This window comes from Ipomoea nil, unplaced genomic scaffold (genome assembly GCF_001879475.1).
Source record: "Ipomoea nil cultivar Tokyo-kokei standard unplaced genomic scaffold, Asagao_1.1 scaffold2942, whole genome shotgun sequence".
In the NCBI taxonomy this organism is placed as follows: Eukaryota; Viridiplantae; Streptophyta; class Magnoliopsida; order Solanales; family Convolvulaceae; genus Ipomoea; species Ipomoea nil.
The window spans coordinates 267,188-339,276 of record NW_017619370.1 but is presented as its reverse complement, the minus strand read 5'-3'; the positions used below and the strand labels follow the sequence as shown (position 1 = coordinate 339,276).

The 72,089-nt window shown below is 38.2% G+C and overlaps 3 protein-coding genes across 3 annotated transcripts; all 3 read left to right on the top strand.

Moving 5' to 3' along the window:
* The first annotated feature begins 2,693 nt into the window (after window positions 1-2,693).
* LOC109162497 (probable LRR receptor-like serine/threonine-protein kinase At3g47570) lies at window positions 2,694-3,651 on the top strand. Its single transcript, XM_019311206.1, has 2 exons — window positions 2,694-3,173; window positions 3,254-3,651. The coding sequence occupies exons 1-2, from the start codon at window positions 2,810-2,812 to the stop codon at window positions 3,598-3,600; spliced, it is 711 nt and encodes a 236-aa protein (XP_019166751.1). The 5' UTR covers window positions 2,694-2,809; the 3' UTR covers window positions 3,601-3,651.
* Window positions 3,652-45,334: 41,683 nt separating this feature from the next.
* LOC109162412 (probable LRR receptor-like serine/threonine-protein kinase At3g47570) lies at window positions 45,335-48,509 on the top strand. Its single transcript, XM_019311116.1, has 4 exons — window positions 45,335-45,746; window positions 45,804-45,965; window positions 46,177-46,392; window positions 46,474-48,509. The coding sequence occupies exons 1-4, from the start codon at window positions 45,335-45,337 to the stop codon at window positions 48,507-48,509; spliced, it is 2,826 nt and encodes a 941-aa protein (XP_019166661.1).
* A 19,047-nt stretch (window positions 48,510-67,556) lies between these two features.
* LOC109162411 (LRR receptor-like serine/threonine-protein kinase EFR) lies at window positions 67,557-70,793 on the top strand. The gene is made up of 4 exons (XM_019311115.1): window positions 67,557-68,256; window positions 68,479-68,694; window positions 68,855-70,723; window positions 70,783-70,793. The coding sequence occupies exons 1-4, from the start codon at window positions 67,557-67,559 to the stop codon at window positions 70,791-70,793; spliced, it is 2,796 nt and encodes a 931-aa protein (XP_019166660.1).
* Window positions 70,794-72,089: the final 1,296 nt, after the last annotated feature.

The following is a 72,089-nucleotide window of genomic DNA, read 5'->3' as shown; positions in this document are numbered from 1 at the left end:
ACGACCCGAGTCACGTGCTTCAACCCGAGGTCGTGAACCTCGACGAGTCACTAGTATACGAAGAAAGACCCGTGAGGATCCTGGACACCAAGACAAGAAACACTCGTCGCCGAGCCATAGAAATGGTGAAAGTCCTCTGGACCAACCATGGGACCGAGGAAGCAACGTGGGAGCTCAAAGACACAATGAGGGAACTCTACCCCGAACTTTTCACACCAGGTAACTAAGAAAAAGTCACACGGCAAGGACCAAGCTTCGGGGACGAAGCTTCCTGATAAGGAGGGGAGAGTGTAACACCCCGTGTTACGACCCCTAAGATCAATTAAATCATTTAATCAATTACCCAAAAGAAAGAATTAAATCACAGTAATTAATTAGGAAGGCCCACCATAGTCCACGGGCCCTTACCCCTAAACCCAATCCTTAGTCCCAAAAGAAATAGAACTAGCAAGCCCATAATATTAGTTCCTAACTAGGACACCTAAATATACAAATAGGGGACTTAAGAGGCACCTAGAAACCCCCACAAGAATAACACCCCACCTCCCCGAAGAGCTCTAAGAATCCCCCTAGAAGAAATCAAGAAAGCAAGAAAACTTAAAGAAAGACCCTTCATAGCCAAGGAATAAATTAAGGCTAAGAGGTAACCCATGTCTCAACAAAACCTATTTTCATAGCTATGATTTCCCCCGTAGGATTTCCCCGTATTATTGTGTATTGGTGACTTGTGATATTATTATTGATGATTGATGGGATAATTCCATGGGTGATCTTGATATTGGGAGATTCTTGATAATTATGGTGTTCTTGATGATTATGTGGAGTTCTTAGTGATTATATGTCGTTCTTGATTATTGTACGGCATTCTTAATGCTTATGTGTTATTTGTACCGAATCTTGTAATTAGAAGACGAACCGTATTCTTGTTGATATAAAAGTGATTAGAACCCTAGGTTGTATCGTATGATCTTATTCTTGGTTTATCGGGTGGGGAAATCGCACGTTTGGGTGTTGATTATATTTAGAAAAGCATGATAGGTTATGTGCCGTTCGTTTCTTGTATTTGATTCGTTAATTGTCTACGTGTTGCCGTTAATTGCATTGTAAAGTGTCTAAGCATGGTTTCGGGTTCCACAACGGTTCCCGGGGCGTAAAGTGTGTGAAAAGAGTCAGTGGGGGGTAGGGGACCCGCCACCTACCCACGGCCGTGAAATACCGCCCGGCAGTGGGTGGCCGGCGGGCGGGCAGCTGCCCGCCGGCGACCCGCTGCCCGGAACAGTGAAGTCCGGCGGGCAGCCGGCGGGTGGCCCCCACCCACCGGCTACCCGCTGGAAATTATCCCACCTTGGGATCCCGGCTTCCCCGTTTGATGTTCCCCCGTTCCCCGTGGTGTCCCAACGGACTCCGTTTATCGTGCCTATGTCTAGTTTGATATTTCGGGTACCGTTCGTAGGTTATGGGTCTATTATATTGCATGCTAGTTGAATTGGTATCCCGTTGACCTAGGTGGAAGAAGCATGAACCCCTTAGGACTATTCTTAGTATGTGAGGGATCACGCATAGGTTTTGTTATACGTTTTCTCCCCTTCCCAACATGTTAATGTGGGTTGCATGTACTTGCTATATGTTATGTGTGTGTGTAACCCCGAGTTGGTTGAGATCAATCGGGCTATACGGGCAGTCGGATGGGCTGAGAACCATACCGGCTGTTAACCAGGCTGGTAGAGACCGGTCAGGTATATAAATATTATATAGGACTAAGTTCCACTATACGGGCAGTCGGATGGGCTGAGAACCATACCGGCTGTTAACCAGGCTGGTAGAGACCGGTCTAGTATATAAATATTATATAGGACAAAGGTCCACTATACGGGCAGTTGAATGGGCTGAGAACCATCTCAACTGTTAACCAGGCTGGTAAAGACCGGTCAGGTATATAAATATTATGTAGGACAAAGGTCCATCAGCCGGTTGCGATCGGCTCCTCCGTAATGTGAGACGGGGCAGGGTGCTGCGGGGCCGTGTCAGAGCTATATGCGCTGACCCTCGTGTATGGGCATGCGATTGGTCCTGTGGCGCCAACAAAGTGTGCTATTTGATGAGATATGGATGAGTTGTGTTTATGAGTATATTGGGGGATTTGACTATGGGATTTATGCTAGGGATTGTGTATGATGGGTTATGATTATTATACGTGATCAGCTTTATCTGTCTTGCCTGTTGTGGATTGTATACGCTTGATTATAACTGTTGCTTGTGTCTAGCCTTATCTGTCGAGTCATTCCCGGTTTTAAAAGCTAGAGACTCGTAGGATATATCTTCATGCTTCAAAATGGTTTTCGTATATCTATATAGATCTCTATATGTATTGTATTTCAACGCGTTGGAGTGGGTTACTAGCATCTCTCGCTGAACAGATATATTTGGCTTTCAGGCACAGAAGAATAAGTCACTGGAGCGCGCTAGAACTTGGAGCGTAGAAGTAGATAGTTTCCCTTCCGGCCTGCGTGCCATGTTTATGCATTTACATTACTAAGGATATTAGATAGTTAGCCTGTGCACCTGAGTTCTCTAGCTCAGGTGTGGCATAGCACCCCGCACTCTTGTATTATGTTTTGGGATTTAATGAGATTTCACCTTTATTTTATAAGTTTTAAGTATCTTGAAAATCTGGGGTGTTACAATTGGTGCTGGGAGTTTTGGCATAGTGTATAGAGGGATTCTTGAAGATGGAACAATTTTGGCCATAAAGGTATTTGATGTGCAACTGGAAGGTGCATTCCAAAGCTTTATTGTCGAATGCAAGATAATGTTCGACATTCGCCATCGAAATCTTGTTAAACTGTTAGGATATTGCTCCAACCCAAATTTCAAAGCCCTTGTTCTTGAGTACATGCCAAATGGGAACCTTGATGACTGGTTGTACACCCACAACCATTTCCTGGACATCATTGAAAGATTGAACATAATGATTGATGTTGCATATGCACTTGAATATCTTCATTATGGTTATCCAGAACCTGTGGTCCACTGTGATCTAAAACCAAGTAATATTCTCCTAGACGAGAACATGGTTGCTCATGTTGGTGATTTTGGAATCGCAAAGTTGTTGGGTAGTGATGATAGCATTGCATACACAAAGACCCTTGCTACATTGGGTTACATTGCACCAGGTGAAGATTTTTTTGTCCTTGTTTCTGGTTTCTTTAATTTTCTTATGCCTAATTTCATTTCCTTTAAATATTGACTACAGAGTATGGATCGGAAGGCATAGTGTCAACAAAATGCGACGTCTACAGTTATGGCATCTTATTGATGGAAACTTTCATGACTACAAAGCCTAGCGATGAGATTTTTTTTGAAAATCTGAGCCTAAAGGTTTGGGTTAAAAACTCAATGCCTAATAGAGTAATTGATATAATTGATGCAAATTTACTTGCCCCAGATGAAGAACCCTCGACTGAAAAAATAAAGTGTTTGTCATGTATCATGGAATTGGCCTTGAGGTGTTGTTTAGAATCTCCAGTAGAAAGAATATGCGTGAAGGAAGTGGCTGCAACTTTACAAAAGATTAAACGTCAACTTGCATGCTCTATATAGTTGTAAGTGATTATTGATTCTCAGTTACCTTTTAGCTTCATTATTTTTCAAATTTTTTTTATCTTTGGATGTTTATGTTTCATGTAAAATTTTTAGTATATCTTAAGTTTTATTAATTACACGTGTAAGGAAGTAGGATAACAACAACAACAACAACAACAACAACACAAAATTTCTTTGAAGACTGTGAGATTAGGGCTTTTTCATAAAATTACAATATATTTTTCTTAAATCTATGACATTTTTTCTTATAAGTAACTACAAATCAATTTATTGTAATAGGGGGGGGGGAAATCTTCATTAAGGATTAAACCCATGACCTTCCATTTGGAAAATTCACTTTATGTCACTAGACCACAAGGTCATTAACACATTATAAGTATATAATTCAAGAAGTAAAGGTGTTATTTTTCCCAAAAGTAAAAGTAACAAATAGCATGGCAAAGTGGCAAACATCACAATTCGACTAATGGAAAACAACTCAAAGTGAGTCATAGGCCACTAGGGATAATTGTAATATCAATTAGTTAGTTTAACAATCATATATGTTTTTTTCTATTTTTTCAATGTGAGTAATTTAAAGTACAACTTAAAATCTTGTTCTTTTTTTTTTCATTAATTTGCTTGGTTTGCTGCTTGCAACTCGGACTTCATCGCATGCGCAATGGCGGATGCATTCACCATAACAGAGTCAGACAGCCAGCTATAATATTAGTATTAGGACTATATTATTAGTATTAGACTAGAACTCTACTTCGTGTCTTTATATTGGTTTCCTGTATTCCCAGACATCATTATCGAATACAATACTTTCACATACATTCTAATCTAGTATCAGCTTCCAGGTTTTCTCCCATGGAAGGTCTCGATTTTCATGATGATGCCTCTGTCCAATCTTCTGAACAGACCGTTACTGTAACAACCCAGATTTTCAAGACATTTTAAGCTTATATAATAAAGGTAATATCTCATTACATCCCAAAGTATATCATAAGTGTACGGGGTGCTATGCCACACCTGGGCTAGAGAACCCAGGTGCACAGGCTGTCTAACTAATATCCATTGAAACACAATGCATAATATGGCACGCAGGCCGAAAGGGAAACTACTCTACTTCTACGCTCCAGTTCTAGCGCGCTCCAGTGCTCTAGTCCTTTGTGCCTGAAAGCCAAATATATCTGTTCAGCGAGAGATGCTGGTAACCCACTCCAACGCGTTGAAATACAATACATATAGATATACGAAAACCATTTTGAGCATGAAGATATATCCTACGAACACTAGCTTTAAAACCGGGAATGACTCGACAGATAAGGCTAGACACAAGCACAGTTATAACGAGCATATGCAGTTCACAACAGATAAGGCAAAGCATAAACAATGATCATAACCCAACATGAACAATCCCCAATATAAATCCCATAGTCACATCCCCCAAGACACTCGTAATCACAACTCGTCCAGGTCACAACACATAACACACTTTGTTGGCGCCACAGGACCAATCGCATGCCCATACATGAGGGTCAGCGCATATAGCTCTGACACGGCCCCGCAGCACCCTGCCCCGTATCGCAACACGGAGGGGCCGATCGCAACCGACCGATGAACCGCAGCTCATCATAGTGTTTGATCGCAACCAAACAGTGGACCGCAGCCCAAGAGAATGTCATCTGACCGCAGCCAGGAAAAAGGATGAACCGCAGCTCGTATAGAAACGTTTGATCGCAACCAAACGGTGGACCGCAGCCCAAGAGTATCAATCTGACCGCAGCCAGCTTCTGAACCGCAGCTTAGGATAACCAATCCGATCGCAACCGAATTGGGATAGCACACACATAACACATAGCAAGCACATGCAACCCACATTACACATTAGGAAGGGGGAGAAAAACGTATAACAAAACCTATGCGTGATCCATCACTTACTAAGAATAGTCCTAAGGGGTTCATACTTCTTCCACCTAGGTCAACGGGATACCAATTCAACTAGTATGCAATATAATAGACTCATAAACCTACGAACGGTTCCCGAAACATCAAACTAGACATAGGCACGATAAACGGAGTTCGTTGGGACACCACGGGCAACAGGGAACATCAAACGGGGAAGCCGGGGTCCCGGGTGGGACAATTTTCCAGCGGATAGCCGGTGGGTGGGGGTCACCCGCCGGCTGCCCGCCGGATTCTACTGTTCCAGGCAGCGGGTCGCCGGCGGGCAGCTGCCCGCCCGCCGGCCACCCGCTGCCGTGCGGTGTTTTATGGCCATGGGTAGGTGGCGGGTCCCCTACCCCCCACTAACTCTTTTCATCACTTTTCGCCCCGGGAACCGTTGTGGAACCCGAAACCATGCTCAGACACTTTTCAACGCAATTAACGACAACACATAGACAATTAACGAATCAAATACAAGAAACGAACGGCACATAACCTATCATGCTTTTCTAAATATAATCAACACCCAAACATGCGATTTCCCCACCCGATAATCCAAGAATAAGATTATACGATACAACCTAGGGTTCCAATCACTTTTATATCAACAAGAATATGGTTTGTCTTCTAATTGCAAGATTCGATAAGAATAACACATAAACATCAAGAGCATCACACAATTACCAAGAACGACACATAACCATCAAGAACTCCATATAATCATCAAGAATTCCATAATCATCAAGAATCTCCCAATATCAAGATTATCAAGATCTCTCATGGGATCATCACATCAAACATCAATAATAATCATCATATCTCGCCAATACACAATAATATGGGGGAAACCCTAAGGGGGAATCATAGCTATGAAAATAGGTTTTGTTGAGACATGGGTTACCTCTTAGCCTTAATTAATTCCTTGGCTATGAAGGATCTTTCTTTAAGCTTCCTTGCTTTCTTGATTTCTCCTAAGGGGATTCTTGGAGCTCTTTTGGGGTGGTGGGGCGTTATTTTTGTGGGAAGTTCTAGGTGCCTCCTAAGTCCCTTATTTATATATTTAGGAGTCCTAATTAGGGACTAATATTATAGGCTCGCTAATTCTATTCCTTTTGGAACTAAGGATTGGGTTTAGGGATTGGGTTTATATATGAGGGCCCATGGACTATGGTGGGCCTTTTTCCCTAATTAATCATTATGATTTATTCTTTCTCTTGGGCTATTGATTAATTAATTAAATGGTTTTAGGGGCCGTAACACGGGGTGTTACACTCTCCCCCCCTTACAAGGGGCTTCGTCCCCGAAGCCTGGTGTTATAGTCCATCCTTTCACCCCTAGACACCTCGTAGCTCGGCCTCCTGATTAGGGTTGCGGCCTTACGTTTGTCGTGGCTTGGGGTAGGCTGAACTTTTGATGGTGTTGTGATAGAGAATTTTTTGGTTGTACCTCTGTTTCCTGCGCTGGAACTGGATGCACCTCGAGTGCCCAAGGTGGCCTCGATCGCTGCTACCCTTTGATCGAGTGCGCGTGTGGTGCGAATCAAGGATGAGAACCCTTCTTCCATGATTTGATTCTGCCAGTCGAGCTGAGCGAGTATGCGTTCGTTGACCGAACCCTCGGGTTCCCTCCTGGCTGTGGGTGCACTGACGGGTTAGGCCCGTCTTCCTCCTCTTGTCCCTCATTTCCCTCCGTACCTCCGCAATCTTGCAAGGCTCGCTTGAGCTTTTTGTTGGAGATGTCTAATCGATCAACCAATTCCCTACGTTCCTCCTCGGGTTTTTGGCAAATTTCTTCGAGGGTGAGATAGTGTCCTCCCTCGGTGTAGTAGATGTCGTTGCGGCGAAGGTTTTGGGCATTGAAAACCATGCCGTTGGCGGTTTTGACCTCGGTGTGGCTTAGGTCTACCCCCTTTTTCTCCATGATCCAACTTCGGATCATCCCGTAGGGTAGGCTAAGCCGGTTGTTTGTCTTGCAGAACTCTATGTGCTTTAGCATGAGTGCCGGCAGGTTGAACTTGATTTTATGTTTTAGGAGATACGCAAAGGTGCACTCCAAGCTCCCCACATCCTTGCTCTTGTTATTGGTGGGCAAGAGGCTATCGGTTACAATCATAACCAATATATTTTGCTCCGCCGATAGCCACTTTCGATTTGGTCGAGTGGCCGAGGTGAACCCGTCCTCTTTCCCGAGTAAGTACCCAAGATAGTCCTTGTATCCCGTAGTTTGGGTATCAATCCACCCCTTTCGGTCATAGTCAGACACACCCGTGGTGGTCAATTTCAAGAGCTTGGCCAACCGGCCTTCGGAAAGCACAATTTCCTTGCCACGGACCTTGGTGGTAATTTCTACTTTGTCACCCCGTTTGGTGGCCACAAGGTGTTGGTAGAATTCTTTCACCAATTCGGGGTATGTGTCCCCTTTGATGGCGAGGTAAGTATCTAAAAGCCCTTGGTGTTTGAGCATGTCAACCAATTCCGGAGAGAATTGGTCGGGTTCAAGTGCTTTACCTCCGATTACGGTGTAATCGGCGTTGCTCCACTCCGGGGTGCGGATTCCGAGGGGCTTTTTCGGCATCTTAAATTTTTCTTTTGGCGGTGAGGAATTCCGGTAGAAATTCCGGCAGCTTTCCGGCGGGTCTCCGGCGAAGTTTCCGGCGGCCTCTTTTCCGGCGGTGGTTCGAGCCGCTACAAGGTGGCGATGGTGGGGCGGAGCTCAGCAATTTTCCGGCGGGGCGGTGGAGGCCTACGGTCGCGTGGGCGTTGGTGGCAGCGGGCGAAGCTTGGGTGGATGGCGGGCGGCGTCGCTCGGGTAAGGAGGCAGCGGGTCCCCGCTGGGTGCTCTCCGGGCGGTGGGCGAGGTCGGTTGGGACGGCGGCGCGGCGGTGTGGCGCTTAGCGGTGGCGTTCGGCCGGCGACGGTGGTGCGTGGTCGTCGGTTCTGCTGGGGTGGGGCGGCGAGGTGTGTGAGGTGGGGAAGGGAAAGAGTGGGGAAGAAGAAGGGGAGGAAGAAGAAGAAGGGTTTTTGATTTGGGGGTTTTGTGGGTTTTAGGGACTTGGAGGGATTTAACAAGGGGTTATCCCCTTAAGGTTTCAAGAAACACTCATGGCTTAGTGGTTAGGACTTGGACTTGTAAATGTGAGGTCTAGAGTTCAATTCCTAATGGTGACATTAGGCATTTCTTGGTGGTGTGGTTCTCCTTTGTCTTTTTCCTTATTTTGTCCTTTAGTGGGGAAAGGGTTGGGTTGATGATATAACTTGTGCTTTATCTTCGTAGTGGAAATTGAAGTTTGACCAAAGATCCTTATTCATAATACTTTCGAAGTAGCTAAGCTAAATAGACATAATGTTTTCGAAGTATTTAAGCTAAATAGGTGGTCCATACGATACAAGGGGTGATTATAAGGGGTGTGATGGTTTATCCTAGACAGAATTCGTTTTCTGGGTTTTCCTCGGTGGGATCCGTATGGTCCTCGTCTTCCGGGATTGGGTTTTCCCCTTCTAGGTCTTCTTCGTTTCCGAGTTTGGCTTGCGTGTGACTCATAACGAATACTTTTCCGGGAGCGCCGTAACCCCCTTGGTGACTGGTGCCCCCGTGTTGACCCACGGTGGCGGGGCGTGGTCTTTGGGGTCGAGTGCACTGGAAGGCCTTGTGCCCCTCCTCTCCGCAGTTGAAGCATCGCCAGGGGTTACCCGCGCAATCCTTGCCTCTGTGGCTTTTGTTACACCTCAGGCAAGGGAAGCTTCTTGGATTAGCTTCATTGTTTCCCAGGGGTGGCCTTGGGTTGGTCGGGTTGTTCGGCCTCGTGCCGGTATCGTTCCTCGTTCTTTTCACTGGCGGTGCCCCACTTCCGGTGTTTCTTCTTCGTATTTGTTCCTGAACCCCGCATTGGAGTAGTTGGATTCGATAGAGGTTCGCGGCACTGGAATAAGCCTCGTTGAGGGTCCGGGGTCTGCTTACCACTAGCGCTTTCCGAGCTTCGAAGTTGAGGCCTGACACGAACCTCTCTATCTTGGTTACCTCGGTGGGGACTAGCTCTGGTGCGAAGCGCGCCAGTTCGAGGAATCGTCTATGGTATTCTATGACAGTGGCCGTTCCTTGTTTTAGATGAAGGAACTCTTCGTACATGGATGCTTTTACGTGGGTTGGATAGAACCTCTCTCGTAGTCGTGTCTTGAGGTTCTCCCAATTGAACCCCGGTTCTTGTTGATAGGTGGGTCCCTCGTGGATCCACCAGAGATCGGCCTCGTGCCCGAAGTAGAACGAGGCTATCTCTACGCGGCGTTCCTCTGGGCATTCCACTACTCCAAAAATCTTATCAAGCGTCCGGATCCATTCTTCTAGGACCGCAGGATCCTCTTCTCCCGAAAACGTGGGTGGTCGGTGATTTGAGACTTGTCGGGTGACGTCCGAGTTTGCGTTTGATGGAGGCGGTGGGGGCCTATTGTTGCGAAGGGCCGCGTCACTTAGTGCCTGTGCGACTTGTGTTAGTTGCTGCAGGGTTTGGGTCAAGGGGTCGTCGGTGGCGGGCTCTGGAGTTCTGGATTGCCTTCTGTTTGGCGCCATGCTATCGTCTTTCTGGTCAGTGTTTATAAGAATGTTAAGTTAGAGTCTGATGCACTTCTTGTGAAGTGATGAGTGGGGAAGGGTAACGTGTAGAGAAGTTATGTGTAGGTTTCACAATCTCACCGCGCGTCCTAAGATTCCTGAGTCCTATGTTCCTAGGTACCTAGAGTTCAAGCCTAACATCCTAAAGTCCGGTCTTAAGAGTCTTTTCCTAGGGTCAAACTTAGGCTCTGATACCAACTGTAACACCCCAGATTTTCAAGACATTTTAAGCTTATATAATAAAGGTAATATCTCATTACATCCCAAAGTATATCATAACTGTACGGGGTGCTATGCCACACCTGGGCTAGAGAACCCAGGTGCACAGGCTGTCTAACTAATATCCATTGAAACACAATGCATAATATGGCACGCAGGCCGAAAGGGAAACTACTCTAATTCTACGCTCCAGTTCTAGCGCGCTCCAGTGCTCTAGTCCTCTGTGCCTGAAAGCCAAATATATCTGTTCAGCGAGAGATGCTGGTAACCCACTCCAACGCGTTCAAATACAATACATATAGAAATATATATAGATATACGAAAACCATTTTGAGCATGAAGATATATCCTACGAACACTAGCTTTAAAACCGGGAATGACTCGACAGATAAGGCTAGACACAAGCACAGTTATAACGAGCATATGCAGTTCACAACAGATAAGGCAGATAAGGCAAAGCATAAACAATGATCATAACCCAACATGAACAATCCCCAATATAAATCCCATAGTCACATCCCCCAAGACACTCGTAATCACAACTCGTCCAGGTCACAACACATAACACACTTTGTTGGCGCCACAGGACCAATCGCATGCCCATACATGAGGGTCAGCGCATATAGCTCTGACACGGCCGCGCAGCACCCTACCCCGTATCGCAACACGGAGGGGCCGATCGCAACCGACCGATGAACCGCAGCTCATCAGAGTGTTTGATCGCAACCAAACAGTGGACCGCAGCCCAAGAGAATGTCATCTGACCGCAGCCAGGAAAAAGGATGAACCGCAGCTCGTATAGAAACGTTTGATCGCAACCAAACGGTGGACCGCAGCCCAAGAGTATCAATCTGACCGCAGCCAGCTTCTGAACCGCAGCTCAGGATAACCAATCCGATCGCAACCGAATTGGGGTAGCACATACATAACACATAGCAAGCACATGCAACCCACATTACACATTAGGAAGGGGGAGAAAAACGTATAACAAAACCTATGCGTGATCCATCACTTACTAAGAATAGTCCTAAGGGGTTCATACTTCTTCCACCTAGGTCAACGGGATACCAATTCAACTAGCATGCAATATAATAGACTCATAAACCTACGAACGGTACCCGAAACATCAAACTAGACATAGGCACGATAAACGGAGTCCGTTGGGACACCACGAGGAACGGGGAACATCAAACGGGGAAGCCGGGGTCCCGGGTGGGACAATTTTCCAGTGGGTAGCCGGTGGGTGGGGGTCACCCGCTGGCTGCCCGCCGGATTCTACTGTTCCGGGCAGCGGGTCGCCGGCGGGCAGCTGCCCGCCCGCCGGCCACCCGCTGCCGGGCGGTGTTTTACGGCCATGGGTAGGTGGCGGGTCCCCTACCCCCCACTGACTCTTTTCATCACTTTTCGCCCCGGGAACCGTTGTGGAACCCGAAACCATGCTTAGACACTTTTCAACGCAATTAATGACAACACGTAGACAATTAACGAATCAAATACAAGAAACGAACGGCACATAACCTATCATGCTTTTCTAAATATAATCAACACCCAAACATACGATTTCCCCACCCGATAATCCAAGAATAAGATTATACGATACAACCTAGGGTTCCAATCACTTTTATATCAACAAGAATACGGTTCGTCTTCTAATTGCAAGATTCGGTAAGAATAACACATAAACATCAAGAGCATCACACAATTATCAAGAACGACACATAACCATCAAGAACTCCATATAATCATCAAGAATTCCATAATCATCAAGAATCTCCCAATATCAAGATTATCAAGATCTCTCATGGGATCATCACATCAAACATCAATAATAATCATCATATCTCGCCAATACACAATAATATGGGGGAAACCCTAAGGGGGAATCATAGCTATGAAAATAGGTTTTGTTGAGACATGGGTTACCTCTTAGCCTTAATTAATTCCTTGGCTATGAAGGATCTTTCTTTAAGCTTCCTTGCTTTCTTGATTTCTCCTAAGGGGATTCTTGGAGCTCTTTTGGGGTGGTGGGGCGTTATTTTTGTGGGAAGTTCTAGGTGCCTCCTAAGTCCCCTATTTATATATTTAGGAGTCCTAATTAGGGACTAATATTATAGGCTCGCTAATTCTATTCCTTTTGGAACTAAGGATTGGGTTTAGGGGTTGGGTTTATATATGAGGGCCCATGGACTATGGTGGGCCTTTTTCCCTAATTAATCATTATGATTTATTCTTTCTCTTGGGCTATTGATTAATTAATTAAATGGTTTTAGGGGCCGTAACACGGGGTGTTACAGTTACAGAGACCTCTCATGTGCGCACCGGGAACAATCTCTCGTCGGCTCATCACTTTGTCTCTCTGAAACTGACATCCTGTAACTATATGGTTTGGCGCACACAGATGCTACCATTCTTAGAAGGTCAAGGTCTTCTCGGCTTCATCGATAGCAGTGTGTCATATCCAGTCGCATCGCCGGCTGCCGCTATCGACACCGTCGCCTCGACTGCCGACAGCTTGGCGGTGGCAAGTGACCTCGCGGCGCAGCAGACGGCTTAGAGGAGGTAAGACAAAGCTATATTGTCGTTTTTAATTTCGTCTCTCTCGGAGGAGACGATGCGGTTTGTCGTTGGTCGTTCTATTTCGCGACAACTCTAGCTCACCATCAAGCAATCTCTCCCTTCTTCTTCGAGATCTCAGGCGTTGCGATTACTCGGTGAGTTGAAGGCTTTACGTCAGGGTGACTCTTCTATAGCAGATTACATCGGTCGTGCCCAGCTGTTGGTTGATGATTTGGCTCTTGCCGGTCGCGACGTTACATTAGACGATCAGAATTTATACGTCTTTCATGGCTTGTAGTCTAAATTTCGTCCGCTTGTGGCGACCTTGGCTCGGGGTTCTGCGGTTCTGCATGCAGAAGTGGCGGATTTCTTGGTGTCACAGGAATGGATCTGTGGTGACGATGGAGTCGGCGGTATAAAGCCGGTTGCGATGGCCGCGAGCAGAGGCGATACACGGCGGGTCACAGTGGTCGTGGTGGTCGTGGCGGCGTGACGCAGTAGCGAGGCCGTGGCTCAGGCGGACAAAGACGCGGCCGTAGTCGGGGTCGCGGTTCCAGCTCGAGTCCGCGGTGCTAGATTTGCAAGAAGCAGGGTCACGGTGCTCTTTCGTGTTGGCATCGTTTCTCAAGTGGTGATAATGGTGATTCCAGCGGTCCTCATGAGTGGTTTTCTGACACTGGTTCTACGAACCATGCTACGCCTTATTCATCCTTGATGACTTCTGCGACAAGTTATGATGGCCTGGAGACTCTGCGAGTCGGTAGTGGTACAGGTTTGCCCATTGTCAATGTTGGTTCCGCTTCGTTAGCCACTGATTCTAGGTCCTTTAAATTACGTGATGTTTTGCATTTCCCTGGTCTCTCTTCTTCTCTATTATCAGTTCAGCGTTTTGCGAAAGATAATAATGTTTTCTTTGAATTTCTCCCTCTTTGTTTCTATGTGAAGGACTGAAGGACATCATGACCAAGAAGGTTCTTTTTAAGGGACATGCGTCTGGTGGTCACTACACATGGCATGCGTCTTCATCAGCTCCTGCAGCATTTGTTGTGCGCAATCCTCTTACGTTTGGCACATGCGGTTGGGGCATCCACATTCTAGAGTCTTACGTAAAATTCTAGCGTCTTTGTCTGTTAGCAAATTTAATTACAGTGATCTTCCCAGTGTATGTTCATCTTGTCAATTGGGAAAATCTTCTCGTTTTCCTTTGTCTCGTGTTGAGACTACTAGTACACAACCTTTGGAATTAATATATTCAAATATTTGGGGCCCTGCGCCATTACTTTCTGCAAATGGCTTTAAATATTTTGTGTTGTTTGTGGATGTTACACACGTTATATGTGGTATTATCCAATGCGTGCTAAGTCTGAATTATATGCCATATTTGATAAGTTTCGGTCACTTGTTGAACGTTCTTTTTCTCGTAAGATTATTTCTTTTCAGTCTGATTTGGGGGGAGAGTATAAAAAGCTTGGCGTCACCCTTGCTTCGTTGGGTATTCGTCACAGGCAATCTTCTTCGTATACTCACGAGCAGAATGGTCGGGTAGAACGTAGGCATCGTCATGTTGTTGAGATCGGACTGTCTTTAATGGATCAAGCATCTGTCCCATCTCGTTTTTGGGACTACGTGTTTGAAACTGTTGTTTATCTAATAAATAAGATGCCTACTCGTGTCTTGTCTGATGAGTCCCCTCACTTTCGTTTGCATCGGTCTCCCCCATCCTATTCTTACTTGCGAGTGTTTGGGTGCTTATGCTTTCCTGTCATATATCCATACAATTGTAATAAACTTCAGTTTCGTTCCTCTCCTTATGTCTTTCTGGGTTACCCTCCGTCTTTTCGTGGCTATCATTGTTTGGACACTAACACTAACAAGGTCGTTATTTGTTGCCACGTGCGGTTTGATGAGACTATTTTTCCGTTTGTTGCTGGACTGTTTCGGACCAGGCAGTCCGGCTGTAACACTCCACTTTTCTTAATCTTAATTACAATTCTAAAACCACAATTAATACAAACTAAGCAGCGGATAAACGACTTAATAAGTAAACTAGTGGGAATGTCACCGCCACAACCACCACTCCATGGTGATTGCACAGACTAAGGATGGAACTAAAACAATAAATCAAACTAACATTCGAACTACTTCATTAAGAGTCATAAGGGGAAAAGCATCCCGATGTCTAGTCATCAAACTGGAACATCAAAACATAAGTTCTAACATCAATCATAAACATCAAATTCTACAAATCCGTCAAAGAACAACATAATAATAAAGAGAGTTCAGAGTACTAGATCTACTAGACTAGTCTAACTCGATCATCTCTCATACGCTGGGCCCACCTGAAAGGGGTTTTACAAACAACACATAGACAAAAAGGAAAACACCCGTTAGCATGAAGCTAAGTATAACCACACTCAACCTTGTAAAGTACTACAATATATACTTTGGAAAAACATTTATTCTCAAACTCAAGCCAACAATCTCAACACATAGACAACTTTAGATACATCATAGATTTTCTATATGCTCGCAACCTATAATTTCAACATGCATACTGTTGGGCTTTTCCTGCACTGTGGACGAAAGCTTGGGAACAAAAAAGACAAAGACTCGGTTCTGTATCGTGTGTAACACACTGCCTTAAAAACATTCACGACCAGGGATTGAGTCGTATGCTTTCGACCGGCAAAACAGAACAAACTCTCAGGCAGATATATATAAGGTGGTGTTTTCGAACTGGAAGCAGATGCGCAGTACTGTTTTCGGACTTACAGGCACATGCGACATGCAGTGTCCTATTCGAACAGCTCTTCTATTGCCTTTTAACAACATATGAACATCACCTTTATATAGTAAAGCATGTGCAACAGCCAACCATTCACTACCCATAAAAATAGGACTATAAATCAGTGAAGACCACCCCTGTACGCACATTTACTATGTTGTGCGGACAAGGTCACTAACTGATCCATAGAAATAGGGTAGAAAGAAGGTTTTGGGAGCTAAACGTTGACCCCACCACACCGCGGGCCGGGGCGGCGGCGCGCGCGGTTTACCTCCTTTCCCTTCTCATAACACTTCAAACCATCTCAAAGGCTTTGAGTATATAAGGAGGGAAAAGAGAGGTTAAACTATCAATGTGGGACAACTTGGTTAAGTTAAAATAAGCCTTTCCCTTTAAATGCCCCCAACGATCCCCCACCATGAAAAGGGATTGGGCTGGTACTAACATTGCCTGAATGCGCCCAAAGCAAATTTTCATGCCAGTGTATAGAACTTGAACTGTCATATAGTAACATTAAGTACTTCTCTACGCAGGAGTGAATTAGATCTTGAACTCACCGGATAGAAAAAGTTTGAACTTAGATGCACTTAATTTGCTCTAGTCGCCATGAATGGTCATACTCTTGACCCTGAAATATCCCCTGTTAGGTCTATTCTAGTATAGACTTTCAACTCTGCCAAGTCTGCCTCAACGCAGACCACCATGATTGGCTACAAAGTATCTATGGGTCCCAAACCCATTTCCCTTGATGTATCAAGGACAGCCTTTCTGTTTAGGCCCTTTGTGAAAGGATCTGCAATATTCCTTTCAGATCTCACAAAAACCATTGTGATTACCCCATTTATTATTAACTGCCGTACAGACTCATGTCTAACTCTTATGTGTCTACGTTTCCCATTGTAGACACTGTTTTGCGCAACACAAATGGCAGTCTGGGAATCACATTGTATGGGAACAGCAGGTGCTGGGCACCCCCACAATGGCACGTCTGCCAAAAGATTTCTCAGCCATTCGGCTTCCTGACTTGCTAGATCTAGTGCTATGAACTCTGATTCCATAGTTGATCTGGCTATACAGGATTGTTTGGTCGACTTCCATGATATCGCGGCTCCACACATAGTGAACACGTATCCACTAGTTGAGCTTACATCATCAACGTCGTTTACCCAGTTTGCATCACAGAACCCCTCGAGCACAGCTGGGTCTCCCTTATAATTAAGGCCCCAGTCTATTGTGCCTCTTAGATACCGAAGTACCCTTCTCAGTGCATCCCAATGTGAGATACCAGGGTTGTGAGTATACCGACTGAGTTTATTCACAGGAAATGCAAGATCTGGTCTAGTATAGTTCATCAAGAACATTAGACTCCCAACTATCTTTGCATATTCTTCTTGAGACACACTGGCATCTATGTTCTTTGATAATTTGATGCTGGGATCATAGGGGGTTTTAGCTGGAGTTACATCATAACTCTCAAACCTCTTCAGGAGTTTCTCCGTGTAATGACTTTGGGATAAAAGGTAACCTTGCTCAGTTTTCGTAACCTTTATCCCGAGTATTACATCAGCCTCCCCTAGATCCTTCATATCAAACTTGTCACATAGAGTTCTTTTAGTCTCTTTTATAGCTCCTATACTTGAGCTAAAGATAAGCATGTCATCTACATAGAGACAAATTATTACGATGCTAGACTCTACCTCTTTTGTGTATAAGCAGGCATCTGAGCGGTTAGTGGAATAACCTAGCTCTAACAAAGTTTTGTGAAACTTTTCATACCACTGCTTAGGGGCTTGTTTCAAGCCATAAAGAGATCTTTTAAGTCTGCATACCTTCCCTTCTTGTCCTGGATCAACACATCCGGGGGGTTGTTCCATGTAGATCTCCTCTTCTATTTCACCATTTAGAAAAGTTGTTTTTACATCCATCTGATGTACTATCAACCTGTGTAAAGATGCTAAAGCAAATAGAACACGTATAGTAGCTATCTTTGTTACTGGTGAATAGGTATAGAAGTAATCCTCACCGAATTTCTGTGTGAAACCTTTGGCTACCAGCCTGGCTTTAAATCTTTCAATTGAACCATCTGGTCTCAATTTCCTCTTCAAAATCCATTTACAGCCTATGGGTTTACAACCCTTGGGCAAATCCACTATTTCCCACGTATGATTAGACTGTATGGAGTCTAACTCAGTTTTGACTGCTTCTCTCCATAGAGTAGCGTCTACAGATCGCATAGCTTCTTGAATGGATTTTGGTTCTTCTTTTAACACAAGTTGACATATAAAACGATCACACAGTTCATTTGGATCTTTCAATTCAGTCATATACGTTATGAAGTTAGAGCCAAAGTTTTTCTCAATTCTAGGCCTTTTATTTCTTCTAGGCTCTTCTGAATTACATGAGAAATTAGGGAAGGATAGATTATGTTGAACTTTATTCGTATCTAGTTCAAGAGCACCCTTCAAGGGAAACACATGTTCAAAGAAAACTGCATCTCTAGATTCACATATTGTACGGTTTTCTAAACACATAAACCTGTAAGCTGCACTATTTTCAGCATATCCAATAAAAACGGCATCTAAGGTTTTAGGTCCCAAGTTGGGCCTTTTAAAGGACGGAAGTCCTACCTTTGCCAAGCAGCCCCATACTTTAAAGTATTTAAGATTTGGCGCATGTGGGCCCTTTCCACAGTTCATAAGGGGTTTTTTCAAACCCTTTGTGTAAGACCCGGTTTAGAATGTGGTTAGCTGTTAGAACAGCTTCTCCCCACAACGAATCATAGGCACCTGAACTGATTAGCATGGCGTTGATCATCTCTTTGAGAGTTCTATTTTTCCTTTCTGCTATGCCGTTTTGTTGGGGTGTGTAGGGTGCAGTTACTTCGTGTATAATGCCAGAAGATTCACACAGATCGTTCAAAAAAGTTGATTCATATTCTCCTCCTCTATCGGATCTAAGTCTTTTGATCCTTTTTTCCAACTGATTTTCTACTTCATTTTTAAAAGTAACAAATTTTTGTTCAGCTTCACTTTTTGTTCTCAACAAGTATAATTTTGTATAATGAGAAAAGTCATCAATAAAAGTTATATAATAACGCTTACCACCTCAACTTTCAGTGGTTTTAAAATATGCTAAATCAGTGTGAACCAATTCTAGCAATGATGAAGAACGATGCTTTACAGTTAAAAAGTATGTTCTAGCAAATTTTGCCTCAGCGCATGTTTCACATTGTTCACATGTATCATTAGACAGGTTTGGTAGCATATTCACGTTTTTCAGTCTATTTAAACATTTTGCACCAACATGTCCTAATCTAGCATGCCAAACATTAACTGATACAGCAGTATAAGCCAAAGAAGCATTTTTATTATCGCGAGCATTCAGAGAAAAACCAGATACATCAGAGTGATTGTTAACTATAGAGACATCTAGTACAAAAATACCTCCACGCAGATATCCCTTCCCAATGAACTTCTCACAACGAGTCATAACCAGACGGTCAGACTCAAAAACCATCTTAATTCCAGACTTATTAAGAAGGCCTCCGGAAATCAGGTTTCTTCGAAGGGAAGGGACATAAAGCACATTTTGCAACAGTAAATGTTTTCCAGAACAAAGCAGTAATTCTACTTTTCCTCTACCACTTACCTCAGAAACGCTGGAGTTTCCCATGAAGACTTGTTCTCCACCAGTGATAGGCTCAAAGGTTTTGAATGAAGCTTTGTTGTTGCAAAAATGTCGTGAGGCTCCAGTGTCCACAACCCACTCGTCAGGATTTTCCACCATGTTGGCTTCAGTTACTACTGCAGCTACTAAATCAGCATCTTCTGTGTTCTCCGTTAGATTAACTTGGTTCTTCGGCTTCTCGTTGTTTGGTTTCTGACTCGTAAACCCTTTGCGTTGATAGCATTGGGCAGCACGGTGGCCTCGTTTTCCACACATATAGCATTCACCACTATTGTTCCCTTTTTTTCTGAATTTTTCCACCCTTGCCGCGAGTGGAGTTATTGTTCTTATAATTCTTCTTTTGGTTTCTAGAATTGTCACCAAGTTTTGATTTCTCAAAGCCAGAGTTAGTTTCAACAATATTAGCTTTAACATTGTCAGTAAGAGAAACAGACCTTTGAACCAGGCAGTTTTCTTCCTCGATATTCACGCTATTGATTAGCTGTTGCAGTGTGTAGCTTCAAACATAAATAACTCATTAACATGAATATTCCAACACATAATTCTCACAACAAAACTCTTCATAACAAACTCATACTATAAATCAACCAATACGAAATTATCATCATGCTTTCTAGATCACCTCTTGCAAACTAGATATATAAGGTATCAAAGTGCAACTAAAGCGATCATGCTCAACATACGATATCGGTTAATCATTCTCACATGCAATATAGTGCAATAATATACTTCAAATCCAATCTCATGCAAATATTCTCATTATGCAATCACGTGCAACTATAAGTATACTCATACACTCGCTTGTAAAATAGAATACTTTTTTGTGGAGGTTTGTTAGAGCCACAATGACTCGCTTTCTTTCTTTCTTTTCTTAGAGTCGCAATGACTGGCTTTCTTTCTTTCTTTCTTTTCTTAGAGTCGCAATGACTCGCTTTATTTGAAAATGGCCGAGGTAGGAACTTCACCGTAGCGTGAACGAACCTATCTAGGCACGGCGTCTAGCCGGCCTAATACTCATCTCGTCCACCGAACCCCTCTCTTGGTTCTATGCTCAAACTCAATGGAATCAGGTATCGAACTTTTAGTGTGCACACCCCCCTGACCAGGATTCCAAGCCTGGCGGGCAGTTTCCAACCTCGTAACGTGGGAATACTTCGCGTTACATGTACTGGGACCGCAATGTCCATAACAATCATCCGAGAGGACATGGTCCAAATGGGTCCTCCAAAACAAGGTTTTCCTCACCATATATATATATATATATATATATATATATATATATATATATATATATATATATATATATATATATATATATATATATATATATATATATATATACATATAGCTCATGCATTTCATATGCACCACACTTAACTTATGCAAAAGACATGCACATACTCTCAATTCATTCTCAAGGATAAGTTAAGGATGCTCTACGTGGAATGAGATTTTTGGAAAATAATACTTGGGCTCACGTTGGCCACTTATGCACTTTTAAAACATGGTCTACTTGGAATGCAATTTAATGTATCACATGCTTCAAATTAAATATCACAGTGAACTTTCAAGAACACAACAACATGCTTGCTTGCAACATATCAAACTCTAATTATTTCTACCATCAAAATAGACTCCAAATCCCATTGATCAAACAACACATTCTAGTCATGCTTTACTAATAATTCTTATTCTCTAAGTAATCATGCTCCTCTATTCATTTCACAAACATCATCAGGAAGATAAAACAAGGCACTTCCTAATACAGTGAACTCAACAAATCATACTGTGAAGCAAAATCATCACCAAATCCATCATAACATGCCCATTTCTAATCCAAATTCAACGAAATCAAAACCAAAACGTGCGTCAAGACGGCCCTGAGGTACCGAGCCACAAGGGTCCGTGACACGTAGCCCGAAACGACACGTAGCTCAGCCACAAGGGCCCGGCCACTGCACAGAATCAACTCAGGGACCAGGGGGCGGGGCTCACCATGGGCCGCCCCCTCAGACCGCTACTTTGCCAGGCCTAGGCAACGACCCTCTCCTAGGGCCGTGCCCTAGGCCCGGCTGGCCACAGCTCTAGCCAACGGTCCCCCTATTAGGCCGTTACATTCATCTGGTGCACACTGTCTGTGCACCAGATGATCCACTTTCATCTGCAAATCAATTTCGAGCAATTCCAACACATCCAAAAAATTATCAACACATCATAGACAAGTAATAGATCACTTCCTAGCTCAAACACAACAAAAATCTATCATTTCTACTCATTTCTACCTAAGAAACTAGGCTTCACAAAGCCAAAAAAATTGAAGAGGGAATCCATGGGGTTATACCTTTGAAGTTTCTTCTTCTTGCTTGGATCTCTTCTTCCTCCCAACCTAGCTAGCACCTCCTTCACCACCTAAACTCCCCAAACAAACCATACAAAGCTTAAGACTAAAACCTCATAGAATGGATGCAAGCTAGAAGGGAAACGGAAGGCTAAGATGGAAGGGAAATGAAAATGAAACTTACTGTTGTTCTTCTTTCTACTTGGCAGGGAAAACCTTGGTGAGCCAAAGAAAGAGATAAGGGAATCAATGAAGGAATAAGGTGGGTTTTATAGGGTGCAAAACCCTAGGATGATACTAAATGATTGGTGGAGGGCAAGGTGGTAATTTGGTGGTTGTCTTAGAAATATCAGACAAGAGGAGAAAGGCTCATGGTTCACCTTGCAACATGGACCATAGACTAGAAAGGTGATTTTAAATAGTTTGGGGCCAAAATGTATTTTTCCAAAACTTGGTACGGGAAGTACCCGAAAATTTAGGATTTTGGAATTAAAATAATTTTTGGTGTTGAATTGATTTAAAATGTGCTCAAAATAATTTATTCAAACACCAATTTATCGCAAAAATTTTAATGGAGTGAAAATGGCTATTTTGCAATTTCTAAAAATTGGATTTAGAAAATTAAATTTTGGGTTGTCACACCGGCAGCGGGGACGGCGACGTGATCGTAGTCGTCGGGCGGCTTCGCGACCCCGTTCGCACGTCATGGCCATGCGGAGTATGGGGCCTTATGAGCATGTCGCGCTAGTCACTACGGCTACGGCTGAACCCACTTGTTACTCTCAAGCGGTCAAGTTCCCTGAGGGGCATGATGCAATGGACTTCGAATTTAATGCCTTGCTACGCAATTATACATGGTGGCTTGTTTCATTCCGTCAAGGTATGAATGTCGTTGGTTGTAAGTGGGTTTTCAGAACCAAGAGAAAAGCTGATGGTTCCGTTGAGCGTTATAAAGCTCGGCTGGTTGCAAAAGGTTTTAATCATGTCGCTAGGGAAGACTTTTTTGAAACAATTCAGTCCTATGGTTAAACCGACTACGGTACGCATTCTTCTTTCCTTAGCGGTGTCACGTGGGTGGACCATACGGCAGTTGGATATTCACAACACCTTTATGAATGGTAAGCTAGCTGAGACTGTTTACATGCGTCAGCCACCTGGTTATGAGGACACGTCATTGACTGATCATGTGTGTCTACTCCAGAAATCTTTATACGATCTCAAATAGGCATCGCATGCTTGGTTCACACGGTTGCATGATTTTCTTGTCTCTGTGGACTTCTCGCCCTCAAAGACGGATGTGTCTCTTTTCATTTATTCACGTGACAACATTGGTCTTTACTTCTTGTTGTATGTGGATGACATTTTGGTTATGGGTTCTGACTCAGATCGTGTTACTGCTCTTATTGATAAATTAGCACTTGAGTTCAAGGTTCGAGATATGGGTGTGCGTTCTTTCTTTTTGGGTATTGTTCCGTTATCCGGCGGTATGCTCTTGTCACAACAGCGACACATGAAGGATATTCTCAAACGTGCTGGTATGGTGGACTGTAAGCCAGTAGCCATGCCGGTATCATCTGCGAAAGCTAACGCCGATCCGGCAGTCCCCTATGCCGATCCCACACAATACAGAAGTCCTGCAGGTGTTCTTCAATATCTTACGTTAACTCGACCTGATTTATCTTATGCTGTTAACCTTCTGTGTCAGCACATGCATGCTCCCACCATTGCGGACTGGGCTTCTCTTAAAAGTGTTCTGCGGTATGTCAAGGGCACTCTAAATCTCGGCATTCGGATTTCTCGGTCTACTTCTGTTGATATTCGTGCTTATTCTGATTCGAATTGGGCTGGTGATCCGGATGATCACAAGTCTACTAGTGGATTCGCTGTATTTTTTGGCAGCAATCTTATATCTTGGGTGTGTAGGAAGCAACGAACTGTGGCACATTCCTTAACTGAGGCAGCGTACAAGGGACTGGTTGATGTCTCTGCAGAAGTAACTTGGCTCGTTTCCTTGTTCAACGAGATTGGCGTTCCTCCTACATCTCCGCCTCGACTATGGTGTCACAATTTAGGAGCTACTTACTTATGTGCTAATCCAGTGTTTCATGCTCGCACGAAGCACATTGAGACTGACTATTATTTTGTTCGTGATAAAGTAGCTAAAAAGGAGTTGTAGGTTCACTTTATCTCAACAAGGATCAGCTAGCGGATATTTTTAGTAAGTCTCTTTCGTCTTTTCGTTTTAATTCTCTCCGTGACAAGCTCAATGTTGTGGCTACCCAACCTCATGGGTCAGGTTATAAGTGCTGCGGTGTCATGTCAGGGCTATATGTGCTGACCCCTTGATATTGGCACTAGAGGTGCGGATCATGCGAATGGCACTGCGACACTATCTTGATATGTTGGTGGTTGAAAGGTGGTTTGTCGGTGGGGGCATGTATTTGCCCGGAGGAATAAGGGAGGCGATATAAGGGTGGCCTAGAGGTATAAGTTGGAACTGATATAAGGACGGAGGGGAGCCACAAGGTTGGAGCTTGGTATAAGGTTGGAAGATGGATTGCGTGCTTTGATGATTACTTGTTAATTAATTGTCTTTGAATCGAGTCTATTATCGTGTCTTGAGTCTTGATCTTGGATTTAAATTAGAGTCTCGTAGGTTATATATGTATTCCAGTTTCAAAATGATTTTCTTATATCTACCTATATTGTACTTAACGCGTTAGAGTGGGTTACTAGCATTTTTCGCTGACGATTGTTACACCGAATGTATTTCAGGAACAGTTGAGTAGCTTCAGAGCGCGCTAGTTGGATTCGTGGACTTAGTTTAGATAGTTCTAGCTTTGATGAGGTGGCCTGCTTGCCTTGATTTATATTTGGATATTAATTACGCTTTGTTAGTTAGTTTAGCCTGTGCATCTGAGTTCTCTAGCTCAGGTGTGGCATAGCACCCCGACTATCATGTTTAGTTTATGCTCTGTTTGGGAATTAATATTAGATTTGAATTTTATGTGTTATTGTGTATGTTATGAATTATTGTGTTTATATATTTCGAATTTTTTTATAATTATAATATATATTTCAAATTTTCTGAAGATAATTGTTTATATATTTTGATATTCCAAATTGTATAAATTATTGTGTGGATATTTGAAATTTTTAGGAATTGTTTTGTATATATATGTTGAATTTTAAGAATTATTGTAGTTGTTGTAGTAGTTATTATTATAGAAATTTGTTAAAATAGCGTTAACAAATGTTTAATTAGGGTTATTATTATTTTAGATTGGTTTGTGATAGGATAAAAGTTGGATGAATTCTAATCGAGTTGGTACGGAATACGATGATGGAGTTAGAAAATTTTTAGACTTTGCAACCTTTATGATTCAAAACAACCTATATGGCCGAGGTGTAGTAAATATACCTGATTATCTGCTGTATTAAAATTATTCAACTTGAAAGCTGGGAATGGGTGGAGCGACAAGAGTTTTACTGCGTTACTTACAATAGTAAAGGATATGCTTCCAGATGGTAATGAACTTCCAAAGAGTACGTATGATGCTAAAAAGATTGTGTCCCATGGGTATGGGATATAAAAAGATACATGCTTGCCCTAACGATTGCATATTGTTTAGGAATGATTACAAAGACTTGCATGCATGTCTAATATGTGGGGCATCTCATTATAAAACAAGAGAGAATGTTGCTAGTAAAGTACGTTTGAAAAGTCCACCAGCTAAAGTTTTGTGGTATCTCCCAATTCTTTGAAGAATTAAGCGCATGCTTGCAAATCCAAGCGATGCGAAGAACTTAACATGGCATGCAGATATGGCAAGCTTCGACACCTGGCTGATTCTTCTCAATGCATAATGTTGGTTTTCACAGCCTCGATGCTTGCCCGGCAGGCCAACACTATCGGAAAGAGGGTAAAGATCTTTATGCGAGATCGTGAAAATAAAGATAAAGTAATAAAGAGAGAATAATGTGATATTATTTCTCTAGGGTTTTGCCCTCAAAAATGCTAATCCCTTACATGATGATCCTATGGGGATATTTATACATAGATGTGGGGTTTATACATGGAAAGTAGGGCTGGAGTTTCAGCCGAGTCAAAGAGGTAGGGTTGACGTAAAGGTTGATGCAGCCGCTAACTAACTTCCTTTACCGTCTGAATTAATTAAGGAAACTGCCTAACGAGCAAAAATTGCTTCCGCAGGATCCGCTGATACGCGTCTTTGGGTGTGCACCCAGTCGTGAATGGTCCCGACTGCACAGGGGCGCCTTCTTGGGCGCTCGCCCCTAGTCAACGGCAAAGCCTAGTCGCCCGGCCGGATCCTAGAAAGGCACACGGTCGGGGACGCACCGCTCATGTGGCCTGGTCGCCCAATCGAACCCTGTGGGGGTGTTCGGCCGGGGACACACCGACCACCGTAGCTGGTCGCCCGATCACGTCACTTCTGAGAGTTCGCCTGGGGACGCGCGGGCTGGTGGGCTAGCTGCTAGGAAGTGAGTTGTTGTCACTTATGGGGTGTCCTGTACCGTGTCCGGGAGGTCTCCAGGGATCTTCCTCATACCATATAATGCGTTGCCTGTAGATCCAGCTGCCTAATCTAGCCTCCCGTCCAGGCGACTGATTTGGGGTATCTATCAGATAACATTTGATAATGCATTTCTTGAATTTGGCCACGAGTCGAGAAATCTTAGATTTGGACTTTGTACTGATGGTATTAACCCCCACAGGAACCTAAGTAGCAAGCATAGCTCATGGCCAGTTATGTTGGTAATTTATATTCAACACCCTTGGTTGTGTATGAAACGCAAATATATATTATTATGCTTGATGATTTCTGGGCCAAAACAACCAGGTAATGATATAGATGTTTTTTTGGCGTTGATGACTTGAAGCAATTATGGGATGAAGGTGTGTTAGTGTTTGACGCATACTAGAAGGAGAATTTTAAGTTGCATGCAATGTTTTTTTGCACAATCAATGACTTTCCAGCTTACGAAAACCTGTCTGGATATAGTGTAAAAGGTCATAAGGCATGCCCCATATGGGAAGATAATACATGTTATCATCAACTTGTTCATAGTAGAAAGACTGTCTACATGGGGCATCGGAGATTTCTTGATAAATTTCACCCTTATCGAAAATTAAAAAAGGCATTCAATAGGGTACAAGACTATACAGATGCTCCAAAATCATTTACTGGGAATCAAGTTTATGAACGAGTTGAATGCATCAATGTTACTTTTGGTAAGACTCAAAAGCTTAAATCTCAATAAAGAGGTAAGAGGTCAAAATATAATGTTGAGATACCTACAAATGAGAAGAGTCCGTGGAAAAATAAATCTATACTCTTTGATTTTCCATATTGGAAGACACTAGATGTGAGACATAGTATTGGTGTGATGCATGTGGAGAAAAATGTATGTGATAGTTTTGTTGGAACTCTTTTAGACATAAAAGGTAAGACTAAAGATAGACTCAATGCTAGATTGGATTTAGTTTAAATGTGTATACGACCTACATTAGCTCCACGTTGCGGGAAAAAGAAAACATATTAGCCTCTGGCTGGTCATACTTTATATTTATAATATCATCATAATTTTTAATAATCTATATATAATTGGTTGTGTTTGTGAATAGGGGTATTTACATTAGTTTTGAGTTGCCATCAAAAGACATGTATGGCTTCCTAGATCCATATTGCATTCAACCAAAAATGAATTGTATAGATGAGAGGAAATCGTATATAAATGCCACCATGCAATGTGGGAAGAAATTTGTATATTTAGCCATATATGTTCTCAAGTATTAATTACGTTTTAAATAAAAGTGCTTATATATAATATATTTTTGTTATATATTATATTCACTTAAAACTAATAAATTATTTATTTGTAGTGAGCATTGGATGCTGATGGCGATTTGTCCTCGACTAAATGAAATTTATTGGTTTGATTCACTTGGTCATGGGCCGCCTGAAGACATTAAACATATAATGGAAACGTATGTAAATTTATATAAGTAATTAATAGTTATTATTGAACTTGTTATGCCAAGTATTTACATATATTTATGTCTTATATTAATAGGTGTATGGCTACAACAAGCATGTTGAATGGAAAGAAACAAAATCATTCACCAAAATGGACTACATGTTCGGTAAGTACTTCATTCACTTTGTAAAACATGCAAACTTATTGTTTTTTATTAATTTCTTTTAATTTTATTGTAATTCAAATGTAGTGTACTATACAAAAAGAAACTACCGAATGTGGTTATTATGTGATGAAATTCATGTTGGAAATTGTTTCCAACAACCTATGCAAAGGAATGGACAAGGCAAGTAATTTAATAATATATCTTTCTTCTTCAAATTTTTTAAAATACTTGCTTATTTATTAGTTTTATTTCTTTTGAACTTTGTAGACTTTGGATAGACAAGGAAGATTGCCGTACAACAAACAAGAGATTGATGAAGTTAGAGACAAATGATCTAAGTTTCTTATTGATGAATGTGTTAATAAAATGCTTCTTAGTTGATAATTTACGTTTAAAATTAGTTTATGTTTATTTGCTTGATGAATTGTGTTATTTATTAGTTTCAAATTAGTTTATGTTTAGTAGTTTGAATTAGTTTAATGAATTGTGTTATTTATATTAGTTTCATGTTTAGTAGCTTGAATTAGTTTAATGAATTGGGTTATTTATATTAGTTTCAAATTAGTTAATGAATTGATATTGTGTTATTTATTTATTAGTTGATGTTGAATGTTAAATTGCTGCACAGGTTCTGAAAGTTGATGTGAATTGAAATTGTAAAACTGTACATGTTTTGGTAGAAATCATAAAATAATTTTAATATTAAAAAAATATATGATATCGGCTATTAGTATAATAAAGCCGACGTCATATCTTTTTTTTTTAAAGGGAAAATGGCTCTTTTTACCCCTGAGTTATATACTTATAGCACTTTTTCCCCCTCAATTATTTAGGTAAGCGCATTAGCACCCTCAATTATTCTAAAAGTGGTGTTTTTCCCCCTGATATATTAAATTGACATTTATACCCTTAAAGTAAACATTTTATTTATTTTACTACTCCAACAAATTATTGCGTATACGTAGGGATGACCACGGTTCGGTTTGAATTGAACCGGATACTAAGGCAATCGAATTAATAGTTTCCGATTATAATTCAGATCTAGAACCCAATATTTAAATGTCAATTTATTAAAATTATGTATCAAAAAAATTGAATCTTGAACCGTGAACCGGCGGTTCCGAATCCGATTCACGATTTTGAACCGTCTTTATTTTAAAATTTTATTTTTTATTTTAAAATAGTCTAAATTCAACAATAAATGTATTTTATTTTTTCAGTTCGGAACATGAACCGTCCGTTCCGGTTCACGATTTTAATAAACTCTAAATACCAAATTCCGATTCTAAATTGTAATTGGAATATTTCAGTTTGGTTGCTATAGTGTTTGTTTGGTTTGAACCAAATTATGGTCATAATTTGTTGGAGAAAAAAAAATAAATTAAATATTTAATTTAAGGGTAAATATGTCCATTTAACATTTCAGGGGGAAAAAACAGCCACTTCAATAATTTAGGGGGAAAATATGCTATAGGTATATAACTCAGGGGGAAAAAGTTGTTGGAAAAATAGCATTAAAATGACATTTTGAGTGATTATTTTGTGGTACAAATATATGTGGGATCCACATCCGATTTGGGTCGGGTCAATGTGGATTCGCGTTCTTCGTAGTGAGACGAAGAATTTGATATAATGTACGCTCAAAATGGATAATAGGTGAATGAGAAATTGATTCTCAAAGTAAACTTATTTGAGAGAAGTCAAAAACTTAAGTTTAAATGCTAATTAGAAATTAGCATTTTAATAACATTCGTTGTACTGTACGAAAGTTATGTTATAGCTTAAGTGTAATTAAGCTTTGGTTGCTTAATTAGTGGATTGGGATTTGAAGATTCGTGATGTACAAATTGAAAGCTCAATTAGGAGCTTTGGTTTCTGTAAGCACGAAACTTTGGTTTGGTGCTCTCCTTTCGTGAGCTACTTTCGTGCTAAGCACGAGTAAATGCAATATGCATTGATTCGTGCCGCACCGTTTCGGTACTTTGCGGACCATTCGGGTGTGGTTTTCGGTCCCAATTCGTTAACCTTTCGGGTTTGTACGGACTTCTCGGTCACTCAGATATTTGAAACGGGTCGCTACAATCGGTACGAATTAATCAAATATTAAGTTCGTGACCGTTGATATTATTTCGATAATAAGTACGACCGTTTCAAACGTTATAATTCAATTTTTATATTGAATTTATGTTGGTTAATGTGTCATGATGATGCTATTTAGTACCAATCTCCTATATAAACATGTTGTGGGAGCAACCTTTTTGGCACAATGTTAGAAAGAAAGTGAGAAACAACACAAGAACACACACAAAGAAATTCTCTTTTCCTCTCAAAATTCTGCTTCTACTCCATTCTTGAAGTTGTGTTTTGCCCGTGCTCTTGTTCACCGGGTTCGTTCGTTTGGGTGCTCAAACATCGAACTGTTGTACGTTTTATCCTGGGAAACCTAGGCCACAACGCTCCTACCACTTTTGGGAGGTGGCAAATAAGGTTTTAAGGAAAGACCGGCACTTTGCCTAACTCGTACGAATCTTTCTTCCTTCTCCTTCTTTCTTGTTTTTTGGATTATGCTCTAAGCAAAAATCCGTTCTTTCTTATTGACTTGGAATTATATCCAAGGTTTATATGTTCCTTTTTGGTTGATATATATTGGTATATCTTTTTGGTAGATATACATGTATATATAACCTTTGGATCCGTTATATATATATATATATTTGTGTGTATATATATTTCGGATATATATCCAATAATATTTTATATATATTTCGTGTGTATATATATAAATATTATTTTACGGATATTAAATCGATTGTGGTTCATTATCACCAACAATCTTAAAACCTTATTTATTATTATGTTTTTGATAATGAACAAATCGATGGATTCCAAAAGTGTTGGATCCGTGAATGTTGCCGGAGGTGCACATTCAAATGGTCAGAACGGCAACGATGTTGCACATTCCGTGATGCTAGTTGATGGCAGCAACGTTGGAAATAATATTTCCATGGGAGTTGCAAAAACACACGATGGTGCTCCGGAGAACTTTGGTTCACGATCCGGTAGACTAGTGGCTAATGGCACACAATTGGTACCTATTGTGTTGCCTAACGGATCGGCTAAAAGCCACGAAGGATCCTATGATGGTGTAATGACTACATGGTCTGAGGACTATGGTAGTGTGACCAATGACTTCAACCGTAATCGAAGGAAACTCAAGCGGAAGCTTAGCTTTCAAGAAGATTATGAGAAGAAGGAGAAATGCCACTATGAAGCGAATCGTCATCCTGGTGAAAAGGTTGAGGACAATTTCGCTATGTTTAAAACATGTGGATGGTTGGACGAGTAAGGTCACAACCAAGGTACCCCCGATGTGCGCTATGGACCACCCTTTGTGGTGTGGACAGTTGGAAAATGGAACAAGGCACACGGGTTGAAGGACTACTACGAGATAGGAATAAGGAATTTGTTTCCGATGTAGTTTTTCCTATTTATTTATTTTGAATAAATATTGTAGTATCCTTGTAATATTTTTATTTGAATAAAAATATAATTGTTGCATAGAGTTGAATTTTGGTACATACGAATTATTTGTTAGAATAATGTCAAATGTATGAAATAATTCAACATGGGTGTGTAATGCATCACGGAGCATTATGTGAAAAATGCTAAAATGGCTTAACGGTCGGAACGGAATGTAACAAGCATTTTACATGTTTGAAATCCCGTAAAAGGACTTCGGTTCTAGTTCATGTTGAACGATACAGATTTCAAAATAGGATCAATTTGTCAAAAATTGGGATAACTATATAATCGTGAGCGTCACAGCTCAAGTGTCGAATATTTTATATAATATTCTAAGAACGATTATTTGAGTTTGATTAAACTAGTTTTGGAAATTTGGTTGATTTGGTTTGTTAATTGTGTTATAATTAACTTGATCAAAAATTCAAATTACACTAGTATATTTAATTTGAGACAAATTGTGTTTTGGTGAATAGTGCTTTTGTAGTACTAATGGAAAGTGCAATTTAATTTGGCACTTTGAAGTGCAAATTAAAACACTGTAACAGTGTTATTAAGCACTAGGAAGAGTGCCTAATTAGGCACTTTCGGGCACTTGGTGGCTGCACCTTTAGGTGTTGAAAACTTAAGCAATTGGTGCTTTGGTAATAGCAATAAAGGTGCTAGATTATGATTGGTCTTAATGCTAATCTACTTAGCTTAAACCTTTCGTATGTGGCTAATTAAATTTAGCGTTGTAAAAAGTGCTATGTGACTAGCACGAAAGGAGGTTTGGTTAATTGTGTAATTAACTAATAATCCTTGTGCTAGGTAGCACTGGAATTATAAATTAAGCAACCGAATGTTGCTATGAGTTTATAATTTAAAGCAATAGAGATTGCTTTGGAATCGATGCGTTAGTTTGACAGCATTGATTCGTGCCTTGTGTAGCATGTTTCGTGCTTCACTATTAAGCACTGATTCGTGCTTCAATTTCAGAAGCACTAATTCGGGTTTGTGGCCTTTCGGTCAAAACTGAATGGATTCGTAAGTGCTGATCTGTTCGCACCTACGAGATGTGCTAACGTGTAGCACATGTCTATTCTTTATAAGAATAAAAGGATAACCAAATTAATTGTGGATTAATGCGGTTATGAACGATCGATGTGGTGAACGTGAAACACCTATTGGTGATTTTGGCGCAAGTGTTGGTATTGTACTCGAGAGTACGGTACGGTATTCACCTCAATCGAACGTTGTTGCCGAACATGAATATCAAGACGTTGATAAGTTCGGGTCGACCTCAAAGTATGTGAGGTGAGACAATACTTTGGACTAGTAAGTACCTTTTAAATAAGGTTACCCGCATGAAATTCTTACGAATTGTGGGTACGTAGGAAATTTTCCTACTAATGCCTGAAATGTGGGGGTGTCTTGCCAAAGGTGTGTATTGGTTCTTAGTACACGAGTCCTATAGTTTGGATGTACGTAAGAACACAATAAATTGAATCAAGTAATTCATCGTTCTTTGAAGATGTATTTTTGTGAAGGTTCAATATCGGAACTAGCACGTTGAAAAGAACTTTCGGCGAAGCTATGGTTGAAGGGTATGAAAGAGAACCCGAGCTCAAAGTTAGACGTAGCAAGAGAGCTAGGATTGGAACAATCCTTTGGTCCAGATTTCTAATGTAAATGCTAGAATGTGACGCGCATATTCTAACTTGTTTATTAGAAAATAAATTGAATTTTCTGACATGGTTGTTAGAAAAAGAGCCTCGAACATATGTAGAAGTGGCGAATTCTACAAATGGACCAACACGAGAGAGGCTACCGAGAGTAAAGTAGATTCTATCTTAGAGAATCATACTTTGAACTGATTGATCTTCTTTCGGGTTGTAAAACCTTTGGATCCTAACAAATCACTAGTCGGAAGATAAAACCGGTTGGTTATATTGAAGTAAAATGGCCAGACTTGTAATTGTAGATTACATGCAACGTGAGTGCCACAGTTACTTCGATATACATTCTCTTGTGATGAGAATGGAATCCATTAGTATGACACTTGCCATGGCCGTCTAACGAGACTTGGAAGTTCATCGAAATGGATGTGTCGCTTTCTTAATAGACATGGAACAACCTGAGGGTTTTGAGGTTCCGCGCTATGGAAAGAAAGTGTGTAATTGGTGAGATCATTGTATGGGTTGAAACAATTGCCTTAGTATTTGGCATGTAGGTTTGATCATACAGTGATGTGTCACGAGTTCAGTATAAACAAATGTGATAAATGTCTACGTAATGCATACGATAGACGAGGTTATCACTATTTATCTATACACGATAAACTCAACGTGTGTAGTAACTATCACAGGATCAATTCTACCATGGTCATGTTAAATTTGAGATTTGACATGATACGAGTGAGTTTGGTAGATTTAATCTTCGAGATTGAAATCGTGGGAAGACCGTATGGTCTCGTGTTAGGCCTATCTCATTGTGTTGATTGAATCCTTCCAAAGGATTTTAATCAAGTGGCTTGGACATCGTTAGATACTAACGTACAACTAGCCAACAATCACGAAGATTGTACTTCTCACGGAGAATACATTCAGATTATTGGTAGTTTAATTGTATCAAATGGATTGTACTAGGCCGGATATTGCCTTTGCGGTTAACAAAATCGGTAGACATACGAGTAGCCCTAGTGTTGCGCACTAGAAGGCAATAGAAGTTATGAGATACTTAAGGTATGCTCATGACTTTGTACTGCACTACGTGGGATATCTAGCCGTACTTGGAAAGTATAGCACAGATATCAAAGGACGCTAAGTCCATCAAAGGCTACGTCTTTACGTAGGCCGGTGCAGTCGGTTGGACGGAAATTCTTGAAATGAATTTGTGATAGCTAAGATCCGACAGGATCAAAGATGAGAGCCTTACACTCGTGTCGCGAGCGAGTAGGCCGAATGGCTATGCCATTATTTCGAGAATGTTCCTAGTGGTGAACTCGTACCTCCCATTTGATAGTCAAGCCAAAATTGGTTAAGTACAGAGTTAAATGTGGAATGGTAAGTTTAGACTTATAAGTCGTAGATATAATACCATTAAACAATTTCTCACAACGGGGGTTATCTCTATTGACTACGTGATGTCAAAAGATAATGTAGCGGCCGCTAACTCGCTAACCCGAGGGTAAGCAAATGGTTGTGGAGAAGTTGGAACGAGGAATGGGTCTAAAGCCCTTGGACTAAAAGTTCTATAGTGGATACCCAACCAAGCTGGCACTTAGGTTCAATGGGACAACTAAATTATGGAACGGAGCGTGTCACTGTGGGGGTCTCGGACTCCTTACCACTCCTCATTAGAAACAGTGGCTCCCGCGCAAGGTTAGCATGTTGATGCTTTAATGATTCGAATGTCGGTTGACATGTGTGAGTATGCGGGATACTCGGAAAAGAATCACCTATGTGAGAGAGAAGTTAGGGTCGCTTCAAAGGAGAATTGATGGGCACAATTCTTCACAAACTCTTGCAGAACCAGGAAGGTGACCCACGACCAAAATGGGCACACTCATGAGAACAGAGCATGGTTGGGAGGTTCCTGTGTGAGATATGTCATCGTCTACACAAACGGCAGTCGGTTCAAAGACATCGCGTTCTACCATACAGCCAGTAGAGTAAACATGTCTTCATAAGGGAAGGTTCAAAGGGTATAGTGATCCCTACCTATCCTATGCAGGGATCAACCTTTGAACACAGTTGTTTCCGATTTCAAAATACCCTGAAAATCAATTTTCATTCATGTGGGGGATTGTTGGAAAAATAGCATTAAAATGACATTTTGAGTGATTATTTTGTGGTACAAATATATGTGGGATCCACTTCCGATTTGGGTTGGGTCAATGTGGATTCGGGTTCTTCGTAGTGAGACGAAGAATTTGATATAATGTACGCTCAAAATGGATAATAGGTGAATGAGAAATTGATTCTCAAAGTAAACCTATTTGAGAGAAGTCAAAAACTTAAGTTTAAATGCTAATTAGAAATCAGCATTTTAATAACTTTCGTTGTGCTGCACGAAAGTTATGTTATAGCTTAAGTGTAATTAAGCTTTGGTTGCTTAATTAGTGGATTGGGATTTGAAGATTCGTGATGTACAAATTGAAAGCTCAATTAGGAGCTTTGGTTTCTGTAAGCACGAAACTTTGGTTTGGTGCTCTCCTTTCGTGAGCTACTTTCGTGCTAAGCACGAGTAAATGCAATATGCATTGATTCGTGCCGCACCGTTTCGGTACTTTGCGGACCATTCGGGTGTGGTTTTCGGTCCCAATTCATTAACCTTTCGGGTTTGTACGGACTTCCCAGTCACTCAGATATTTGAAACGGGTCGCTACAATCGGTACGAATTAATCAGATATTAAGTTCGTGACCGTTGATATTATTTCGATAATAAGTACGACCGTTTCAAACGTTATAATTCAATTTTTAAATTGAATTTATGTTGGTTAATGTGTCATGATGATGCTATTTAGTACCAATCTCCTATATAAACATGTTGTGGAAGCAACCTTTTTGGTACAATGTTAGAAAGAAAGTGAGAAACAACACAAGAACACACACAAAGAAATTCTCTTTTCCTCTCAAAATTCTGCTCCTACTCCATTCTTGAAGCTGTGTTTTGCCCGTGCTCTTGTTCGCCGGGTTCGTTCGTTTGGGTGCTCAAACGTCGAACCGTTGTACGTTTTATCCTGGGAAACCTAGGCCACAACGCTCCTACCACTTTTGGGAGGTGGCAAATAAGGTTTTAAGGAAAGACAGACACTTTGCCTAACTCGTACGAATCTTTCTTCCTTCTCCTTCTTTCTTGTTTTTGGATTATGCTCTAAGCAAAAATCCGTTCTTTCTTGTTGACTTGGAATTATATCCAAGGTTTATATGTTCCTTTTTGGTTGATATATATTGGTATATCTTTTTCGTAGATATACATGTATATATAACCTTTGGATCCGTTATATATATATATATTTGTGTGTATATATATATTTCGGATATATATCCAATAATATTATATATATATATATTTCGTGTGTATATATATAAATATTATTTTACGGATATTAAATCGATTGTGGTTCATTATCACCAACAAAAGTGTCATTTTCCCTTTTTTAAATAACTAAATATCCGACGTCGTATTATTTTTAAAACATTATAATTCACTTACGACGTCGGTTTTTTCAACTAACCGACGTCGTAAGTGAATTATTATTTTTTTAAAATACATACGACGTCGGTCATATCTAAAAGGCCAACGTCGTATATTAATTATTTAAAAAAAAACATACGACGTCGGCTTTATGCTAAAAGTCGACGTCGTATGTTAATTTTTTAAATTAAAAAAAAATATATACGACGTCAGTTTTTAACCGACGTCTTATCTGTTATGTACTACGTCTCGAAGGACGACATTGAATGAAAATCGACGTTAAATGGGGTCAAAAAACTGACGTTAAATGGGGTTAAAAAATTGACGTTAAATCCATGTTTTGTAGTAGTGAAAGTAGACTCTACATCCATAAATTTCATAATCAATCGTGAAATTAACTACCCGACCCACATTGATATGTATCAATGATATAACCAAATTGTGGATTTCCACCACCACATAACCAAATTATGGACTTACTTGAAGAGATGTTTTCGGAGCATAGTCCACCGTATAACAATTCCATAGTACAATGGCGTGCCACGCTAAGGCCGAGCAAGAAGAAGCTGGACATAAACCTAAACAACATTCAACAAGTTCTCGCTACAAATGATTTTCATGGCCCGAAAAAATTACTTGTAATATATATATTTTTTAATGTTATTCACTCCATCAATGCCCCCACAGTAGGGTTTGAACTTGAGACCTCTCATTTGAGAGGTCATAGCTATGTCACTCGACCACAAGGGGCAAATTATGCTAAGGACCGTGTCCACTATGTGCATGATGGACACGCTGTAGATTCATAATTTCTATAGTGTAGATTCATAATTTCTAAATTGTAGATTCATAAAATTTATAATGTAGATTCATAATTTCTATACTTCACATTCATAATTTTTGTAGTGTAGATTCATAATTTCTGTAATGTAGATTCAGAATTTCTAAACTGTATAGTTATCAAATTATGAACACATAGTTATCAAATTATGAATCTACAATACATAAAGTATTAATGTGCAGTATAGAAATTATGAATCTACATTATAAATTTTATGAATCTACAGTATAAAAATTATGAATCTACAGTATAGAAATTATGAATCTACAATACAGAAATTATGAATGTGCAGTACAGAAATTATGAATCTACAGTACAGAAATTATGAATGTGCAGTATAGGAATTATGAATATACATTATAAATTTTATGAATATACAGTATAAAAATTATGAATCTACAATATAAAAATTATAAATGTACATGTGTCCACTATGCACATGATGGACACGGGTCCAGGGCATAATGCTCCACCACAAGGCCTTAGGTTACTTGCAATATTATTAGTTAATAAATTGCCCTGAATTACAAATTAAAGGAATATTATTAGAACACCATATTAATTAAGACAAAAAATTATTACACTTTCTTGTAATTCATGAACTTAAACTACAATTTCTTCAATAATGTTTTTACATACATTTCAACCTTGACTTGTTTATGATAGAATGATTGATTGCCAACATTCTACAGTGATTAGAGCCGTCGAAACGATCTCGTGGGACAGAACGGATCAAAACACACCAAAGTCCATCCCCTTAGTGGGACGGGCTAAAAAGCTCGCCTCATAACGGGTTTGGAATGTGCCCAGTCGGAGGCAATTTATATTGTGTCTAGGACGCGCATTGCGTTGTGCGCCCTAATGCAAAACGACGTCGTTTCACATAACTATATAAAAAAAATGTACATAATTGTATAAACAAATACACATAACTGTATAAAAAAATACACATAATTGTATAAACATATACACATAATTGTATTGATGTAATCACATTTGTGCATGTTTTTATTGTTATTTTGAATCATCTCAGTAGCTTAAGTTCTTTAATTTTATTTATTTAATACATGTTTTCCTTGCTTTCTCATTAGGATATGGTTTTACACTTGTTTTCAATATTTTATGGTGTTTGGTAGTGTTTTTTAACCATTACAGGTTAACTGCAAAAGTAAGGGGAGATTTTCAAGCACGAATGGGTCAAAAAGAGGAGGAAGTTGAGGCATCACAGCCTCAACGCGTCGAGCCCGTTGCTCGACGTGTCGAGATCATCCCGTAACCAAAGACCGTGCCCAAATTAGAGGCTCGGCGCGTCGAGAGTGCGTATTGCTTAAATATTTGGAAGTCTGAAACTTTCCTAAAATAATTTCATTGGGTTCCCACTATAAAAGGATCATCTTCAATCAACCCTAGAGTTCTTTTTTCCAGATTTTGGTTTTGGAAGGCAAAAAGGAGCAAAAACCAAGAGGACCAACTTCAAGATTGACAATTGGCTTTGGAGTAGAGATTTGGCTAGGAAGATTCAGGAGAATTGTTTCCCTCTTTCTTTTATTCCTATTGTTGTTTGTTTATCTTTCAAGATTGTATTGATTGCTATTATGGCCATGAGTGGGTAAAAACCCTTAGGGATTTTTGGGTAAATTTGTTTATGAACCTATGTGCCTAGTTCTTTAATTCTCTAATATATTTACGTTTGGTTTTATGATTTTTGTTGCAATCTTATTTTAATCTGTTGTTGCTAGTAATTAAAGACCTAAATTACTTGCTTCATAGCCATGTTCATGTCATAACGAGAGTTAGGCATAAATTAGGGCACACACGATTGCACTTGACTGTTGCACCTTGAGAAAGGGCAAATTGGTTGGGAAATTTATTCTAGATTGTTGCACGTCGAGAGATGGTAGTAATTGAGAATTACTGAATGCTGTTCTTCGTTCTTATTGAGTGTTTAAGCCACGCGAGTGGAAATTCACTAGGGATAGAGATTACTAGAGTAATTCAATCCACTTTGCATTCTCACACTAGTCTTAATTCCAAACTAAATATTACAACTTTGATTGGCACTAGGTGATTAAACATTGTGATCCCAAGAATCCTGCTTTGTTCTATTGCTTACAACACATTGTTAATTAGTTTATTCCGTCTTTTATTTTCTGCAATTATTCCATTTGCTTAGTACCCCACTTCCCTGTGGATCGATTACCCGAATACTACGGGTATTATTTGTTTGCCTAAATTACTGCAATCATATATAAACAAATACACATAATCACGTCAATCCCTATCGCGCTTTCCAAAACGACGTCGTTTTGGGAGGCGTGGGGCGCACAGTGCTATGTGCGCCGTAGTGCAAGGTATAACGATTGCCAGCCGGCCCCATCATGCCAAAGCCCGCTAACGGGGTGGGCCAGTCCGCCAGCTAATATTTTTCTTTAATTAAAAAAAAATTATTGTACTGTTTACTATACATATGTACAATGTCTGTCAGTGTACACTGTGCAGGACACTAACATTGTACATTTGTAAACACTTCCCACTACCCAATAACACACTAACACAATTACACAAATCAAAATGAAGCAAAATATAACATGTATTAAATACTAAATATTAGATTTAATACCTCCAATGTCCTCCGAGTATTAGGATATTATCAGGTGTAGTCCTCCGAGTTCAAAAAAATAACCACCCGTGGTCCTCCGTTAGGTTTGGTGTCAAATAGACGTTAAGTGTGAGGGCGAACCTGTCATTCTACGAGAAAGAGTTAATATCTTCATTGGTCCTCCGAGTATTATGGTATTACACTATTACTAGGTGTGGTCCCCCGACTTTAAAACGACCACTAAACATCCTACTAGTTTAAAAAAATTACCACCCGTGATCCTCTGTTAGGTTTGTTGTCAAAGGGTGTTAAGTCTGCGAACAAAGTTGTCTTTTCAGTAATTCCAACAATACACTTGAGGATAGTAGAGTAAGTCGTGAAACTCCGTGGCAAAATAATTTAAAACAGCACTCGAGCCTGGAATATCAAGGCTGAAAAGCTAAAGAACTTGAAGCATGGAAAGGATGCAATCATAAGAAACACCACATTTGAGGAAGGGTGGAATCTTATCTAGAAGAAACTTACGCAAAAGCAGCATCAACAGAAGTTGGTGCTGCACTCAATCCACTACCAGCTACAAGACCAGGACCAGTAAAACAAATTACTATCACTGTGAATGATGCAATACAAAACAAAGAAGAGAGTTACAATATGAAAATGACTAAAACCAGGAATTGGCAGATTGGGTTTCTGCAATGTAACAGCTCCAGGCTGTGTTCCTCCAGAAATGAAGTCAACATTTTGACTGTTCCGCCTTTCTTGTTCCTTCCTCTCCATTTCACGCCTCATATCAGCCTCTGTACAAAAGACAAACACAAACTTAGCTTTCTTAAGGAAATGGAGAACACCCAAGCTAAGGATTATTATTTGATTGGAACGAACTAGTCTAGTTAGAATATGGGTTTGGTCGGGTTGGACAAACACTGAAAATCTTACCCTGGAGCAACCCATAACCAAAATAATTTAAAAACATTTAAGTTTCTTTATTTAATTTCTTTAGTTTAGACTCATTATATTGGTTATATTTATCAATGGTTGATTAAATATGGCAATTTATATCCAGCACCAAGGCACGCATTACATTGTGCGCCCTGATGCAAAACGACGTCTTTCAGTTTTTTTTTTTTTTTTTTTTTTTTTTTTTTTTTGAAATTTCGCTGTCCTGTGTTGGCGGTTAATTTTCTTTAAAAAAAATTTCATGTTAAAAGATGTACATAATTTTATACTAGAATACACATAATTATATACATGAATGTACATAATTGTATAACAAAATACACATACTTTAAAAAAAAAGATAATACATATAATCTAACATAATATACATAAACTTTTAACATAATAAACATCAACTCTTAACATAATACCCATAAATTTCCAATTTCGGATGTACATGATTGTATAAAAAATGTACATAATTGTATAAATAAATACACATAATTGTATAAACAAATGCACATAATCACATCAAATGTCTACATAACATACCAAAACGACGTCATTTTGGAAAGCGCGGGACGCAGAGTGCTATGTACAGTGCGACGTGGTGCAGGGTATAACGATTGATTAAATATAGCTTGGGTGGGATCAGACCAAACAATAAAATTCTTGGTTTGACCAGAACGAAAAAATTTTAAAGAGTATTTTTTTTTCTTCATTTCTTTAGTTCAAAGTTATTACATATATTTATCAATGCCTAATTAAATATGAGTCAGGTTCGACCAAGCGAAACAATAAAAATCTAGGACAAGCGCCCGACCAACATCAAAAAAAAAATAAAAAATTCTTTTCTTCAATTTTTAAAATGTCATAATTATTATTATATTTATCAAGTTATGCATTCAAAAAAAAAGTTAAAATTTATTTATTATATCTTTTTATTAATTATAATAATAATTATTAATCTTTATAAGTATTATATATGTAATTTATAATTTTAGTTTAATATGAACTAGTATTTTCACCCGTGCGAATGTGCAATGCTCGAAATGGATTTGTCATAATATATTAAGAATATTTGGATCGATATATAATTATTTAAATTATAACATCAAATACTCTATATTATATAGTGCAATTGAAGATATGGGTTGGATCGTTTATGTTTGTTGATGTTATCATTGCTTGAATTTGAGGAAATTATTGCTCAAATTAATAGTTAATGTGTAAATGTACACATGTGGTGCTGTAACTTTATAAATTTTTATATATCATTGTTTATGATTTTTATAAATTGGGCAAATGTGCTCGTTCTCTAGCAACTTAGTTATAGTAATTAATTGCTTCCCTAATTCATTTGTATAAAAGATATATTTTTGTCAAAATATATAGCAATTTTGTCATTTTGAAAAAAAAAAAAAAAAAAAACAAAACATAATATCATCGATTGTATTTACACATTATTGAAAACCTGTTTATAAACAACATTGGTAGTCACAACACAATCTTGTCCATCCTTGTCTAGAGCTAACACCTTCAGGCCATCAAGATGGATGACTCAGGAGAAAGCCAAGTACAATTGTTCGTGATTAAAGACAGGTTTTTTTGGCAATAACCCAATGTGAGTTAGTGTTTGACCTTGACTTTTGTTGATAGTCATGGCATATGCAAACATCAACAGGAATTGTTTACGCTAGAACTTGAAGGGAAATCTCATATCAAAAGGAGTGAGAGACATTCGGGGGATAAGAACTTTGATTCCTTCATGTGTCTCATTAACTATTCTCCCGATGTGCAACAATCAGGAATTAAACTCAACTAATTTGCCCTTTCCCAAGGTGCAACAGTTAAGTGCAATTGTGTGTGCCCTAAATTATGCCTAACTCCTGTTATGACACAAAGAAAGTTATGAAACAAGTAATTACGTTCATTAACTACTAGCACCAAACAATATAATCACAATTGCAACACAAGTTATAACCCAAATTGATGGATTTTATGAACCCGGGCGTCCGGATTATACAACCCGAATATATGTTTGAATATAAGAAATAAATAATAAAATGATAAGTTTTATATTAATTGAGCATAAAATGCTATTACAGAGGTTCGGGACTTGTAATAACATTACAAGTATTGTCTGAAGGTAGAAGATGATTGATTAGGACACCGGGGGGTGTTTATATACCCCTCGTCGCTATGGGCCCTGGGTCCGCGAGAGGAGCCACGGCCCGTGCCGCGGGACTCGCTCCATGCGAGGACCTGGTCCTTGGCCAGTTGGCCGAGCACGAAGCTCGGCCAAGGGGCCGACCATGGGCTCGGCCGAGCCCACGTGCCCGAGCCCGTGGGGGGTCGGCCGACGCCGAGTCGACCCCGGGACGGTTCTCCACGCGTCGCGGGTGGGTGCCGGGTCCGATCCGGTCCGTATTGCTCCGCTCCGATCCTGCTCCGTGATTATTCCATCACAAATAATAATATATTAAAGAATCATAGAACTAGGCACATAGGTTCATAAACTTTTACCCAAGAATCTCTAAAGTAAATTAGCCACACATGGCTAATATGCAATACATAGCAAATATTGAGAGTTTACAAATAATATAAAAGAGTACAAGAATTAAACCAAGCGATTCTCCCAAATCTCCTTAACTTACTCCTTGCTTCCCTAGACACCTTGTGGCTCTTGATTCTCTTCTTTCTTGTCTCCAAAACTGAGCATAATCTGATCTAGGGTTGAGGAAGACGTCCTTTTATAGCGGGGGTCAAACCGGGACAAAATAGGTATTTTCCCGCAAAACTTTGGAAACTGCCGAAACCTAGCCTTTCGGTCGCTCGACGCATCGAGCCTGGCGTGTTTTCTCGGGGAAGCGCTCTGGAAATTCTCGACGCATCGAGTCTATTGTTGCACAAACCCAATGCTCACTGGAAAATCTTGACGCGTCGAATCCCCTGAGTCAGCCTCCATTGGTCCATTTTGGCTCCCAAGTCGTCCTAGAACTTCCCTTGCTCTTGCACTTGACCTAAAATGGTTCCGAAACACTAATAAACGCCGTAAAACATTCAAAACAAGTCTAAATCATATTTAAATGGTAACACAAGGGGAATATGCAATTAAAGCCACATTTTCATGAACTTACACCTAAAAAATATTATCAAACTAACACTAGAAATATGCACAAATAAGCTCACATCAGTGGATTTATGCTTAAGGTGTGTGAGTTTTGTGCTTAATGTGAGTAGTTGTTGAAAATTAAAGTGCGTGTGTTTTGTGCTTAAGGTGCGTGTGTTTTGTGTGCTTAAGGTGCGTGAGTTTTGTACTTGAGGTGTGTGAGTTTTGTGCTTAATGTGAGTAGTTGTTGAAACTTAAGATGCGTGAGTTTTGTGCTTAAGGTGCGTATGTTTTGTGTGCTTAAGGTGCGTGAGTTTTGTACTTAAGGTGCGTGAGTTTTGTGCTTAATGTGAGTTGTTGAAACTTAAGGTGTGTGGGTTTCCTTCTTAAGGTGCGTTATTTTCCTTCTTAATGTGCGTGATTTGTATATTTAAGGTGCGTCAGTTGTGTGAAACTTAAGATGAGCCATTTTAAAACCTTAGGTGTGTAGTTTGTGTTCTTAATGTGCTTTTTGGTATGCTTAAGGCGTGTGGGTTCGTTGTTTACTTAAAGTGTACGTGTGGTTTGTGTTCTTAAGATGTTTTGTTTGTGTGCTTAAGATGTGTTGTTTGTGTGCCTAAAATGCGTTATTTTAATGCTTAAGGTGCATATCAACCACACAACTGCACTGAAATCCTTAGCTCCACGCACATGAACATTTCCCTATATATATATATTTATCAATCAACCATTTTCTAGGTGCTGGCTCTCTTTATTTTTTTTTTTTTCCTTTTTTTCTTAATTTATTTATGTGTAACAAAAAGTAGTGGATGAACAGTAGGAAACCGTGTTGCCTGGGTCGATGAAAATTAATAACCTTATTTTTACATAAATTATATTTTTCCATATGAATCCTAATTCCAGTGCAACTTATTGCGCATACATCAATGCCATATATTTTGCAGCATATCGCAACCAAAAGTTGGATCAATATATTATATATACAAAGAAATCATTTACCACTACCATAAAATAACATTAAATTAGCTGAAAAAAGATGAACTCTTCCTCGCACGGCCATAACAATTAACATAACAACTCTGAACTCTTCCTCGCACGGCAAACTTAAAATAACATTAAATTAGCTGAAAATATGACAAAACACAACTGAGAGTACACAATAAGACCAGAATGTTTATACCAATTATTTATACCTCAGCTCATAGCTCATTAGGAGTACGAAGCAAAGTCCTATTCAATTCATTAGATCTCCATGGCTACCATTTCTTACTTGTTTCTTTTTGTCATCTTCATCATCCATTCCAGCTCAAATTGCATTGTTCCGTGTAGTGGAAACAATATTAGCACTGATGTATCTGTTCTTTTGTCTCTCAAAGCCCAACTCACTTTACATCATCCAAACAATATTTTCGCTACAAACTGGTCTACTGCCACTTCTATCTGCCATTGGATTGGAGTTCAATGTGACTCGCAACACCATAGGGTGGTGGCATTGGATATTTCAAATATGGGTTTGTTAGGCCAATTTCCTACCTCCTTGGGAAATCTCTCCTTTTTGTCCTTCCTGAATATGAGCAATAATAATTTCATTGGAGAAATTCCAAAATCAATCTTCAACATCTCTACACTTGAATATATTGATTTTTCAAATAATAGTTTGTCAGGTATTCTTCCCCCAAACATATGCCATCAACTTTCAAGTCTTAAATATCTAATTTTAGATTTGAATAGTTTTAATGGTCCAATACCGGCAAATTTATCCGCATGTTCAAAACTTCGTCTGTTGGGATTGGTACTCAATATGTTTGATGGGTTGATACCTAAAGAGCTTGGCAAGTTAGAGATGCTTGAGAAACTATTTATTGGTGGCAACAATTTAACAGGTATTATTCCATGCATCTTTCCATATATTGACTTAATTATATTTTTTAAATAAACTTCAATTTAGTCGATACTTTTACGCTCTTCGGCTATCGTTTTTATAGATACATCCAAAACGAGTAAAGGTATAAATTGTGGGTAAAGTCAAAAATTATATTTTGCATAGCTTCAAGTTGAGACAGTATTTAATTTATACAATTTATTGTTTCATAGGAACAATTCCTAATGAATTGGGTAATCTCCATAATTTGAAGAAATTTGCCATAGAAGGAAACCAGATTATAGGCTATATACCGACGTTCATTTCCAACATGACATCACTTCAAACCTTGTCATTGGGGACCAACAAGCTCATTGGATCCATACCTAAAGAGATTGGAAATTTATCATCTCTTCAACAGTTATGGCTTGATGAAAACTACTTCACAGGTATGTTTGAAAAGCCAAATAATGTTCCAAAAAGAATTTTTAAAATTCTAATTTTTAAGCGTATGTTGTGCTATGTAACAGGTACGATACCTAGAGAAGTTAGCTACCTTTCTAAATTGGAAATCATTGTTTGTCAAATTAATAATCTAAGTGGTACTTTACCTGAAGGGCTCTTCAACATTACTACATTGCGTGTAATTGGTCTGGCAATTAATCATCTTTTGGGTAGTATTCCTTCAAATATGTGCTCTGCACAAACCAACCTTGAAGAAATTACTCTAGCCAAAAATGAGTTAAGTGGAGTCATTCCACATTCAATAGCAAATTGTTCCCAACTCACTACTATATCTCTCAGTGCTAACCATTTCATTGGCTCCATTCCAAACTCTCTTGAAAATCTTAGCCTTCTCCAAGTTCTTGAAATGTCTGCAAATAAACTAGCATCTGATCCTTCCAATTCCTCTCCAGAAATAAACTTCATAACTTCTCTAACAAAATGCAAAAAGTTGAAAAGACTAGATGTGGGTGGTACTAGTCTACATGGAACTCTTCCCAGATCCATTGGTAATCTGTCTTCCACTCTACAAATCTTTTATGCAGAGAGTTCAGGGTTGTACGGCACCATCCCAGATGAAATTGGCAATCTAACTGGCCTAGAAATCTTAGCAATGTCTGCTAATGACTTGAGTGGAACAGTTCCAAACACATTACAAAGGTTACATGGGCTTGCACGTTTGGATCTGGCTGGAAACAAATTAAGTGGTCCACTAACTAGGAATTTTTGTAAGGTGCGGAATCTAGGAGAAATTTATTTGAGCGAAAATGGAGTTTCAGGTCCTATCCCGGAATGCTTAGGGAACGTTACTTCTCTACGATATATCCACCTTGGTTCAAATAGAATGAATGGTATAATACCTTCTAACCTTTGGAACCTGAAAAACCTCTTGACGCTCAACCTGTCCTCTAATTCCTTTAGTGGGGCTCTACCTTCTGAAATTGAAAATCTGAAGGTTTTATATCTCCTTGATTTGTCAAACAATAACTTATCCGGCATCATCCCCAGCACAATAGGAAGCTTACAAAATTTGATAAACCTTTCTTTGGCACAAAATCAAATACATGGACAAATTCCAGAGTCAATAAATGGGATGTTAAGCTTGGAATCACTAGACTTGTCACGTAACAATCTCAGTGGTTCAATTCCAGTTTCCTTGCAGGCAATTAGATATCTACACCATTTGAATGTCTCTTTCAATAGCTTAAGTGGTGTAATTCCATCAAATGGTCCTTTCAAAAACTTCACAAGCTTATCCTTTCTATCCAATGAAGCATTGTGCGGAGATGCCAGGTTTGGAGTTCCACCTTGCCATAAAAGTGTAGTTCAAAGGTCTAAAGCAAAAAGAATTCTTCGATATATTTTGATGGCCTTGGGAATTACAAGCGTTATCCTAGCTTTGGTAGTGGGAGTTGTGTTGATTACTTGTTGGAGAAAAAAGAAGCATTCAAAGAATGAAGAATTGTTACGTGTTAAAGAGGTGGAGAGAGTATCATACTATACACTTTTGCATGCAACAGATGGATATAATGAGAGGAATGTGATTGGTGCTGGGAGTTTTGGCACAGTGTATAAAGGGATTCTTGAAGATGGAACAATTTTGGCCATAAAGGTGTTTGATGCGCAGCTTGAAGATGCATTCCAAAGCTTTATTGTCGAATGCAAGATAATGTTCGACATTCGCCATCGAAATCTTGTTAAATTGTTAGGCTATTGCTCCAACCCAAATTTTAAAGCCCTGGTTCTTGAGTACATGCCAAAGGGGAACCTTGATGACTGGTTGTATACCCAAGACCGTTTCTTGGACATCACCCAAAGATTGAATGTAATGATTGATGTTGCATATGCACTTGAATATCTTCACTATGGTTATCCAAAACCCGTGGTTCATTGTGATCTGAAGCCAAGTAATATTCTCCTAGATGAGGACATGGTTGCTCATGTTGGTGATTTTGGAATCGCAAAGTTGTTGGGTAGTGATGATAGCATTGCATACACAAAGACCCTTGCTACATTGGGTTACATTTTCGTAATTATTATCAACTTCACTTTGCAAACTTGAACACTTAAATATGCAATCTATAACAATTAAATATGCAAACACGGATAAATTAAAAAAAAAAAAATCAATGAAATAGCTAAATTTTAAATCTAAATTGTAAATGCTAGACCCTAAACAGTAAAAAGTGAATCAATAAACCAAATAAAATCAAAAACTAAGTCATAAACTCTAAAATTCAAATCATAAGTGTAATACACTTTCGCATATTTGCAAGTGCAATCTTTTAATACTAAATATGCAAACTTAAAAATTTCTAAGAAGTGCAGATTTTAGTGTTCAAGTTTACAGAGTGAAGTTGGTGATAATATAATTGTGAAAAATATCACCACATTTTTTAAAATATGATTTGATCCATTGAATTTTTCTCGAAGTAAGGTTGAGATTGGTTTGTAGTTTTTTCTTAAAAACTTGTTCTCATATGATCCGATACCTATATATATATATATTTGAAGGATCAAGTGCGGTACTAGGCTTCAGGTAAAAGATGGAGTTTAATCTCAGCCCTTGTTCTAATCAAAATCAACAACCCGATTGAAGAAAACTTTTAAAAAATGTGGTGGCAATTTGGTCATTTTCTGTATTGTTGAAAGTTAATGTGCGCAGTTTTTGTGTTTAATGCGTTGTGTTCTTTCGTAAGGTGCGTGGTTTCTGTGCTTAAGGTGCGTCAGTTCTTCAATTGAGAACTTAAGGTGCATTTTTTGTTGAAACTTAAGGTGCGTCAGTCTAAAGCTTTAGGTGCGTCTTTCCATAGCTTATGGTGCGCCCTCTTTACACTTAAGGTGCATGGTTTCTGTGCTTAAGGAGCGTCAGTTCTTCGGTTGAGAACTTAAGGTGCGTGTTTTGTTCAAGCTTAAGGTGCGGCGTTCCATAGCTTAAGGTGCGTCTTTGTAACACTTAAGGTGCGTCTTTATAACATTTAAGGTGCGCCATTTTTACACTTTGCTTCTTTCCACTTAGGATGTGCCTTTAAAAAAAAAAAAAAAATCATTGATTTGAGCTGTTGATTTAGATTTGATCAACAACTCAAATCTTACCCCATCTTTCACCTGAGAGCCTTTTCCCACTTGAACTGATATATATATATATATATATATATATATATATATATATATATATATATATATATATATATATATATATATATATATATATTTGTATGTATGTATTAGATCAAATGAGAACAAGTCCTTAGAAGAAAACTAAGAACCAATCTCAGCCTTACATCTAGAAAAATCGAACAAATCATATTTAATTTTAAAAAAAAATGCGATGATATTTTTGTAATATCACCAACTTTGCAACTTAGAACATCATACTCTGCACTTCTCAGATTTTCCAAGAATGTACATTATGTTGTTACAAAGTACATGTTTAGTATTAAAAAATTATACTTTGCAAAATACGAAAGCACAGTGCACTTAGGGCTTGAATTTTAGAGTCTATGACTGAACTTTTTAGTTTTATTTGATTTTGGGGTTCACTTTTACAGAGTTTAGTGTTATAAGTTGCACGGTAAAATTGATGATAATTATAAAAATACCACATGAGACACACGTGGTATGTTCTCATGACACGCGCGCGTGCACACGCGCACACACACACAGATATGGAGAGAGAGAGAGAGAGAGAGAGAGAGAGAGAGAGAGAGAGAGAGAGAGAGAGAGGTTTCGGTGAATACATACTCCTAAGTAAAAAGTGATGACTAATCTGATTCATTTATTTGGGTAAATCAATGGTTGAGTGTGACTGAAAGATAAAGCAAAAAAGAATGAGGTTAGTTTTATAAATATTACAAAATTTTAATTTTAAAATTAACCCCGTATTTTTTTTTTTTACTAAAACCTTTAACAATTGATGGACGATTGTGATCCTTCCTCACTTTTCACAAAAGAATCATGTTCACATTTAAACCTCTTGATGTGCGTTTATTTCTTGGGAAAATGTACAAATAGGCCATTGAACTATTTGGGGATAGCAATTAAGCCACCAAACGCAAATACGGAGTAAGTTCCAAATAGATCCATGAACCTGCAAAAAAATGCAATGTGCATTTTTAGCAGGTTACCAACAAGTTTGTGATGATTAGGATGTCATGTATATTTTTTATTTTTTATTTTATTATTATTATCCTACTAAGTATTTGACCAAAAAAAAAAAAAAAACTAAGCATTTGACTGTCAACTATAGCTTCTCTATTTTGCATTTTTTTTTTCTCTCTTTCGCGGTTGTTTGCGGTATTTTTGAATCAGGAAAAATAAACTGAAATTTCAATTTAAGAAATTACATGCATAATATAATACAAAGTTTGTCTATACATTGAGTAGTTATACCAAATATTTTGACATGTAAAAATGTAATGTTAATATAGATTTGCATTGCTAAGCATAAAATATATTGTTAATATAGTTTGCACTGCCTTGCAAAAATACATTGTTAATTGCAGCACTACACCATTTGATAAGGATAAATATATTGTTAATTTAGTACTGCCAAAACATTAACCCAAAACAACTCTTCTGTTAAAACATTAACCCAAAACACCTCCAACAGAATCACACTTTGCTTTAATGTGCCCTTCTTGTCTACAAATGGAACATCTCATTATTCGACCCTTCCTACTTAGTTGAGTCTTCTTGCTAACAGTTGATGAACCTTCATTTTCCTCACGATTTCTTTTCTTCTTGACCTACCTGTCATTTTTTGGGGAATTGGAGCCAAAATTTTCTCACAATTTGATTTAGGCCAGAAGAGTTCTCCATCCATCGGTAGAAGAGCATGTGCATACGTCCTTTGATATATTTCTTTTGAGTAGCATGGATCAAGATAATCCTCCATATTCCTGCCTTTATCGAAGATGGCACATATAGCATGAGGACAAGTATACCTGTCAAATCTCATGATCTACACAAACCTGTCCTATTTTCAAGCCTGACTTTGAAATCATTTCGACCTTCTTAATCTTGTATCAATCATCTCCATTAAAATCAACTTAGCAACAAAATTTACCACTCAAATTTAAATCCCAACAAATGTAATGTTATATTATTAAAAAAAAAATTGTATAAACAATGTACCTTCCATCCAATGCTTTCTTTCTTATTTGCAGTTAGTTTCTTAATAATAAGTGGTCCATATCTACCTTCCCAAGTGTCTACAAACTTCAATTTTTTGGCTATCCTTCTCATAACAAGTACTCGAATGTCTTCAAACATGAAAATTATTGGCTTGCATCTTGCTTTAAGCAAAGTCCCATTGAATGCTTCGCATATATTGTTATCAACAATGTCACATTTACTTGTTGTTTAAAAAAACCTTGCACCAAAACTTAGATGGATACCGTTCTAGGTCAGCTTTAATTAGTCGGCCTCTTTGTCTCTCATTTCTAAGGTTTTTAGTTGTTCATGAAATTGAACTTCTGTTGTTGACTTGGCACACATCCAAAAGTGATTCTTCGTAACCTTTCCTTTGTGGCGCTTATTCCAATTTGCATGCACATGCCTTGCACAATTTCGGTGCTTTGAATCCAAAAATAGCTCTTAGATAACAATTGTTAATCCCTGAAATTAAAATTATATAGATAATGATCCAGTAAGAAAGACACTAGTCACTGTTTAGGAAGCAAAGAAACATTGGTCACTGTAATGTAGATACTGCTAGTGACTGGAATTAAAACAAGCTAGTCTGTTACATACTCAAATTTAGTACGCAACAGAAGAAACCTTTCGAGCAGGCTTCTGGCTCCAATCCGTATTCGAGTTACGGTAACTCCAAAAGTAAAACAATATAACAAAAGAAAATGATGAAGAACTCTTCAATATAAAAGACTGGAATAACAATATATTTCTCTCTTCTCCCATCTTCATATACAATGGTCTATTTATACTAATCTACTAATACCTATAATAATTAACCTACTAAAATTATACTAACTATACAAGGTAATGATATATTGTGATTTACATAATTTCCTTATACTAATTTAGGTACAATATTAACTCTCCCATTAATTAAGTTGTACCATCCTAATTATCATACTAATTCTAGAAATATAATTAATTCTTCATAATTAAACTATATATATAATTACAATTAAGGGCGTATCATAGTCACTGTAATTAAGATATGCTAGGCACTGTAATTAAAACAAGCTAGTCACTATAATTAAGATATGTTATGCTAGGCCTCTTTCACACTATAAATAGCAAGAAAGAACTACCAATACATTCACGCAAATGAAATCAGTAAATACATTTAAGAATGCGTACCTTCTGCTGATCATTGATTATTGTCCAAGGGTAAGTGTAGGTGATTCCCAAATCATTTTTCAGCAGCTCTAAAAACCATCTCCATGAATCTGTATTCTCAATCTCCACCACAACCCATGTAATAGAGTACATCTGATTGTTTGCATCTCTTCCTGCTGCAGTTAATATTTCTCCCTTTAGCAACCCTTTGAGAAAAGATACATCCAGTCCAATAATCTTTCTACATCCATCTAAGAAACCCCTTGTCAATGCCTCAAAACATACATAAATTCTTCGGAACACATAAGGACTGTCAGTTGTGACCCTATTGGTTTTTAATTAATATTACTGTGCTTCTTGGGTTAGAGTTGATACACTCTTGTGCATAGTCCCTTATTCTCCTAAACTGATCCTCAAAGCTTGCATTAATTTTTTTGAGCATAGACCTAATTGCTCTTCTCACTTTGCTAATGCTTAAATTTATTTTCAATTTTGACTCAATGTGGTTTTTCAACTCTATAGGTCCAATGCAAGGATTATCTCTAATTTTTTTTCTCGTATTTATCTTCTATCAAATTTTGACTCACCAAATGCAAGCTGAACTTTTGATTGCAATTATGGTCCGCCTCAAGAGTCTTTATTTGAAAACACTTGTATTTCTCCTCCCATGAACCAGTGTAATGAAATGGGCAGCCTTTACCATCAGTATTCTCAATGCCAGTACATTTAAACATTACTCTTGAACTCTCATTTTCATAATAGCATATTTCCCTCTTAAAGTACACGGATAATTTATCATTGCCTTCTTAAACTCTATTGCATCTTCATAAAACATGCCCAACTCTAACTTAGGAAATTCAACACTTGGATTGTAAGATGCATGGAAATTTACATTTGACCTTGGCTTTACTTGATTGTTCCGGTTGTAGTTGAGCTTCATCATCTTCCATCTCAGATTGGTAACTAGGTGGATTATCTGACTCATAATACACACTCTCTACTTCATCATCCTCAACAGTGTTTTCTTGAAATGTATATTTCTTTTTTCTGCTTGTTGGATGTGTTGCTCCTGATTTCAATTCTGCACCATGACTATTGACATACATATCCTCATATTCATGTTCATAATTTTCTTCATCATCCTTATTACCTTCATCATGTTCATCATCATCCTCATTACCTTCATTTCTTCCTTCAAGATCAACGCTTGGATTACCTTCATCAATCTAAACATCAACAATCTTACTACTTTAAACAAACTTGGGGAATGGAATCCCGGTGTCCAGCACCATCAAAACATCTAGATAAGTCTACAACCAAGTCTCAAAATAAACATAAATGATAAGAGTTTAGACTACAACTAGCACACTAAGCTAATCTAGTCTAACCCGATCTCTCTCAAGAACTGGGCCCACCTGATAGGGGTTAACAAACAAACAAGTAGAAAACAACCCATTAGAACGAAGCTAAGTATAACGCCACTCAACCCTGTAAAATACTATGGTATATACTTTTGGAAAACATTTGTTTCACACACTTAGATCAAGTATTCTCAATCACTTAAGCAACATTCAAACATGTTCAACAGAATTTCTATATGCTTGCAACCTAATAGGATAATAATAATAAAATAAAAAATAAAAATCTCATGCTAACATATATCTCAACAACAATCTCATATCATCATATATCTCAATAAGCAATCTCATGCTATCATATAACTCAATAAGCAATCCCATGCTATCATATAACTCAATTAAGCAATCTCATGCTATCATATAACTCAATTAAGAAATCGCATGCTATCATATAACTCAATAAGCAATCTCATGATATCATATAACTCAATAAGCAATCTCATGCTATCATATAACTCAAGGAAAGACAATATAATGCCATGCTTCTTATCCTACTTTCATGCAACACGTGCAAATCATTTAATCATGCAATAAGATGAACATGATGCTTTAGTATAAGTATAGATAGATATACATATAAACTCTTTCTTTGGTAACAAGTAACACTTGTTCAATTGAGGTTTTTTAGAGTCACAATGACACGTTTTTCTCTTCTTTCATTTGAGTCACACAGACTCGCTTTTCTCTTCTTTCTCTAGAGTCACAATGACTCGCTTTCTTTCTTTCTTTACTTTTACTCGTGGGCGAGGTAGGAACTTCACCATGATGTGAATGGACCTATATGGGCTCGGCATCTAGCCAGCCTAATACTTATCTTGCCCACAGAACTATTCTCTTGGTTCTTTTCTCAAACTCTATGAAATCAGGAATCGTACTTGTCAGAGTGCACACCCCCTGACCGGGATTCCAAACCCGGCTGGTAGTATCCTACCTAGTAACTCGGGAATATCGACCTCGTTACTTCAAATCGGATCGCAATGTCCGTTTCTTTCTTTACTTTCCCTTTTCTTTCGAAAGGACATAGTCCTAACGGTCCTCCAAAACCTCAGATTACTCACACTAGATACATATAGATATAACTCATACATTTCAATCTCATGCAACAACTTTACTTATGCAAACTTATGCACATAGCTTCTCAACAACTTCTCTTTTCTCACAAATTGGAAATCAAATATCAAGCAACTTCTCAATGCAACTAGATAATGATTTTCCAAAATAGATATAGATTTTTGAAAGAATACATAGGCTTACTTTAAGCCACCTATGCACTCTAGTTCATTATGATATGCTAAACATGCTCTTTACTATAAAAAATATCTCAAATTCTCTTTGGCTATAAGTCAAGCAAACAATATGCTACTTCATGCTTATCACTTTAATATTTAGCAAAACTTCTTAGCGAACACTTGGCAAATATGGATCATGCTCTTTGAACCCAAAATAGACAACATGCTTTAATATTTCACTTTACTAGACAAATAGATTCATGCTCTGTACAACCAAACATCTCATATTCTTGGCAAAATTCTCAATAACTCACAATAGCTATTTAAACATGCTGATCAAGCAAACTTTGGCAAATAATGATCATGCTTCTCATTCAAATAGCTAAGTCTAAATACTTCACATTTTCCTTCTCTGTAAATGCTACACAGTACAAATCAATGGAAATTCTTGTGACAACCCAAAAATTTATTTTATAAATTCGGTTTTAAGAAAATCCAAATAGCCAATTTTCACTCCATAAAATTTTTTTACAAATAAAGCGGTGTTGAATAGAATATTTTGAGCCATTTTAAATTTAATTCGACACCAAGAATGGATTTAATTCCAATATCCTGATTTTCCGGGTACATTGCGTGCCACGTTTTGAACTGAGAAATCTATCTGAGTGAAACCGGGAGGATTCTGAGAAGCTTAAAACAAGTGTTTATCTAGAAGTCATTTTTGAGAAATCCATTTTCAACCCCAAACTATTTTAAATCTTGATTTTAGACCATGGTTCATGAAGCATGGTGAACCACTATACTCCAAGTTGTCTGATAAAGCCTTTTGGCCAAGCTTTTACCCTTTTGCCCCCACCAATCATAGGGAATCCACCTAGGATTTTGAACCCATATAAAATGAATAGTTAGCATTGTTGCCTCCTGATTCCCAACCTTGGCTGCCAACCTTCGCTCTGCTAGAACAAAGGGGATTTCACAGTAAGTTTTCCATCATCCTTCATCTCAACCTTAGCCTCCCATTTCTTCTAAGTTTCCATCTTCCGTTCTCTGATAATCTAGTTTTAAGCCTTGTTGTTAGCTTGTTGAGTTGTTTAGAGGGTGAAGGAGGTTGTAGCTGAAGTGAGGAGTAGAGGGAATCCAAGCTAGAGGAAGAAAAGCTCCAAAGGTATAACCCATGGACTCCCAATCTTTTTACAAGACTCTATGAAGTCTTTAGTGAGTAGAAATGAGTAGAAATGCTAAATATATGTTGTGTTTGAGCTGTTAGATGATCTAATACTTGTCTATGATGTGTTGTTGATGTTTTGGATGAGTTAGTTTTGTCTGAGAAGTGTTTACAAGTGAGAATGAGGCATCTGGTGCACAAGCAGTGTACACCAGAAAGCCAACCAGTCCCAGCCAACGGCCCAACAAGGGGACTGTTGGCTAAGGCCATTGGCCACCGGGCTTAGGGAACGGCCCTATGAGAGGGCCGTTTCTTAGGGCCGGTCAGTGAACGGCCTGAGAGGCGGGCCTAGTTGAGCCCCGCCCCTAGATTCGTTTATTGTTCTCTATGCAGTGGCCGGGCCCTTGTGGCTCAACTACGTGTTGTTTCGGACGAGGTGCCGAGGGCCCTTGTGGCTCAGTACCTCGGGTCCATCTTGACGCACGTTTCGGCTTTGATTTCGTTGAGTTTGGAAAAGAATTAAGCATTTTATGCTAAGATTTGTAAACCTAATTATTGCAGAGATTGTTTGAGTAATTAAGAGGGAATGTGCTTAAGTTTATGAGACTTGAGTATTTTATTTGCTAAGCATGTCATTGTTTGATTGTTAAATAGAGAAGCATGAGCTTAATTAGTTGAGTTTAGCTATCAAAATATGCCTAAATTGTATACTATGAGTTGAAGAAGTTCATTGCCAAGTTGCTATTATCAAGCATGCCTATCTTGAGAGTATTTTTGATTTCCAAGAACATGTTAAATACTTGCTAAATGTTTATTGAGAAGAATTGTTAAGTTTTGAGTAGCAAGCATGATATATGAAGTTGTTGAGTTTCACAGTGAATAGAAGTTAGAAGCACTATTTCACAGTAAATGTCTTTGTTGAGCATTCCATGTTTTAAAGGTGCATAAGTGGCCAGTGTGAGGCTAAGTATTATTTTCTAAAATCTCATTTTCATGTAGAAAGCCATTATCTTGTCATTTTGAGATTGAGTTAAGGAGTAGGTGCATATTTGCATAAGAAAAGTATTGTATGATTTGAGTTGCATGAGTGATACATCTATATATATATATATATATATATATATATATATATATATATATATATATCGTGAGGAAAACAGTATTTTTGGAGGAACCGTTTGGACTATGTCCTTTCGGAGTAAAAGAGAAAGCAACGGACATTACGATCCGATATCATGTAACGCGGCATATTTCCACGTTATGAGGTTGGAAACTGCCCGCCAGGCTTGGAATCCTGGTCAGGGGGTGTGCACACTGATAGTTCGATACCTGATTCCACAGAGTATGAGTATTAGAACCACGAGATTGGTTATGTGGGCGAGATGAGAGATTAGCCGGCTATACGCTATGCCCAATGGGTTATTTCACACTATGGTGAAGCCCGGCCTAGCCCACGAGTAAAGAGAAAGAAAGCGAGTCAAGAGACTCAAGAGAAAGAATGTGAGTCATAGTGACTTAAGAGAAAAAAAAAAGTGAGTCATTGAGACTCAAAGAAAAGAAAAGCAAAGCAAGTCATTTATGACAACAAGAAACCTTCACAGAAAAGACTTCTTTGAAAGAGTGTCACAGTATATACTTATATATCTTGCACTAGATTGCATGAGTAGTAGCATGAGATTACTTATTTATATATCTTGCACTAGATTGCATGAGTAGTAGCATGAGATCGCTTATTTATATATCTTGCACTAGATTGCATAAGTAGTAGCATGAGATTGCTTATTTATATATCTTGCACTAGATTGCATGAGTAACGGCCCAACAAGGGGACTGTTGGCTAAGGCCATTGGCCATCGGGCTTAGGGAACAGCCCTAGGAGAGGGCCGTTGCCTAGGGCCGGTCAGTGAACGGCCTGAGAGGCGGGCCTAGTTGAGCCCCGCCCCTATTTTCGTTTATTGTTCTCTGTGCAGTGGCTGAGCCCTTGTGGCTCAACTACGTGTTGTTTCAGACGAGGTGTCGAGGGCCCTTGTGGCTCAGTACCTCGGGTCCGTCTTGACGCACGTTTCGGCTTTGATTTCGTTGAGTTTGGAAAAGAATTAAGCATTTTATGCTAAGATTTGTAAACCTAATTATGCAGAGATTGTTTGAGTAATTAAGAGGGAATGTGCTTAAGTTTATGAGACTTGAGTATTTTATTTTCTAAGCATGTCATTGTTTGATTGTTAAATAGAGACGCATGAGCTTAATTAGCTGAGTTTAGCTATCAAAACATGCCTAAATTGTATACTATGAGTTGAAGAAGTTCATTGCCAAGTTGCTATTATTATCAAGCATGCCTATCTTGAGAGTATTTTTTATTTCCAACAACATGTTAAATACTTGCTAAATGATTATTGAGAAGAATTGTTAAGTTTTCAGTAGCAAGCATGATATATGAAGTTGTTGAGTTTCACAGTGAATAGAAGTTAGAAGCACTATTTCACAGTAAATGTCTTTGTTGAGCATTCCATGTTTTAAAGGTGCATAAGTGGCCATTGTGAGGCTAAGTATTATTTTCTAAAATCTCATTTTCATGTAGAAAGCCATTATCTTGTCAGTTTGAGATTGAGTTAAGGAGTATGTGCATATTCGCATAAGAAAAGTATTGCATGATTTGAGTTGCATGAGTGATATATATATATATATATATATATATATATATATATATATATATATATATATATATATATATATATATATATATATATATATATATCGTGAGGAAAATAGTATTTTTGGAGGAACCGTTTGGACTATGTCCTTTCGGAGTAAAAGAGAAAGCAACGGACATTACGATCCGATATCATGTAACGCGGCATATTTCCACGTTACGAGGTTGAAAACTGCCCGCCAGGCTTGTAATCCTGGTCAGGGGGTGTGCACCCTGATAGTTCGATACCTGATTCCACAGAGTATGAGTATTGGAACCATGAGATTGGTTATGTGGGCGAGATGAGAGATTAGCCGGCTATACGCTGTGCCCAATAGGTTATTTCACACTATGGTGAAGCCCGGCCTAGCCCACGAGTAAAGAGAAAGAAAGCGAGTCAAGAGACTCAAGAGAAAGAATGTGAGTCATAGTGACTTAAGAGAAAAAAAAAGTGAGTCATTGAGACTCAAAGAAAAGAAAAGCAAAGCAAGTCATTTATGACAACAAGAAACCTCCACAGAAAAGACTTCTTTGAAAGAGTGTGACAGTATATACTTATATATCTTGCACTAGATTGCATGAGTAGTAGCATGAGATTGCTTATTTATATATCTTGCACTAGATTGCATGAGTAGTAGCATGAGATCGCTTATTTATATATCTTGCACTAGATTGCATAAGTAGTAGCATGAGATTGCTTATTTATATATCTTGCACTAGATTGCATGAGTAGTAGCATGAGATCGCTTAATTATATATCTCGCACTAGATTACATGAGTAGTAGCATTTGATTGCTTATTTATATATCTTGCACTAGATTGCATGAGTAAAAGCATGAGATTGCTTATCTATATATCTTGCACTAGATTGCATGAGTAGTATCACGAGATTGCTTATTTATATATCTTGCACTGGATTGCATGAGTAGTAGTATGTGATTGCTTATTTATACATCTTGCACTAGATTGCATGAGTAGAAGCATGAGATTGCTTATTGTATGTCTTGTACTAGATTGCCTGAGTAGTAGCCGAGATTGTATGATTAGTAGTATGAGATGGTTCATGAGTTATGACTCGCACGAGATTGCATGATTAGTAGGTAATAGCATGAGTTGCTTATTTGAGTTATTTGAGAAAGCATGTGATTAATGATTTATTTGAGAAGCGTGGTTTATCCATAAGATGAGAATGTGATGAGTTGTTCATGTTTAAGTATGTATACTTGAGTATTAAGTTGCAAGCATCTAGAAGTTATGCCAAAGTATGTTTAAGTGTTGAGCTTGTTTGAGTTAAGAATGTGGAACCTTGTTTTCCCAAAGTATATGTTGTAATTATTTTACAGGGTTGAGTGGCCTTATACTTAGCTTCGTGCTAACGGGTTTGCTTGTTATTTGTTGTTTGTTAACTCCTTTCAGGTGGACCAAGCTCGTAGGTAAGAGAGAGAGTTTCGAGTTAGACTAGGTAGTTAGATGACTTGTAGTCTAAACTCATGTTTTGGTTGTAGTATCCTATCTTTTGATGGTGTTGGACACCGGGATTTTATTCCCCTAGATTCTCGGATGTTAGTTTGACTTGTTATTGTTTAATTTTACCCTAGCCTGTGCAATCACCGTGGAGAGTGGTTGTGGCGGTGACACTCCTTTAAGTTATTTATTAAGTTTAATTCCGCTGCTTAGTTTATCTTAAAAGGTTTAGTTGTTTAAGTAAGTTTAAGAAAAAAGGGGTGTTACAATTCTCAACACAAAAGCTACTGTAATTTACTCATCATTTCAACTCCAAATTCAACTAGTGCGTCGTAACGATCCCGAGTGTCTGAGCCTCAAGTGCCCGCGAGTCCCGGTCCGAATGACACGTAGCTGAGCCACAAAGGGCCCGGCCACTGCACTGTATTGGCCTGGCAGAGCTTGCGGCGGGGCTTGAGGAGCCCCGCCAAGCAGCGGCCTATGGCCACGGCTCTAGCTGTGAGCCGTGCCCTAGGGTCGTTAATCCACGGGGCTTGCTAACGGTCCTTGACTAGGACCGTTGGCTAGCTCCGCGACTCAACCCGGTGCACACTGTCTGTGCACCAGTGGGGTTTTTCTTCATTTGCAAAGAAACTCAGGGCAATCCAACACTCCAAAATCCTCAACAATACATCATATATAGATCAACAATAGATCACTTAATAGCTCAACCACATCAATAATCTAGCATTTCTACACATTTCAACATTTATATTGACTTCACAGAGTCTATAAAAAGATGTGGGAGTCCATGGGTTATACCTTTGTTACATCTTCTTCTTGTGTGGATCTCAGCCTCCTCTCCACTCAAAATCCTCCACTTCTTTCACCACCTAAACACCCCAAGCAACCACAAAAGCTAGGCCTAAGTATCTCAGAGATTGGAAAGCTAAAGGAAATAACTCAAGAAGCAAAGTGAAGGAATGATAGATGAAGAATAGCTTACTGTGAATGTTTTCTTCTATTAGACAAGGCTTGGAGAGGCAAGGGAAATGAGATCAAGGAAACAAATCAAACAATGAAGAGATATGGTGAGTTTTATAGGGTGCAAAACCCTAGGAGAAACAACAATGATTGGTTGATGGCAAAATGGTAATTTTTGGTTGATTCTATAATGCATCAAATAACAATGGATTCTTGTGGTTTACCATGCTACATGGACCAAGGTCTAGAATCATAATTTTAAATAGTTTTGGGGTCAAAAATACATTTTTCCAAAAACACTTTCTCGACAACCACTTAGTTTAGGTTTCTCAGATTTCTCCCGGTTTCACTCAGATTGACTTTCGGATCAAAAGCTTGGTATGCAATGTACCCGAGAATTTAAGATTTTAGGATTAAAATAAGTCCCGGTGTTGAACTCATTTAAAATATAATTCAGAATAATTTATTCAAACACCGTTTTTATCTCAAAAATTTTGATTGAGTGAAAAATGGCTATTTTGAAATTTTTTTAAAACCGAATTTATAAAATTAAATTTTGAGTTGTCACAGTGTATGGGTGTCATTAAAGAATGGCCTAAGCTTCTCCATCGGCTCCATACTTAATTAACTTGTAAGATAGACTTTCAACCTTACCATATCTCTCTTGAGCTATGAACTTCATCAAGTGAGGCACACAAATAAGATCGGGGTCAGTTGTTACTCCATCAACTTCTCCCTTTATATATCGTAGTCTTGGACTCTTGGATCTTGCACAAAACTACCCCCATGATGAATTCTCAAATCTATTATGTCATACATTCTGAAAATGGTAAAATGGAATAAGTTTAGCAGTTAAGTTTAAACAACATAATACATTTGTGCACATAAAATTAGCAATAAATAAAATTAGCTTATAGGGTACTGCAAGGTAAGCCTAAGGCTCAATTTTTACAACTTCTACTGTAGGGTACATACAGTTGTGGTTTACAAAATTTTTGACAACTTTTACTGCAACAATACATACAACTTTATTGAAGAGATGAATAAATTAAAATAAAACAAAAACAAAACAAAAATGTTGTGGTTTACTTCACTGTCTTGAATGATGGATAATGCATGACTACTAATGGACTAAGAAAGCAAAATGCTTTTGCAGGGATAATCCATCAAAGTAAAGGGAATGAATTATAACAATTTGAACATAAAGTATAACTAGTACTGTGATATTATTGGGTATTAAAATCGAGTATTAATTAGTTCATTCTGTTCAGAATGAACTGTCTAGAACTACAGTCGACCGTCTATAAATGCATAAAGAAATCAAAAATTAAAACCATAAAGGCATAAAGGCATAAAAACAATCAGAAATCAAAACCATAAAAACACCCTACCAACTACATCCAACAACTATACATTATATTTTCACTAAAAGACAATAGTAGTACATAATAAAAGTATTCGTTAGGATAACCACAACAAAAAAATTTCTCCTATCAAGAATACATGGGGGACCCATTCAAAACCCAAACAAATGTCTATAAAAATAACTCAATAAGGTCACTATCCACACATTTATACGTGCAATGATTAGAAACCCATACCTTAGTAGTAGCACATAGAGCTTTTCACTACCCACCACCTTTCAGCTTCTCTGGAGGGCTATCGCTTTTCAGAACATGCATTTCTTCTACTTTGATGTCTGAACCAAAAAGAACAAGAATACAAGTGAACAGCAATACATGTAAGTGTTCCCAAAAGCATTGAAGGATAAAAATGAGTTGACTGCTCACTTGTAAGTGTTCAAAAATAGCGCAAATTAAACAACAACAAAAGATAAAAAAACAGCAAAATAGAGAATAAAATTACCAATTTATTGTAGAGTTTCCCGAAGAAAAGCGAAGCTGAGCCGGAGAGTCAGAGTCCATTCGAAGTTCGCGACAAAGCGAAGGAAGAAGAGAACAAATAGGGTTTATTTTGACTCTTGGTCGTCAAATGCATAGTTTTTTTTTTTTTTTCTGTCAAATGCTTAGTACGATAATAATAATAAAAAAAAATAAAAAATAAAAAATACACATGACATCCTAATAATCACAAACTTATTGATAACCTGCTAAAAATGTTAATTAACTTTTTTTTTTTTGCAATTTCATGGATCAATTTGGAGCTTATTCAAATTCGGTGGCTTAATTACTATCCCCAAATTGTTCAATAGCCTATTTGTACCTTTTCCCTTATTTCTAATTATAAATTAAGCCGTAACCTTGGTCAGCACGTTGTCTAGATTGCCCATTTTCCCCGTGTTGGTTTTTTTTTTTTTTTTTTTTTTTTTTTCTTTTTAAATAGTTGTAAAGATATTTTGCCAAAGTGAGAAAGCTAAAAAGTAGTGGACATAAAAATTGTACGTCCACTACTTTTTAGCTTTCCTTAATAGGAAACCGTGTTGTTTATGACGATGAAAATTAATAACGTTATTTTTAAATAAATTCATATAAATTATCATTTCCATCTATAGAAAGGGAAAATGTTACAGGAAAAATTTATATGAAACATCATTCTCTACTAACGCCATCAAATATAAAAACTTATAGATTGTTAATATTTTTATTATCTTTTTTTCTCATTCTACTTTTACATTTTTTTTTTCCATAATAGTTATAAGATTCGTAAATTTTTTACATTTGTTTTAATTATATATATAATTTCGCTCTAATTTTCATTCATTGAACATTGTTCTATGACACATTGCATTTGTTTGTAATTAAGTTTTATTAAGGATGGGAATATGCCAGACCCCTTTATAGGGGTCTATGGCGGCCTGACCTAAATTAATATTATGAAAAATTAAATAAAAATTGACTTCAGTTAAGCTTCGTTAATCGAACTAAACAAACAAAATGAGACGGAGTGAGTATAATCTAATGTCATATCTTTTTTAGCATATCGCAACCAATAGTTGGATCAAAATAAAAACGAATATATATAATACTCCCTTGTCCTATTTTGCCTATCATAGTTACTATTCATTGGTCAAATTAACTCTTTTTTCATTCGTTGCTTATTTTCTTTAGTAATTTTTTTTATTTTTAAATTTAATATTTTAATATTTTTTAGTGTTTTTAAATATTTTGTATTTAATAGTACTTTTAATGTAGTTTCTAAATATATAAATTATATATACTAATACTAAACTTAATATTATGAAAAATCAAATTAAAAATAACTAGATGTTTATTACGGAGTATTTTCGAGTTGAAGGATATATTAAGAAGCCGTTTACCATTGTGGACCATAACAACTCTGAACTCTTCCTCATACGGCAAACTTAAAATAAATTTTAGTAATATTTCACCGTCAATTTGGTCTGGAAGGACCGAAAGTGATAAAAAGAATAAAGTTAGACATCAAAACTGAAAAAATATTGAGAGATACAAATGTATATTAGTCAATGGTCAAAGCCAACAATGGTTGTTGTTGGTGATAATGAACCAAAGTTGATTTAATATCCCAAAATAGTATTTATATATACACACGTAAATATATAAAATACTATTCGATATATCTCCGAAATATATATATATATATATATATATATATATATATATATATATATATATATATATATATATATATATATATATATATATACACAAATATATATACAACGGACCCAAATGTTATATATATATGTATATATTGAAGAGCGCTCATATGCGGCGGGGTCTTACGGTGCGGCGGTGCGGTCAAATTCCAGAATACACCAACAGTGTTAACAATATGCACCAACAGTGTAATAAAAACACACCCCAATGAAATGTAATAAAACATCACAAAATACACCACAGACTCAAAAAAACACACCATATAACTCACCACCCCCAATGGTGTATTTCCGAACAGTGTATGGTGTTTTTACTCACACCTAATGGTATGTGTTTGGTGATGCAGGGCTCTGTTTACTCTGTTTTGTGTGGTGTATTTCCTAACGTTGATGGTGCATATTTGGTGAACTATTGGTGTTGCCGCACCGTAAGAAATAACCGTACCGTAAGACACTGCCGCACCTGAACCCGCCTCTGTATATATGTATATATACGGAAAAAGATATACCAATATATATCAACCAAAAAATTGGAGCTAATAAAATATGGAGAACGGATTTTTGCTTAGAAGCATAATCCAAACCGAAAGAAGGAAAAGATGGCTCGTGTATGGGTAAAGGGTTTTTAGCGCGAGTCAAGAGACCACTCTTTCCTTAAAACCTTATTTGCCACCTCCCAAAAGTGCTAGGAGCGTTGTGGCCTAGGTTTCCCAGGATAAAACGTGCTACGGTTCGACGTTTGAGCACCCAAACGAACGAACCCAGCGAACTAGAGCAAAGCCTTGAACACAGTTAGGCTTAAGAAAGGAGTATAAGCAGAAGAATTTTGAAGCTAATAAAAAGTGTATTTTCTTGTTGCGTGCTTGTTCACTGTGTGTCTCTAAAAATCTGCTGTCTAAAAGTTGAGTTTTAATTCACAATTTAAAAAATTGGAATTAATTTCGTAACAATTGAATTAAAACCCAACGGTCGCAACAGGATACGCATTCTGGTTCGAAAAATCTGCTGTCTAAAAGTTGAGTTTTAATTCACAATTTAAAAAATTGGAATTAATTTCGTAACAATTGAATTAAAACCCAACGGTCGCAACAGGATACGCATTCTGGTTCGTGCATGCAAAACTGTGCTCGGCTAAAGGCCGAAACTTTTGCAATCTCAAAGTTTCGGCCGCTTGGTCAGCACAGTCCCCACTTGGCTGTGTCGGACGACATTCGTGCCCGTAGGTGCCGGCGCACACGAAATTAGGCTTGACCCAAACCTTTTCGATCTCATTCTGGGATTTGGCTTGCACCTCCCCCCCTACGCGTGAGGAGAGAGCCTCTATGCTATACAGTTCAATAAGCTTAAAAAGAGTTCTTGTATAAATAGTGGGGCAAATCATCTTCCCAAACCAATGTAGGACAAAAGCTCACTTTTTCACTTCATTTTCTAACTCAAATGGGTCTACTTTGAGAGTCAATATCTCATTCACCCATTATCCGTTTTGAGCGTACAATATATCAAATTCTTCGTCTCACTACGAAGAACCCGAATCTACTTTGACCCGATCCAAATTGAAAGTGGACCCAACTGATAATTGTACTACAAAATAACCACTTAAAATGTCATTTTAATGCTATTTTTCTAATAGTTGTGACGAAGATGATTCTAGACAACTATGATAAGAACTTCTATCGGTAGAAGCGTAAGATGTTAATGAAAATGGTTTTATGATGATTATGGTGTTTGAGATAGGTTGAAAGGTTGATGGAAAGTTGACGTTGAAAATGATGTTTTGAAAGTGGCTATAATAATTGAAAAAAACAAAATGTTCGGAAAATTAACTCCAGTAGATTGAAAGACTAAAAAAATGAAAAAATCAATATTCTCGGATGACAAAATATGGTATAATTCAAAATAAATATAAATCAAGTTTACTTTTTCATATATCATCATATGCAATAATTCTCAATTTTTTCTTGATTGAAAACGCAAAGATTAGTCTGACATTCTTGGCGTTAGTCATACTCCATGGTTTACCCCTCATTCACTTTCCATTTAGTCTGACATTTGTGATTCACATTCACCTAAGCCACTTTTTTATACCACACTTTGTAATTCACATTAAAGTTTGAAAATCATTAAATGTGAAAGTAATCTGATTTTTGGGAATTAAAAGTTGTATTTATCTTAATTAATTCATTGATTAGGTCGGTAACACCAATTATTTATACCTTAGCTCATAGCTCATTAGCAACTACCAATCAAGCAAATTAAAGTCATATTCATTAGATCTCCATGGCTACACTTTCTTACTTGCTTCTTTTTGTCATCTTCATCATCCATTCCAGCTCAACTTACTTTGTTCAGTGTACTACAAATATTAGCACTGATGTATCTGTTCTTTTGTCTCTGAAAGCCCAACTCACTTTACATCATCCAAACAATATCTTGGCCACCAACTGGTCTACTGCCACTTCTATCTGCCATTGGATTGGAGTTCACTGTGACTCCAAACACCATAGGGTTGTGGCATTGGATATTTCAAATATGGGTTTGTTAGGCCAATTTCCTACCTCCTTGGGAAATCTCTCCTTTTTGTCTTTCCTCAACATGAGCAACAATAATTTTATGGGAGACATTCCTCAACAACTAGGAAATCTCCATAACTTAAAGGTGATAGATACATACGGTAATCACCTTACAGGTGCAATTCCAAACTCAATCTTCAACATCTCTACACTTGAATATATTGACTTTTCAAATAATAGTTTGTCAGGTATTCTTCCCCCAAACATATGCCACCAACTTCCAAATCTCAAAATGCTTTACTTATTTCGGAATGGCTTTAATGGTCCACTCCCGGCAAATTTATCTGCATGTTCAAAACTTAGAGCATTGAGTTTGTCATACAATATGTTTGATGGGTTGATACCTAAAGAGCTTGGCAAGTTGGAGATGCTTGAGAAACTAATAATTGGTGGTAACAATTTAGCAGGTATTATTTGATGCATCTTTCTCTATATTGACTTAATTAAATTTCTTGAATTAACTTAAATTTAGTCAATTCTTTTCCCCTCAATTGGCCATTTTCTAGATACATATATATATCCAAGGAGAGTAAATGTATAAACTGTGGCTAAAGTCACAAATTATATTTTACATGACCTCAAGTTGATCGAGACAGAGTATTTAATTTATACAATTTATTGTTTCATAGGAACAATTCCACGTGAATTGGGTAATCTCCATAATTTGAAGACATTCAGCATAGAAAGAAACCAGATTATAGCCTATATACCAACCTTCATTTCCAACATGTCATCCCTTCAAATCTTGTCGTTGAGGACCAACAAGCTCATGGGATCCATACCTAGAGAGATTGGAAATTTATCATCTCTTCAAGTTTTATTGCTCGGAGAAAACTACTTCAAAGGTACGTTTGAAAAGCCAATTAATGTTCCAAAAGAAAATTTTGAAATTCTAACTACTTTAATGCATGCATGGCTTCTTGTGGCCGTAGATTTTAACTGGGCCAGTTACCGTACCACTCACCGGATAGAATTTTAATTATTGTATGTTGTGCTATATAACAGGTATGATACCTAGAGAAGTCAGCTACCTTTCTAAATTGGAATGGATTGATTTTGTTGATAATAATCTAAGTGGTACTATACCCGAAGGGCTCTTCAACGTTACTACATTGCGTACAATTAATCTGGCAAAGAATCATCTTTTGGGTAGTATTCCTTCAACTATGTGCTCTGCACAAACCAACCTTAAAGATCTTATTCTAGCCAAAAATGTGTTAAGTGGAGTCATTCCTCATTCAATTGCAAATTGTTCCCAACTCTCTCTTATATCTCTCAATTATAACCATTTCAGTGGCTCCATTCCCAACTCTCTTGAAAACCTTAGCCTTCTCCAAGTTCTTGGAATGTCTGTAAATGAACTAGCATCTGATCCTTCCTCGCCACAATTAAGCTTCGTAACTTCTCTTACAAAATGCAGAAAGTTGAAATCACTACTTGTGGGTGGTAATATTCTGCATGGCACTCTTCCCAGATCCATTGGTAATATGTCTTCCACTCTACAATTCTTTGTTGCAGACAGTTCAGGGTTGTATGGCACCATCCCAGATGAAATTGGCAATCTAACTGGCTTAGAAACTATAATACTGTCTGCGAATGACTTGAGTGGAACAGTTCCAAACACATTACATGGGCTTGCACGTTTGTATCTGGCTGGAAACACATTAAGTGGTCCATTAGATAGGAATCTTTGTAAGGTGCAAAATCTGGGAGAAATTTATTTGAGCGAAAATGGACTATCAGGTCCCATCCCGGAATGCTTAGGGAACGTTACTTCTCTAAGATATATCCACCTTGATTCAAATAGAATGAATGGTATAATACCTTCAAACCTTTGGAACTTGAAAGACCTCTTGACGCTCAACCTGTCCTGTAATTCCTTTAGTGGGGCATTGCCTTCTGGAATTGAAAATCTAAAGGTTTTATATATTCTAGATTTGTCAAACAATAACTTATCCGGCATCATTCCCAGCACAATAGGGAGCTTACAAAATTTGATAAACCTTTCTTTGGCACAAAACCAAATTCATGGACAAATTCCAAAGTCAATAGATGGGATGTTGAGCTTGGAATCACTAGACTTGTCACATAACAATTTTAGTGGTTCAATTCCCACGTCCTTTCAGGCAATTAGATATCTGTGCCATTTGAATGTCTCTTTCAATAGCTTAAGTGATGTAATTCCATCAAATGGTCCTTTCAAAAACTTCTCAAGCTTATCCTTTCTATCCAATGAAGCATTATGCGGAGATGCCAGGTTTGGAGTTCCACCTTGCCATAAAAGTGTAGTTCAAAGGTCTAAAGCAAAAAGAATTCTTCGATATATTTTGATGGCCTTGGGAATTACAAGCCTTATCCTAGCTTTGGCAGTGGGAGTTGTGTTGATTACTTTTTGGAGAAAAAAGAAGCATATAAAGAATAATGAAGAATTTTTACGTGTTAAAGAAGTGGAGAGAGTATCATACTATACACTTTTACATGCAACTGATGGATATAATGAGAGGAATGTGATTGGTGTTGGAAGTTTTGGCACAGTGTATAAAGGGATTCTTAAGGATGGAACAATTTTGGCCATAAAGGTGTTTGATATGCAACTGGAAGCTGCATTCCAAAGTTTTATTGTCGAATGCAAGATAATGTTCGACATTCGCCATCGAAATCTTGTTAAACTGTTAGGCTTCTGCTCCATCCCAAATTTTAAAGCCCTGGTTCTTGAGTACATGCCAAAGGGGAACCTTGATGACTGGTTGTATACCCAAGACCGTTTCTTGGACATCACTCAAAGATTGAACGTAATGATTGATGTTGCATATGCACTTGAATATCTTCACTATGGTTATACGAAACCCGTGGTTCATTGTGATCTGAAGCCAAGTAATATTCTCCTAGATGAGGACATGATTGCTCATGTTGGTGATTTTGGAATCGCAAAGTTGTTGGGTAGTGATGATAGCATTGCATACACAAAAACCCTTGCTACATTGGGTTACATTGCACCAGGTGAAGAATCTTTTGTCCTTAGCTTGTTTATGTTTTCATTAATTTCGTCATGCCTAATTTCATTTTCTTTAAATATTTGCAACAGAGTATGGATCTGAAGGCATAGTCTCGACAAAATGCGATGTCTACAGTTATGGCATCTTATTGATGGAAACATTCACAAGGACAAAGCCTAGCAATGAGATTTTTTCTAAAAATCTGAGCCTAAAAGTTTGGGTTAAAGACTCAATGCCTAACCGAGTAATTGATATAATTGATGCAAATTTACTTGCCTCAAATGAAGAATCCTCGAGTGAAAAAATCAAGTGTTTGTCATGTATCATGGAATTGGCCTTGAGGTGTTGTTTTGAATCTCCAGCAGAAAGAATTTGCATGAAGGAAGTGGTTGCAGCTTTACAAAAGATTAAACGTCAATTTGCATTCCCTATATAGTTACCTTGTAAGTGATTGTTGATTCTCAGTTACCTTTTATTTTTATTATTTTTCAGTCTTTGATCTTTGGATGTTTGTGATTCACGTAAAATGTTTAGTATATTCAAAGTGTTTTTAATTACACATGTAAAGATGTAGGATAACAACAACAATAATAAGAACACAAAATCTCCTTGGAGTCCGATGAGATCAGACAAGTAGGTATGATTTTTTCATAAGTATTATACTTTCCCGTATAAGTATTACAATATTTCTTACAATTAAGTAACTCAACAATCCTTGATATTACGTTTTGATTAAAAGTAATACATTTTTCATCAAAAGTATGACATTTTTTCTTATAAGTATTACATTTTCTTTCATAAGTAACCATAAATCAATTTATTGTTGATTGACATTACATTTTTATTTTATATTTTTAAAATAGTATAAATTCAACAATTAATGTATTTTATTTTTTCGGGTTCAGAACTGGAACCGACTGTGCCTGTTCGCGATTTTAATAAACTGAAACCCAAATATTGAGTTTTGGTTCTAAATTGTAAATGGAACCTTTCGGTTTGGTTGATACAGTGTCTATTCGGTTTGAACTAAACCGTGATCATAATTTGTTAAAAAAGAAAAATAAATGAACTATGTATTTTAAGAATAAAAATATCCATGTAAAATATCAAGGGAAAAAACCGTCACTTTTTGAATAATTGAGGAGCTCATGTAAATATATGAATAATTCAGCGGGGAAATGTGCTGTAAGTATATAATTCAAGAAGAAAATGAGTTTTTATCTCAAAAGTAAAAGAAGCAAATA

Coding starts and splice junctions, on each gene's coding strand:
- LOC109162497 (XM_019311206.1), top strand. CDS start 2,810: ATGTTCGACATTCGCCATCGAAATCTTGTTAAACTGTTAGGATATTGC. Junction 3,174..3,253: donor ATTGGGTTACATTGCACCAG/GTGAAGATTTTT, acceptor TATTGACTACAG/AGTATGGATCGGAAGGCATA.
- LOC109162412 (XM_019311116.1), top strand. CDS start 45,335: ATGGCTACCATTTCTTACTTGTTTCTTTTTGTCATCTTCATCATCCAT. Junction 45,966..46,176: donor TGGTGGCAACAATTTAACAG/GTATTATTCCAT, acceptor ATTGTTTCATAG/GAACAATTCCTAATGAATTG. Junction 46,393..46,473: donor TGATGAAAACTACTTCACAG/GTATGTTTGAAA, acceptor GCTATGTAACAG/GTACGATACCTAGAGAAGTT.
- LOC109162411 (XM_019311115.1), top strand. CDS start 67,557: ATGGCTACACTTTCTTACTTGCTTCTTTTTGTCATCTTCATCATCCAT. Junction 68,257..68,478: donor TGGTGGTAACAATTTAGCAG/GTATTATTTGAT, acceptor ATTGTTTCATAG/GAACAATTCCACGTGAATTG. Junction 68,695..68,854: donor CGGAGAAAACTACTTCAAAG/GTACGTTTGAAA, acceptor GCTATATAACAG/GTATGATACCTAGAGAAGTC.